This window comes from Bufo bufo, chromosome 1 (assembly GCF_905171765.1).
Source record: "Bufo bufo chromosome 1, aBufBuf1.1, whole genome shotgun sequence".
Lineage (NCBI taxonomy): Eukaryota > Metazoa > Chordata > Amphibia > Anura > Bufonidae > Bufo > Bufo bufo.
Window position 1 is genome coordinate 799,679,871 of NC_053389.1, and position 72,089 is coordinate 799,751,959.

Below are 72,089 nucleotides of genomic sequence, written 5' to 3' on the forward strand. Positions count from 1 at the left end.
GAAACTACACTTTTACAAACTTAGTTAACCCTTTAGGTGTCCCACAAGAATTAAAGGAAAATGTGAATAACATTTCAAAAATGCACTTTTTTTTTGCAGATTTTCCATTTTAATCCATTATTCCTGCAACACATCAAGGGTTAACAGCCAAACAAAACTCAAAATCTATCTACCCTGAATCTGGAGTTTACAGAAACACCCCATATGTGCTCAAAAACTGATTTATGGGCTCATAGCAGGCTTCAGAGTGGAAGGAGCACCATATGGCTTTTGGAGAGGGGATTTAGCTGGAACGGTAACTGTCGCATATGAAGACCCTACACTGGAAACCCCCAAAAAGTGACCCCATTTTGGAAACTACACCCCTCAAGGAATCTTTCAAGGTGTGTAGTAAGCACTTTGACCTCAAAGATGTTTCCTAAATTTTTCACTTTCCCAAAGGGTAACAGGACAAAATACACCCCACATTTTGTTCCCCAATTCCTCCCTAATACAGTAACATCCCATATGTGCTCAAAAACTGATGTATGGGTGCACAGCAGGGCTCTAGAGGCAAAGAGCAAAATATGGATGTTGCTGACCTGAATTGGCAGGCATGGATTTTAGGTGCCATGTCGCATTTAAAAAAATACTTAGGTCCCCAGAAAAACCCCCCCAATAAGTGACCTAATTTTGGAAAGAGCACCCCCGTATGAACATTTTGAGTGGTGGAAAGGATACTTTTCAACAAACAGGTGTCTCACAGAAGGCAGAAACACTTGTTAAAGGATTTCAAAGCACACATTTGTGAAAATGAAAAATTACTAGCAGACCCCAATTTTTCCCTTTCACAAGGGGTAAATGAGAAAATGCACCCCAGTATGTGTTCCCCATTTTCTCCCCATTCAGGAAACACCCCATATGTGCTTGTAACCTGCTGTATGGGCGCACAGCATGACTCTAGAGGCAAAGTGCAAAATATGTTTTTTGCAGGCCTGAATAAACAGACATGGATTTTAGGTGCCATGTCGCATTTTAAAAATTCCTGAGGTCCCCAAATATTAAAAACTGCAAGAAGTGACCCCATTTTGGAAAGTGCACTCCCGTACAGACATTTTAAGGGGTGGAAAGGGCACTTTCACAGAAATGAATATGTAGTGTTTGGTGAAAAGTGGATCTGTAAGCTATGCGGACTAAATCAGAGATGTAAGGTAGTAAAACTACAGGGTACATCAAGGATGAAATTAAATTAATACTCCATGGATGAGTGGTAGATTTTAAAACACTCCTGCATGCACAGGCCAGGTTTTTCAGGGCAGGTTTCGCAGTGGTAAATGGTGTCTTCCCTTATCCCCCTTTTGGAAAACACCCTGGATCTTTTTTGGGTCCTTCCCTTCCTTGCTGTCTGGGGGACTTGACCTGGAAAATGTTGCCCTGGTACAACATGGGCACCATGACTTCCTGAAGTACTGGGAACCGCCCCGGTCTGGCTTTGAAAAATTAGGGCCTTAATAACCACTTCTTGGAACTGAAGGAATGTTCCTGTGTGGCCTGCAGATTGAAATAGCACGTAAGCATTGCACATTGCCATCTGTACATGTGTACGGCCAGCTTTTTGTACCACTCTTTCGTTTTTTGTGTGGTACTGTAGGGCTTCAGTAGTAGTGGTACCTCGTACAGGAGCAGGGGAGCTGGTGTTAGTGTGAATGGGGGTCAGTAAAAGGACATCACTCTTGTCTTTGTACTTTACCGCCAACATGTTCTCATTGTGGAGAGCCCTACTTTCGCCCATTCTCAGTGGTTGCCCTACCAGGGATCTAGGGAGGCCTACTGTGCTGCAAGCCACAATACCTCTGGCAGTTAGGGACGTGAATAGGGGGTATGCTGGTATAATAGTTATCCACATAGAGGTGGTAACCCTTATTCAGGTACTGGCAGAATCTAATCCTCCCTTTGAAAAGTAATAGGGACTCAGCTACACAGACATTTTTATCGGGGTTGTACATCTCTGCAAACCTGGTGTTAAAGTGGTCAATGACAGGTCTAACATTGAACAGATAGACGGTCAAATGTTGGGTCGTTTTGGGGTGGGCACTTTGCATTGTCATTGTAGTGTAGCAATTTCCAAATTGACTCAAATCACTTCCGGGTCATGGTGTTACTGTAAATTGGAGTCTGGTAGAAAATGTCCGAACTGCAATATTGTCTGACGTTTGTTCAGAGAAGAAGATTTTGAAAAAATCTAGTTCAGTGAAGCCCGCACAGTCTATCTGTATTCCAGAGCTGCCCTCAAAATCTGGAATTTGAGGCAGATAATCGTCAGGGGGTGGGTTCCATAAGGGTTCACTTTGGGGGGGCTGCCTCCGCTGCTTCCCTGGGCAGGGCCAGTGCAAGGATTTTTGCCAACACAAGCAAAGCTACATTTTGGCGCCCCCTACCCCCGCAGCTCACCTGGCCATAGTCCCGTCTGCATCAGCTGGCTTCTCCTCTGTGTGGTCCTGGTATCTTCAGACAATCGCTGGTTTGAGGACCGTATTTTTCGCCCTATAAGACGCACCGGCCCATAAGACGCACCTAGGTTTTAGAGGAGGATAATAAGAAACAAATATTTTCCATTACACCTCAGGTCAGACCAGCAATCAGACCCCCAATGTTAATCAATCAGACATCAGATCAGACCCCCAATGCCTCAGATCAGCCCCCATGTCAGCCATCAGCCCCCATCCATCAGCCCCCCATGTCAGCCATCAGCCCCCCCATGTCAGCCATCAGACCCCAATGTCACATTTTTGCGCCCCTCGTCACATTCCCCCCCAATGTCACATTTCTCCCCCTCTATGTCAAATCGCCTATGTCACATCAGCCCTCACATTTCTCCTCCCTCCATCCATGTTGCCACATTTCTCCCCCCTCCATCCGTGTTGTCACATTTCTCCCTCCTCCATCCGTGTTGTCACATTTCTCCTCCCTCCATCCATGTTGCCACATTTCTCCCCCCTCCATCCATGTTGTCACATTTCTCTCCCCCCTCTATCCATGTTGTCACATTTCTCCCCCCTCCATCATGTCCATTTCACCCCCCCCTCCCCCATGCCACATACATTTCTCCCTGCGGGCTGCACAGACAGACTACTCAGAGACATTTGTCCAAATGTCTTCATGTCATATTGTAATGTCACCCGCCTCACCCTGACCCCACCCTCATTAATGTTCTTTTGTTTCTGCGCAGCCTGCGCTCAATGAGATCACCTTGACCTAACTACCTGTCTGTGCCACCTACGGCAATCTGGGCGGTCTGGTCTTGGCCTGGCTGTGTGAGTCTGTCACTGTCTGATGTCTCACAGACTCACTCACACACAGTTACTCACCACCAACAGCTCTGCCTCCAGTCTCCAGACCTCTGCTCCCCAGTCAACACCAGTTTCTGCTGCCTGCCGCCCGCCGCCGCGCCACTTGGCAGTCACACCGCCCTGACCCCGTGACTGTCTGTGTTGCCGATGTTGTGCTGCTGCTGAGCCTGCGTGCCTCTCTGTCAGGAGTTGAGGGCCGGGGCCACATGGCACACCTGCAGGCTGGTGCAAGTCCGCAAGTTATGTATTTAAAAAAAACTAAAATTGATTAAAAAAAGAAATAAAAGAAAAAATATAAATAATTTTTCCGTCTTGGTGCCGCACCCCCCTTCTCTGCGCCCTCAAGCAGTCGCTTGGTCTGCCTTATTATACAGCCGGCCCTGACCCTGGGGCGCCTTCTAGAGGGTCCCTCATCAGCAGATGATGATGATGATGAGGGGATAGAGGAGTAGAGGAAAGTGGCATCCTCTTCTCCCTCACTGGCAGACTCTGTATCGGAGGCAAGCATGTCTTATGCCTCTTCAGCTGAGTAAACTCGTTGGGACGGACGTGCCATTTTTATTTTATTGGGGTGTGACGTGTGAAATGTGTAAACCTTTATTTATTGTGAGGGGTGTGTTATGTTGTGTTTTCACACATGAAGAGGCTTGTAATAAATTTGAAATATAGATAAAAGGAGTAGAAAAAAAATATAAAAAAATTGCAGGATGCACACACGCACAAAGATATTGCGTGCGTGCAAAAATCTACACTAGTATAGTATATGTGGTGGCTCTCTGGAATTTTATGGTGCTATGTTATAAAAACTTCCCCCAATGGTTTCAAATATGTATATTTTAAATTAATTATCATGCACTCATAACATTCAGAGCCGCATTAAAAACTAATATTTTAATTAAATATGAACTTGGAGCCAAATAAAATGGAAGATGTATATTCCATCAATAAATCATCACCTCTAATAATTCATCAAAACAGCATCACTTCCAATACGTATAATAACTCATATGTATAAAAAGAAATTAAAATATATAAATAACAATGCGGTTCCCTGATTAATATATATTTAATATATATTTTTTCTATTGTCCAATGATTTTATCTGAAGCAGAAATTCATAAATCGCAAAATTAATGTTTATCAAAAGCCTAGAAGAAGTCCAAAAATAGTCCAGAAAAAATCCCAAAAAATATATGATGATAAAAAATATATTTGTCAAAAATTGGTAAAAAAACTGAAAATAAATTGTGAAAAGTAAATTGATAGGTGATAATTTCAATTAATCCTTAGTAATCCATGATTTTTATATCTGATTAATTGTATCTATTTCATATAATTTCATTTAGTGATCAATTGTGTATATTTCATATTGTGCCCTTGACTGTCTGATCTCAATTACCGATAATTATAACACGTGCCAGTAAATTATATTGTGTGCTGAGTCTTTGCCTGGTGATTGCACCTCTTATTTAAATCAAATGTTCGTTCAAGCTTGAGAATTAAAACATGATCAATTTGTATTGCTACTACAGTGTGTAGCTACATTACCACCTTGTCGACAGTAGCGGGAGCAGTTTGTATCGGAACCGTTTCTTTTGTATCGAGCGCTATAGCCGCAGAGGTTATTCTCCGAACTTGGCGTCCCACGTGTTATTGGATTCGCATGTCTCTTAAGTTGCTGAGTTGCTGCTGTGTCTTCAGTCACTGATCTTTCGCTGCCAAGCAAGTATAATCGCTGTTTGTTTTGTCTTGATTCTGCAGTCTCCTCGATTATGGCTATATGTCTCAATTATCTAATCAGAAGATCTTCTTCGATTGCATCTCATTTATTCCCAGATGCGTTCCAAAGCTTCTGCTCTCCTTCATCAGTGGTATGAAGAAATGCAATCTATAAAATCCTTTTAAACCTTCGCTCCATGAATAAGGAATACTTGAAAAACCGTGACTGGATTGTTCCTTTCGTATTTACATATATCAATCCAAACAATCATTTTATGTATGTTCTTTTCTCACAACAAGTAATAAAAATGTATAGTTTCTTACTCACATTTTTTGTTTCAGGTATAGAAGTCACTTAGTACTATTCCGTCTCTCTACTGATGAATAGGGATGGGGGCCTACCACAGAGGAGAGATCGAGGTGCTGGTAACACAGCCTGACCTCGATCTCTCGTCCACGAAGGGCACCCTGTAATGACCGGCGTCACGCAAAGGTAGGGAAAATGGGAAGGCCCTGTCCAAGGGAGAGGGAAAGGTGGTGACCCCTGACTCACCTTGCGGCTGGCACCTGACTGCCCTGACGTCCCTAGACGGGTTCCTCACCCGTACGCCGATCACGTGCCTAAACCCTGGCTTTCCCTAAGATGAGCCCTGTGTAGTGAACGGGGCGGTGGGGTCACTAGTCCGCACCACTGACACTAAGAGGAAAACACCAAGGAGAGGACAGACAATACAGACAAACATATAATCCCAGGTGGGCGACAACAGCAGACCACCAAGGCCCAACAGGGATCCGGAGGGTAATGCTCTGGAACAACAACCAGGGAACACAGCTACACAGCTCCAGTGGGTCAGTATAGAAGTCCAGGCAGGAAGCTCTATATCTGGCAACCAGAGAAGTGGGAGATGGGAATATAAGGAGGTTGGGATTGCTGGACAAGAAACAGCTGAGGAGGAGAAGCTACGGATCCCTGAGTGAGCCAAAAAGGATTGCAAGGCAAACCCAGAAAGCTACCATTACGAAACAGCACTGTCTTTGTACATCGAACGCGCAGCCACCCGCTGCGACTTCCTGACCCCCGGTATAACGGAGTCAGACGTGGCTCTTGACATCCTCGTGACAGTACCCCCCTTCCACGAGGGGCCTCCGGACACTCAGGACTAGGTCTCTCAGGATGAGAGGCATGAAAAACCCGAACTAACCTGTCGGCGTTTACCTCAGACGCTGGAACCCACATTCTTTCTTCGGGACCGTAACCCCTCCAATGCACCAGATATTGAAGAGAATGGCGGACCCGACGAGAATCAACAATTTTGGATATTTGAAACTCTGGATTACCATCCACAATAACAGGAGGGGGTGGCAGCAGTTATGGTTCTAGAGGTGGAACATACTTTTTGAGTAACGATTTATGGAAGACATTATGGATTTTAAAAGTCTGAGGTAGCTCCAGGCGAAAAGCCACGGGGTTAATGATGGTGTAACGGACCGTTTCAGCAGACAAGGGGTTAAAATCAGTTTAGGCGATGTGCCCCTTTCTGAGAGACAGGCCCAGCTACTGCAGAACACCAATGTCCCGAACTGGATACAAAGTAGCACTCCAAACTGGAACCTCACGAATAGCTGCTAGCAGACGAACAGGAATCAGCTTACACTCCTGGCAATCAATCTCTAACAGCATACAGCGGATCCCCCCAATAACGAGACAAGGCTCTGTGTTGAGGGTCAAGCAGTGGTCTGACTGTACTTCACGTACAGCCTCTTTTATTCATAAACCACAAACATAGTACTGCCCACAGGGGTTTGAAATACAACCAATCAGTAATTTACAACACATACAATGTAACTACAGCAACCAATCATTCACGCCCCCAGAGGACCAGAATGAAGACTGTGACATAGGACAAATACAACATATCCCCACAATGCATCATGGTCTCCTCCTCTCTGTCCCAAGACAACCTGAGGAGCAATCCAATTATCTCTCAAGACAAAGAGAAGTCACCAATACACATGCGCAGACAACAGGACAGACATCACCATTTAAACACACAATGGGACAATGGCACAATAGAAACACACCCAGCATTTTCCTCCCAAGCTGACAAGTTACACTTATTATAAATTGTTACAACTTTGTGAGTTTACATTGGCCATACATATAACTTACATCAATTTAAACAGTATAACTTGGGGACAAACCTATCCAAAATTCATGAATCGGTTCAGGGGTTTAAAAGTTAGTATATGGCCCATAATCCTGGGGCAAGAGGCCAGCAGCCAGTCCTCTCCAAAACCCAGTGGCGAGGTCGGTTTCGCCACACATCTCCCCCCCCCCAGGGAAGACTAACCAGATACCTGACCTCACGCCGGTCGGTACCTGAGTTAGTCTGGCAGCCCACCCACAACCAAATACTGGACCTGTTGACTTTAGTAGCCTGTCTCTGTCCAGTGAGTCCACTAAGGTTATGTTGGAAGCTGGTACTCTCGGTCTCTGTGTTGCTCCCTGGCTTGGAGTGGAGGTTGCTTTGTGGGCAGGTATCAGCGGTACTCTGCCCTGGTGCCAGCGCTACCACGGAAGAAGCCTGGTTGGAGCCTGGTTGTTGGAGGGGGAGACCGACTGTCTCTACCCCCTGTGCTGTAAGTGCAGAGACCACGGTCCCATCTGCACTGTTGTGGGGCTTACTGTCTCCCCCTGGTGCATTAAGCTGCCGCTGGGGAGAGGGGGTAACAAGCTCCTCTCCCATACATACTTCCAGCCGCTGGGGAGGGCGACCGACCGTCTCCGCTCCCAATACAGTCTCCTGTTGCTGGGGAAAGGAGACTGGGCTCTCTATTCTCTGCTGGACACTCTGCCGCTGGGGGACAGGACCGACTGTCTCTGCCCCCTGTAACTCCGCCTGCCGCTGGGGAAAGGAGACTGGGCTCCCAATCCCCAATAATTCATACGGCCGCTGGGGAATGGAGACTGGGCTCCCAATTCCCAAAAAATCATGCTGCTGCTGGCGGGCAGGAACAACTACCTCTGCCCCCTGTAACTCAGCCTGCCGCTGAGGAGGGAGGACGCTGCTCTCCTCTCCCTGCATTTCACACTGCCTTCCCAGCATATCACTCTGCTGCTGGGGGGCAGGAACAACTACCTCTGCCCCCTGTAACTCAGCCTGCCGCTGGGGAGGGAGGACGCTGCTCTCCTCTCCCTGCACTTCACACTGCCGCTGGGGAATGGAGACTGGGTTTGTCACCTTACTGTCCTGCTGAGCCTTCTCACTGGCGTGGAACAGCTGCTGGTAGCCCTGTTCCAGCTCCATCTCCCGGGTCACCAGGTGGACCAGGTCCTGCTCAATCTCATGAGTGTCGTCCCAGTCATACCTGCTCTGCCTCCATTCCAAGAGATCATGGAACCGGGCTTGTGTAGGGCTCCCAAACTCCAGCTCTGAAAAAGTCTCCCATAACAAGCCAGGACCATCAAACTCCTCTTCCTCCGGCTTGTCATGCTCAGCTGTCCTGGGTAGGTACTGTGCCCCATACCACCAGAGCGCCTGGTAGGCATCTTCCAGCCACAGCTCCCGCCATGCTAGGAGTTCCAATTCCTTTACCCATTCCTCCGGGGGCTGCTCTCCCAGGAAGGGCATCCGCAGGGCTACTCGCTTCTGCAACCGCTGGTCTTCCGTGGGGAGTCTCTCGTCCTGCATATACTCCACAATACCCAGTACCTGGTACCAGATGCCTTTGCGGACTGCATCTCGGTCATCCATGACACCCTCATCGTACTCCACTGCTGTTTCATTCTGGTGTTGTCAGGGTCGCTGTACTGGGACATGCGTTGCCCTCAAATTGTAATTCCAGGGAATGATGTTTCTCTGTAGCTGTCCTTCTGGGCTGTGGGAACGATCCCGCTGCTTGCCACCAATGTAACGGACCATTTCAGCAGACAAGGGGTTAAAATCCGTTTAGGCGATGTGCCCCTTTCTGAGAGACAGGCCCAGCTACTGCAGAACACCAATGTCCCGAACTGGATACAAAGTAGCACTCCAAATTGGAACCTCACGAATAGCTGCTAGCAGACGAACAGGAATCAGCTTACACTCCTGGCAATCAATCTCTAACAGCATACAGCGGATCCCCCCAATATCGAGACAAGGCTCCGTGTTGAGGGTCAAGCAGTGGTCTGACTGTACTTCACGTACAGCCTCTTTTATTCATAAACCACAAACATAGTACTGCCCACAGGGGTTTGAAATACAACCAATCAGTAATTTACAACACATACAATGTAACTACAGCAACCAATCATTCACGCCCCCAGAGGACCAGAATGAAGACTGTGACATAGGACAAATACAACATATCCCCACAATGCATCATGGTCTCCTCCTCTCTGTCCCAAGACAACCTGAGGAGCAATCCAATTATCTCTCAAGACAAAGAGAAGTCACCAATACACATGCGCAGACAACAGGACAGACATCACCATTTAAACACACAATGGGACAATGGCACAATAGAAACACAACCAGCATTTTCCTCCCAAGCTGACAAGTTACACTTATTATAAATTGTTACAACTTTGTGAGTTTACATTGGCCATACATATAACTTACATCAATTTAAACAGTATAACTTGGGGACAAACCTATCCAAAATTCACTTGAATCGGTTCAGGGGTTTAAAAGTTAGTATATGGCCCATAATCCTGGGGCAAGAGGCCAGCAGCCAGTCCTCTCCAAAACCCAGTGGCGAGGTCGGTTTCGCCACAGATGGCTACTATTTTGTAAGGACCAATAAACCTAGGACCCAGTTTCCAAGAGGGAACCTTTAATTTAATATTCCTAGTAGATAACCACACATAGTCATTCACTCCTAGGTCCGGACCTGGCGACCGTTTTTTATCAGCCATGCATTTATATTTACCTCCCATATTTTTCAAATTAGCTTGCACTTTCTGCCATACAGATGAAAGAGACGACGAAAACCGTTCCTCTTCGTGAACCCCAGAAGACCCCCCCCTCTTTGAAAGTACAGAATTGGGGATGAAAACCATATGCACCAAGAAATGGTGACTTGCCAGTAGATTCCTGACGGCGATTATTTATGGCAAACTCGGCTAACGGTAAATATGATGACCACACCTCTTGGTTTTCAGACACAAAACATCTTAGATATGTCTCAAGGTTTTGGTTGGTACGCTCAGTCTGTCCATTCGACTGAGGATGGAAAGCTGAGGAAAAGGACAAGTGTACCCCAAACGGGAACAAAAAGCTTTCCAAAATTTAGAAATAAACTGGGTTCCCCGATCCGAAACAACATTGGAAGGGACCCCGTGAAGCTTCACGATTTCACTGATAAACACCTGAGCAAGAGTCTTAGCATTAGGTAGTGCGGGTAACGCAATGAAGTGTACCATTTTGCTAAACCTGTCCACTACTACCAAGATAACTGCTTTACCTGCAGACAAAGGTAAGTCAGTGAAAAAAAAATTGACAGAAGTGTCCATGGCCTATTGGGAATGACAAGTGGCAATAAAGACCCTGCAGGACGTGTATGAGAGACTTTCGTGCGCGCACAAGTAGAACAAGAAGACACAAAATCCATTACATCCTGACGCAACCTTGGCCACCAAAAACGACGAGACAATAGCTCCAGGGTTGCTTTACTACCCGGGTGCCCAGCAAGTGCTGAATTATGATGTTCCTTTAATAATTCGAGACGCAGGTTCAACGGTACAAACAATTTCTCTGAGGGGCAAGAGACCGGGGCGTTCCCCTGGGCCTCTAACACCTTCCCCTCCAGAACAGAGTGTACCGCAGAGACAACCACTCCTCTTTGTAGAAATGGTACCGGATCACTCACATTACCCCCTTCAGGGAAACAACGCGATAATGGTAATAACAAAGTTAAACCTGGTAAAAAATAGCGACCACCTAGCTTGTCTAGAGGTGAGACGCTTAGCTGATTCGAGGTACAGAAGGTTTTTGTGGTCCGTAATCACAGTGACGGGGTGGATTGCCCCCTCTAAAAAGTGACGCCATTCTTCAAACGCTAGTTTAATAGCTAATAGTTCCCTATTGCCAATATCGTAGTTCTTCTCTGCTGCAGATAGTTTTTTTAGAAAAGAAAGCACAAGGACGCCATTTGCCAGGAGACGGACCCTGAGACAGCACATCGCCCACTCCCACCTCTGACGCATCTACTTCAACAATAAATGGCTGGGAGACATCAGGTTGGATTAGTACAGGTGCCGAGGTAAACCTCTCTTTTAGAGAGGAAAAAGCACTTTTAGCGGCGTCAGACCATTTAGAAAAATCAGTCCCCTTCCTAGTCATGTCAGTAAGGGGTTTTACAATCACCGAATAATTTTTAATGAATTTTCTATAGAAATTTGCGAAGCCCAAGAACCGTTGCAGTGCTTTGAGGTTCTCAGGAAGATCCCAATATAAAATTGCCTGGACCTTCCTAGTATCCATACGGAAACCTGAAGCAGATAATAACTACCCTAGGAATTGTATCTCCTGAACGGCGAAGACACACTTTTCAATTTTAGCATATAATTTATTCGTCAGTAGGACCTGCAGTACCTGTCTGACATGCACCTCAGGTGTTTTCAGATCCGACTAATAAATTAAAATATCATCTAGGTATATCACCACAAACCTGCCGATAAGATGACTAAAAATGTCATTAACGAAATGTTGGAAGACAGCAGGAGCATTGGTCAGACCGAAAGGCATGACTAGATTTTCATAATGCCCCTCAGGGGTGTTAAAAGCTGTCTTCCACTCATCCCCTTCCTTGATACGAATCAGATTGTAGGCCCCCCTAAGATCAAGTTTGGAGAACCACCTAGCACCCGCAATCTGATTAAACAGGTCAGGAATGAGAGGAAGAGGGTATGGGTCTCGGATGGTTATCCGGTTTAATTTGCGAAAATCTAGGCAAGGACGCAGGCCGCCATCTTTCTTTTTAACGAAGAAAAACCCTGCAGCCACGGGTGAAGAAGATGGTCTGATGTGTCCCTTAGCCAAGCTCTCGGAGATATAATCTTTCATGGCTTGTCTCTCTGGACCCGAAAGATTATATAACCTGGTCTTGGGTAATTTTGCACTGGGAATCAGGTTAACCGGACGGTGAGGTGGTAACTTCTGACAACCCTTTTCAGAAAAAATGTCCTCAAAGTCTGAAACAAATGTGGGTAGGGTAGCTATGGAGGCGACTAAGCAATTGCTATTTAAGCAATTTTCTCTGCACTGCTCACTCCACTCCAATATCTCCCTGGCCTGCCAATCCACCACTGGATTGTGCGCTACCAACCAGGGAAGACCCAACACCACCGGAGTGGGAAGCCCCTCCAGAACATAACATGAAAGCAACTCGTTATGGTGGTCCCCTACCCGAAGGTGTAAGTTATGGACAATGTGAGTGAGGTTTCTCTGAGAAGCTACGGATCCTTGAGTGAGCCAAAAAGGATTGCAAGGCAAACCCAGAAAGCTACCATTACGAAACAGCACTGTCTTTGTACATCGAACGCGCAGCCACCCGCTGCGACTTCCTGACCCCGGGTATAACGGAGTCAGACGTGGCTCTTGACACCCTCGTGACACACCCACCCCGTATCTACAGAAATCCGAACAGTTCCATTTCTGCATTGAGTCCATTGGGGAAAAATTTGGTTCGATCCGAATAAATTTGTGGTGAATTACATAAAAAAACGACTATTTCCTTGCTGCAAAGTGCCTTTTTTAGTGGTGTAGAACACTGTGCCTTGCAGTAACACGCATAGGGAGTCTGCTGTGGTAGTGAAATAATACTGTGAGTCCATATAACACGCAGAAGACAGTCGTTGCTCTTAGAATCACTGCACACTTCACTTATTTGGGCAGTCACGGGGCCAAAACTGACCAAATAACTCAAGTATGAACTCATTACAGGTCAATGTTAGCGCCAAGAAGAAGCGCACTCCTTTTACACCGTCATCAGCTGATTGCACATAGATGTCTACAGAACCTGTTCTATTAAACACTTATACAAGTAGAGCCCCCCTCCCCCGACAGAGTGGAGAGGGTGTCAGCAGTAAGTTTGTGTTGACGTCACTGATTATTTTGCCCTTCCTCTGATCCGTCAGAACAATAACCGACAAAAAACGTATCCTGTCTGTTCAGCATCCGCCTTCTCAGTATTTGCTCAATAATCCATCAGTATTGCTAATGCCAAAAAGAGCAGGAGTGGATCCAAAACAGAGATGACACGTGAACGGAATATTTGCATGTCTTCTGTGTTTTGTACCCACTCTTGCTTTTGGCTATCAAATTATAAGCCAATTATGATGGGACAATACAGGCTTTAGAGCTGCTACACAGACAGGATCCGTTGTGCATCTCATTTGATCTTCCTTCTGACAGATCAGAAGAAGGGTCAAATAAATGATGATATCAGCCAAGCCAAAAAGGCTAAATAGTGGCCCAGTCATAAAGTGGAGAGGGTGGGAACAGCATGAGAAGTCCACAGAGTAGCCCTATGAAATAGTGGTGAGGTGGAAGCAGCATGAGGAGATCACAGAGTGGCGCAATGACAGAGTCTGTAGGTGGCGGCAGTATCAGGAGGCTAAGAGTGGTACAATAACAGAGTGTGGTGGTGGCGGCAGCATAAGGAGGCCACAGAGTGGCTAGGTGACAGTGTGAAGGTGGTGGAAGCATGAGGAGACCACAAAGTGGCCCAATGACAGAGTCTGAAGGTGGTGGCAGCATCAGGAGGCCACAGATGGGCACAATGACAGTGTGGAGGTGGCAGCAGCATGAGGAGACCACAGAGTGGCCTAATGACAGAGTTTAAAGGTGGCAGAATCATTAGGAGTCCACAGAGTGTCCCAATGACAGAGTGTGGATGTGGGGGCAGCATGAGGAGACCACAGACTTGCCCAATGACAGAGTGTGGAGGTGGCGGCAGTATCAGGAGGCCACAGAGTGGCACAGTGACAGAGTCTGGAAGTGGCGGCAGCAGCTGGAGACCACAGAGTGGCCCAATGACAGATTATGGAGATGGCAGCAGCATTAAGAGGCAACAGAGTGGCACAATAACAGAGCCTGGAGGTGGCGGCAGCATGAGGAGACCACAGAATGGCACAATGACAGAGTCTGGAGGTGGCAGCAGCATCAGGAGACCACAGAGTGGTACAATGACAGAGTCTGGAGGTGGCGGCAGCATGAGTAGACCACAGAATGGCACAATGACAGAGTCTGGAGGTGGCAGCAGCATCAGGAGACCACAGAGTGGTACAATGACAGAGTCTGGAGGTGGCGGCAGCATTTATTCGTCAGTAGGACCTGCAGTACCTGTCTGACATGCACCTCAGGTGTTTTCAGATCCGACTAATAAATTAAAATATCATCTAGGTATATCACCACAAACCTGCCGATAAGATGACTAAAAATGTCATTAACGAAATGTTGGAAGACACTTGGAGCATTGGTCAGACCGAAAGGCATGACTAGATTTTCATAATGCCCCTCAGGGGTGTTAAAAGCTGTCTTCCACTCATCCCCTTCCTTGATACGAATCAGATTGTAGGCCCCCCTAAGATCAAGTTTGGAGAACCACCTAGCACCCGCAATCTGATTAAACAGGTCAGGAATGAGAGGAAGAGGGTATGGGTCTCGGATGGTTATCCGGTTTAATTTGCGAAAATCTAGGCAAGGACGCAGGCCGCCATCTTTCTTTTTAACGAAGAAAAACCCTGCAGCCACGGGTGAAGAAGATGGTCTGATGTGTCCCTTAGCCAAGCTCTCGGAGATATAATCTTTCATGGCTTGTCTCTCTGGACCCGAAAGATTATATAACCTGGTCTTGGGTAATTTTGCACCGGGAATCAGGTTAACCGGACGGTGAGGTGGTAACTTCTGACAACCCTTTTCAGAAAAAATGTCCTCAAAGTCTGAAACAAATGTGGGTAGGGTAGCTATGGAGGCGACTAAGCAATTGCTATTTAAGCAATTTTCTCTGCACTGCTCACTCCACTCCAATATCTCCCTGGCCTGCCAATCCACCACTGGATTGTGCGCTACCAACCAGGGAAGACCCAACACCACCGGAGTGGGAAGCCCCTCCAGAACATAACATGAAAGCAACTCGTTATGGTGGTCCCCTACCCGAAGGTGTAAGTTATGGACAATGTGAGTGAGGTTTCTCTGAGAAGCTACGGATCCTTGAGTGAGCCAAAAAGGATTGCAAGGCAAACCCAGAAAGCTACCATTACGAAACAGCACTGTCTTTGTACATCGAACGCGCAGCCACCCGCTGCGACTTCCTGACCCCGGGTATAACGGAGTCAGACATGGCTCTTGACACCCTCGTGACACACCCACCCCGTATCTACAGAAATCCGAACAGTTCCATTTCTGCATTGAGTCCATTGGGGAAAAATTTGGTTCGATCCGAATAAATTTGTGGTGAATTACATTAAAAAACGACTATTTCCTTGCTGCAAAGTGCCTTTTTTAGTGGTGTAGAACACTGTGCCTTGCAGTAACACGCATAGGGAGTCTGCTGTGGTAGTGAAATAATACTGTGAGTCCATATAACACGCAGAAGACAGTCGTTGCTCTTAGAATCACTGCACACTTCACTTATTTGGGCAGTCACGGGGCCAAAACTGACCAAATAACTCAAGTATGAACTCATTACAGGTCAATGTTAGCGCTAAGAAGAAGCGCACTCCTTTTACACCGTCATCAGCTGATTGCACATGGATGTCTACAGAACCTGTTCTATTAAACACTTATACAAGTAGAGCCCCCCTCCCCCGACAGAGTGGAGAGGGTGTCAGCAGTAAGTTTGTGTTGACGTCACTGATTATTTTGCCCTTCCTCTGATCCGTCAGAACAATAACCGACAAAAAACGTATCCTGTCTGTTCAGCATCCGCCTTCTCAGTATTTGCTCAATAATCCATCAGTATTGCTAATGCCAAAAAGAGCAGGAGTGGATCCAAAACAGAGATGACACGTGAACAGAATATTTGCATGTCTTCTGTGTTTTGTACCCACTCTTGCTTTTGGCTATCAAATTATAAGCCAATTATGATGGGACAATACAGGCTTTAGAGCTGCTACACAGACAGGATCCGTTGTGCATCTCATTTGATCTTCCTTCTGACAGATCAGAAGAAGGGTCAAATAAATGATGATATCAGCCAAGCCAAAAAGGCTAAATAGTGGCCCAGTCATAAAGTGGAGAGGGTGGGAACAGCATGAGAAGTCCACAGAGTAGCCCTATGAAATAGTGGTGAGGTGGAAGCAGCATGAGGAGATCACAGAGTGGCGCAATGACAGAGTCTGTAGGTGGCGGCAGTATCAGGAGGCTAAGAGTGGTACAATAACAGAGTGTGGTGGTGGTGGCAGCATAAGGAGGCCACAGAGTGGCTAGGTGACAGTGTGAAGGTGGTGGAAGCATGAGGAGACCACAAAGTGGCCCAATGACAGAGTCTGAAGGTGGTGGCAGCATCAGGAGGCCACAGATGGGCACAATGACAGTGTGGAGGTGGCAGCAGCATGAGGAGACCACAGAGTGGCCTAATGACAGAGTTTAAAGGTGGCAGAATCATTAGGAGTCCACAGAGTGTCCCAATGACAGAGTGTGGATGTGGGGGCAGCATGAGGAGACCACAGACTTGCCCAATGACAGAGTGTGGAGGTGGCGGCAGTATCAGGAGGCCACAGAGTGGCACAGTGACAGAGTCTGGAAGTGGCGGCAGCAGCTGGAGACCACAGAGTGGCCCAATGACAGATTATGGAGATGGCAGCAGCATTAAGAGGCAACAGAGTGGCACAATAACAGAGCCTGGAGGTGGCGGCAGCATGAGGAGACCACAGAATGGCACAATGACAGAGTCTGGAGGTGGCAGCAGCATCAGGAGACCACAGAGTGGTACAATGACAGAGTCTGGAGGTGGCGGCAGCATGAGTAGACCACAGAATGGCACAATGACAGAGTCTGGAGGTGGCAGCAGCATCAGGAGACCACAGAGTGGTACAATAACAGAGTCTGGAGGTGGCGGCAGCATGAGGAGACCACAGAGTGGCACAATGACAGAGTCTGGAGGTGGCGGCAGCATCAGGAGACCACAGAGTGGCAAAATTACAGAGTGTGGAGGTGGCGGCAGCATTAGGAGGCCACAGAGTGGCCCAATGACAGATTATGGAGGAGGCAGCAGCATGAGGAGACCACAGAGTGGCACAATGACAGAGTCTGGAGATGGCAGCAGAATCTGGAGACCACAGAGTGGCACAATGACAGAGCTTGGAGGTGGCGGCAGCATGAGGAGGCCACAGAGTGGCACAATGACAGAGTGTGGAGGTGACAGCAACAAGAGGAGGCCACCGAGTGGCAAAATAACAAAGTGTGGAGGTGGCGGCAGCATAAGGAGACCACAGAGTGGCACAATTACAGAGTCTGGAAGTGGCGGCAGCATGAAGAGGCAGCAGAGTCTGGAGTGGGACAATGACAGAGTCTGGAGGTGGCGGCTGCATGAAGAGGCAGCAGAGTGACACAATGACAGAGTATGGAGGTGGCGGCAGCATCAGTAGGCCACAGAGTGGCACAATGACAGATTGTGGAGGTGGCGGCAGCATGAGGAGACCACAGAGTGGCCCTATGACAGAGTGTGGAGGTGGCGGCAGCATCAGGAGGCCACAGAGTGGCACAATGACAGAGTCTGGAGGTGGCAGCAGCATCAGGAGACCACAGAGTGGCCCTATGACAGAGTGTGGAGGTGGCAGCAGCATCAGGAGGCCACAGAGTGGCACAATGACAGAGTCTGGAGGTGGCGGCACCATGAGGAGACCACAGAGTGGCACAATGACAGTGTGTGGAGGTGGCGGCAGCATGAGGAGGACACGAGTGGCACAATGACAGAGTCTGGAGGTATCGGCAGCTTCTGGAGACCACAGAGTGGCACAATGACAAAATATGGAGGTGGCAGCAGCATCAGGAGACCACAGAGTGGCACAATGACAGAGTGTGGAGGTGACAGCAACAAGAGGAGGCCACAGAGTAGCACAATGACAAAGTCTGGAAGTAGCAGCAGCATGAGGAGACCACAGAGTGGTCCAATGACAGAGCCTGGAGTTGGCGGCAGCATGAGAAGACCACCGAGTGGCAAAATGACAGAGTCTGGAGGTGGCAGCAGCATGAAGAGGCAACAGAGTGGCACAATGACAGAGTGTGAAGGTGGCGGCAGCATGAGGAGGCCACAGAGTGGCACAATGACAGAGTCTGGAGGTGGCGGCAGCATGAGGAGACAACAGAGTGGCAAAATGACAGTGTGTGAAGGTGGCGGCAGCATGAGGAGGCCACAGAGTGGCACAATGACAGAGTCTGGAGGTGGCGGCAGCATGAGGAGACAACAGAGTGGCAAAATGACAGTGTGTGAAGGTGGCGGCAGCATAAGGAGGCCACAGAGTGGCCCAATGACAGAGTCTGGAGGTGGCGGCAGCATCAGGAGACCACAGAGTGGCACAATGACAGAGTGTGGAGGTGGCGGCAGCATTAGGAGGCCACAGAGTGGCACAGTGACAGAGTCTGGAAGTGGCGGCAGCAGCTGGAGACCACAAAGTGGCCCAATGACAGATTATGGAGGTGGCAGCAGCATTAAGAGGCAACAGAGTGGCACAATAACAGAGCCTGGAGGTGGCGGCAGCATGAGGAGACCACAGAATGGCACAATGAAAGAGTCTGGAGATGGCGGCAGCATCTAGAGACCACAGAGTGGCACAATGACAGAGTGTGGAGGTGACAGCAACAAGAGGAGGCCACAGAGGGGCACAATAACAAAGTGTGGAGCTGGCGGCAGCATGAGGAGACCACAGAGTGGCCAAATGACAGAGTGTGGAGGTAGCGGCAGCATCTGGAGACCACAGAGTGGCACAATGACAGAGTCTGGAGGTGGCAGCAGCATCAGTAGGCCACAGAGTGGCACAATGACAGAGTCTGGAGGTGGTGGCAGCATGAGGAGAGCACAGAGTGGCCCAATGACAGAGTGTGGAGGTAGCGGCAGCATCTGGAGACCACAGAGTGGCACAATGACATAGTCTGGAGGTGGCAGCAGCATCAGGAGTCCACAGAGTGGCACAATGACAGAGTGTGGAGGTGGCGGCAGCTTCAGGAGGCCACAGAGTGGTGCAATGACAGAGTCTGGAGGTGGCGGCAGCATCAGGAGATCACAGAGTTGCCCAATGACAGATTATTGAGGAGGCAGCAGCATGAGGAGACCACAGAGTGGCACAATTACAGAGTCTGGAGATGGCGGAAGAATCTAGAGACCACAGAGTGGCACAATGACAGAGCCTGGAGGTGGCGGCAGCATGAGGAGGCCACAGAGTGGCACAATGACAGAGTGTGGAGGTGACAGCAACAAGAGGAGGCCACAGAGTGGCAAAATAACAAAGTGTGGAGGTGGCGGCAGCATGAGGAGACCACAGAGTGGCACAATTACAGAGTCTGGAGATGGCGGCAGAATCTAGAGACAACAGAGTGGCACAATGACAGAGCCTGGAGGTGGCGGCAGCATGAGGAGGACACAGAGTAGCACAATGACAAAGTCTGGAGGTAGCAGCAGCATAAGGAGACCACAGTGTGGCACTATGACAGAGTATGGAGGTGGCGGCAGCATGAGGAGACCACAGAGTGGCCCAATGACAGAGCCTGGAGTTGGCGGCAGCATGAGTAAGCCACAGAGTTGCACAGTGACAGACCCTGGAGGTGGCAGCAGCATGAGGAGACCATAGAATGGCACAATGACAGAGTGTGGAGGTTGCGGCAGCATGAGGAGACCACAGAGTGGTCCAATGACAGAGTGTGTAGGTGGCGGCAGCATCAGGAGGCCACAGAGTGGCACAGTGACAGAGTCTGGAAGTGCCGGCAGCAGCTGCAGACCACAGAGTGGCCCAATGATTATGGAGGTTGCAGCAGCATGAGGAAGCCACAGAGTTGCACAATGACAGAGCCTGGACGTGGCGGCAGCATGAGGAGACCACAGAGTGGCACAATGACAGAGTCTGGAGATGGCGACAGCATCTAAAGACCACAGAGTTGCACAATGACAGAGCCTGCAGGTGGCGGCAGCATGAGGAGGCCATAGAGTAGCACAATGACAGAGTCTGGAGGTGGCGGCAGCCTGAAGAGGCAGCAGAGTGGCACAATGACAGAGTGTGGAGGTAGCGGCAGCATTAGGAGGCCACAAAGTGGCACAATGACAGAGTATGGAGTTGGCGGCAGCATGAGGAGACCACAGAGTGGCACAATGACAGAGTCTGGAGGTGGTGGCAGCCTGAAGAGGCAGCAGAGTGGCACAATGACAGAGTGTGGAGGTGGCGGCAGCATCAGGAGACCACAAAGTTGCACAATGACAGAGTGTGGAGGTGGCGGCAGCATCAGGAGGCCACAGAGTGTCATAATGACACTGTCTGGAGGTAGCGGCAGCATCAGGAGACCACAGAGTGGCACAATGACAGAGTATGTAGGTGGCGGCAGCATCAGGATACCACAGAGTGGCACAATGACAGAGTGTGGAGGAGGCGGTAGTATGAGGAGGTCACAGAGTGGCACAATGACAGAGTATGGAGGTGGCGGAAGCATCAGGATACCACAGAGTGCCACAATGGCAGAGTGTGGAGGTGGCGGTAGTATGAGGAGGTCACAGAGTGGCACAATGACAGAGTATGGAGGTGGCGGCAGCATCAAGAGGCCACAGAGTGTCAAGGTGACATAGTGTGGAGGCAAGTATCAACACCAGTGCAGCACGCCAGACCTGCAGGGTATTGCAAAGTGAGGTCACGGTTATGGGCAATCGAGGGTTACTCACTGTTTGGAGGAGAACCCTGGGCAGGCATGCGGCAGTGAAGGAGAGGCTTACACAAAGTTCCTCTGGGGCATACTCTGTATGTAGGGACCAGGCCTGATGGTGGATGAGGTGCCCTGGATGTTGCGGGTTTTTTGAGTGCCTGGGGCAAGGTCCCTTTAAGGATCGTGACGCCAGTGCCTGTAACGGTGGCACACCGGTTTCCAGTAGCAATAAGTGAGGTACACAGTTGGTATAGTGAACCAAACGTTGCTTTACTTTAAACAGTCCAACTTTGTACATACAGATGATGATGCAGTCCCTTATATCAATGTTCCACAAGCAGGCTTATTCTCAACAATATGGCAGGTAATAATCTTGCAAGATACTCGGAGGGTACACAGTTAATGCTTCACAGACCAGGCTGCACTATCTCACAGCTATTCTGGCTGGCTGTATCCCAAGGCCCGGATGCCTAAATGCTGGCTTTAATCCTTGGTAGTTAATCTTCCTCCCGTATTGACCCTTGCTCTCACTTTATAGTCCTCTGCCCATCAGCTTACTTATCTGAGCTGGTTGTACTGGCACTGCTTGGCTTGAGGGTGTCTGCAGGTTTCTCCCAGGAGGCAAGTTCTTCTTCTGGGGTAACTCTTCTGAGCTAAACTTAGACTCAGGAACTTCAGGCTGACTAGGCTATACTTCTAGCCACCTGGACTGAACTAACTCTTCCCTGTCTGGGCCTACCTATTTATACTCAGGGCTCTCTAGCTCCCTCTAACGTCTAGGAGGCTGAACTACACCCTAACAGACCTGACACCCAGATAACACAGGGAAATGAACATTAAACATCACATTAATGCAATAGACATGTTAACCCTTGTGTAGTGCCCACCTTTACCTAGTGGGACACTACATACCCCCATGCTATGACGTTGCCCGTCCTCGGCGCAACATAAGGGGTCTGCCCAGCTGTAAACTGCAACCTGAAAGACAAAATGGAGAACATGCATATACAGTAACCACCACATTAGCAATATAAATATAACAAACAGTTTCACTGGAAAATGCGGTGAAATGGGGCGTCGTTCTCTTCTCTCAGGATAATAACAGGGGGTGCTGACCTGGCGCAGCGTATCAATAATACCAGGATAGTCCATAATAAAACAGTAGTCCCATAGAAAGTGTAGAACAAAATAAGTTCTTGGAGGCTCAAAGAACAAAATGAGTCCGTACCCAAAGCTTGTAGAGGGTTAAACAGGGGCTTCCCGTGAGGGGCTACCTGGGCCCATAATGTAGTCTCCAAATCTCACAGGTGGGTGCCCCTTGGTAGACCGCGTGGACCTTCTTACTGGCGGAGATTCCTCCTGACTTGGTTCAGGAGGGTTGGAGGAGTCCACAGGCTCTGGAACTCTCTCAGGTACACTCTGGAACAGGTGATCCTGAGGTGGAGAAATAGCAGGAGCTGAACTGGGTTCATCCTGGGATGGAGGACCCACTGGGACAGGAGCTGGTACTACCAGGTTTAACCAGGGTGTGAGAAACCAATGAAGTGGATTTTTATCATGTATCAGGTTCTCAACAGCCTGCATAGGATCAGCAGGTTGGGCCAGCAACTCAGGCTCAATGTCCTCTGCTACAGGTTCTCCTTCTATACAGGGTTTTAATCGATTTCTATGTACAACTTGGGAGCCTTTAACTTCTCTGGAGATTTGGTAAATGTGAGCCTCAGCGTTAGGAATGGCAGAAATGACGTAGGGAATCCTCTCCCACTTACTGTCCAATTTGCTGGTCCGATGGTTGTTCTTCAACCACACCAGGTCTCCTAGAGCTAAGGGTTCCGCATGAGCAGCCAGGTCATAGTCTCTTTGCTGTCGTTCCCGGGCATTCTCCATGCATTCCTGAACGATCTCTTTGGCATTGAGGAGACGCCTTTGGTGCTCCACTACCCAGTCAGTCTTTGGTAGTGGGTTAATGACATCAGGCACTTGTACATCTAGGGAGTGATCAGCAGGCAACCTCCCTTGACGGCCGAACATCAGATAGAAAGGTGTGTAACCGGTGGAGCAGTGAATTGTGTTGTTATAGGTATACATGAGTTGTGGCAGTAGAACGGGCCAATTACCCCTTGTCTCTGGGGGTACTACTCTCAGCATTTCAATGAGAGTTTGATTCATCTTTTCACAGAGTCCGTTACCTTGCGGATGATAGGCGGTGGTCCGGACTTTCTGGCAATTATGCAGCAGGCACATCTCTCGGAACAGCTGTAACTCAAACGCAGACCCTTGGTCGGTGAGGATTCTCTCTGGGCAGCCGTAGGGCAGAAGGAAATGCTTCCAGAACGCCTCTGCTGTAGTCTTAGCTCTCAGGTCTTTTACAGGCACTGCTATGACAAACTTAGTAAAATGATCAATAATGGTCATGGCATAAGTATACCCTGAGCGACTCGGCTCCAACTTTACGTGATCAATAGCAACAAGTTCTAAAGGAGTTTTACTTACAATAGGATGGAGAGGCGCCCTTTGGTCATGGCGTTCACTTCGCCCCACAGCACAGGCAGTGCATTCTCGGCACCATCTCTCAATGTCTTCTCTCATCCCAATCCAATAGAATCTTCTGCGAATGGTGGCCTCAGTCTTCTGCATGCCAAAGTGTCCGGACTGGTTGTGATACATTTCTAACACCAGACTGGCATCTCGACATGGTAGGAAGATCTGATATATCCTATCACAAGACACTGGATCCAGGCTCCTTCTAAGCAACAGGTCTTTTTGAAGGAAAAGTTGGTGGCGATGTCTCCACAGTCTCATTAGTTCTGGGTCTGCACTCTTCCTGCGGACTCTCCCAGGAGTTCTCCCACTGGTAAGGAAGTCGAGCAGTTCACCGAGGACTCTCCTTTCAGACTTGAGCTTAATCTACCTTTCTTGGTCGCCCCTGGACTCAGGAATATCTGATGAGGAAAGATCAGCAGCGGAGTGATCTTCAGTGCGGATATTATCCTGCTGGGCAAATTTACTGTAAAACGCCGGCATTTCCACTTCTTCTCAGGCATCCTTTGGTTCATCTGGGGCTTCTGTAGTGGGGAGCCGAGACAGGGCATCAGCATTGTCATTGGAGCGGCCTGCCCGGTATTTCACAGTGAAGTCATATTTAGCAAAGCGGGAGGCCCATCTTTGCTCCAGAGCCCCTAATTTGGCTGTATTTAGATGCGCCAGGGGGTTATTGTCCGTGAATGCCACAAATGGTGTGGCAGCGAGATAGTCTTTGAACTTTTCGGTCACAGCCCACACTAAGGCAAGAAACTCCAGCTTGAAGGAACTGTAGTTCTGGTCGTTCTACTCAGCTCCCTTCAGGGATCTGCTGGCGTAGGCAATTACCCTCTCTTTGTTATCTTGCACTTGAGCCAACACGGCCCCCAGGCCTCTTTTACTAGCATCTGTATAGAGGTGGAACGGCTTCTGACAGTCTGGGTAACTCAGAACAGGGGGTTCGGTCAGCTTTTTTTTTAGGAGCTGAAAGGCAATCTCCCGTTCTTCGTTCCACTCAACAGGAATAGGGGTCTTTGGACTCTTCTTGGGATGCCCCCTCAGGAGTTCCTGGATTGGATCCGCAATTTGTTCGAAATGCGGGATGAAACGCCTATAATACCCTGCAAAGCTGAGAAAGCTTCTCACCTCTTTCATGGTGGTAGGAGTAGGCCAATTGCGGACAGCAGCAAATGTATCAGGATCCGGCAGTACCCCTTCGGCACTGACAACGTGCCCTAGGTATTTTACTGCGGGTTTCAGCAGGTGGCACTTGGATGGCTTGATTTTGAGGCCATATTTAGTGAGGACTTGGAACACTTCCGCCAGGTGTTTTAGGTGGTCCTCATACGTCTTGGAGTATATAATAACGTCATCTAAATATAACAATACAGTTTCAACGTTCCTATGGCCTAAACAACGTTTAATCAACCGTTGGAACGTCCCTGGAGCGTTACACAATCCAAACGGCATGTAGTTAAATTCAAACAGGCCTATAGGTGTAGTGAAAGCAGTCTTTTCTCGATCTTCTGGGGCCATAGGTACTTGCCAGTACCCACTAGTTAAATCCAGGGTGGAGAAATAGGCCGATGACCCCAGGGCAGTCAAGGACTCCTCAATGCGTGGTAATGAATAAGCATCTTTGTAGGTGATTTGATTGATCTTTCTGTAATCCACGCAGAACCTTATACTGCCATCTTTCTTTCGAACAAGGACTAGGGGCGCAGCCCAGGGACTGTGACTGTCCCGGATTATATTAGAGTCTTTCATCTCTTGTATCATCTCTTTCACAGATTGATAAGTAGTAGGTGGTATGGGTCTGTGTCTCTCCTTGATAGGAGGATGAGAGCCAGTGGGTATGGTATGTTGGATTACACTGACCTCTCCATAGTCCGTGGAGTGCTTGCTGAAAGCCTTGTGATGTTCTCTCGCTAGCTTCAGAACTCCCTTTATTTGCTCCTTCGGGGTGGATTTGTTCCCCACATGAAGCTCTTCCCACCAGGATGTTGTCGGGGCGCCGGCGGTGGCGCTGCTGCTCTGTGTGGTCTGGAACGCCTCCTTGACATCCTGGAAAGACACTTGGAAAAGCTGAGCAACGGGGCAGTGCTTAAAAAGAGTAACGGGGTGATCACCAAAATTAATTAAACGGACAGGCACTTTACCTTGGGACACGGTCACCAGACTCTTGGCTGTCCGTACGAAGGGATGATTCTCAATCTGGATAGGTTCCACTAGGGCTTGATAGTCCTGGCCCTGGATCCCTAACACCGCACGGCACCACAGGATGATCTGGGAATTCGGAGGCAGGATTACCGGCCATTTGTCTCGGATCCGGACAGTACAAATTTTCCCTTTTTTGTTGGCGAACCTTTGTTGAGCGCACAGTACGCTGATAGTCTTTTGAATGACCCTTCTAGAAGCAGGTGAGGCTGAGGGTATAGTTTGGTTCAATGCTTCAAGCACTTCGGAGTAACAGTTTTTAAGGACATTAGTCCCTAGGATCACAGGGTGGCCTCCTTTATCTCCTGCTTGTAGCACAATTACACCTTGCTGTGGTAAGGTGGCCTCTCTCACCTGAAGAGTAGGTTCCCAGTACCCATGGACTTTCACTGGCTTACCGTTGCTGGCAATGATATCTAGCCAGGACTCTGGTGGCTGGGTGAGGAGACTTGGATCCCAGAACTTATCAAAGGCAGGTCGTTGGATGGTGGTGACCTGTGACCCCGTATCCAGCAGGGCTTCAAAGGGTATCTCGTTGATACATATTTAAATTTTTGGACGGGATCCCACGTATTTAGGCATCCAGCTTGGATCCTTTGGACCTACTGTTCTACCTCCCGAGGGGCGGTCCTCTGCCTCAGTGGTTGCCCGTTTAACTGCCAGCACATTGATTCAGTATGTCCACATTTTTTGCAATAGTGGCAAACAGGCTGCTTTCGATTTCTAGACCGATAATTCGGTCGTCCATCAGGTTCCTTTGGGTATACATCCCTATATGCAGGTGGGAGCCTTGGAGAAAAAGGGCCTTCATCTTCTAACAGTAATGGTCTTTCCCACTCCTATTTTCTTGCATACTTTCTCTAAGCTCAGAGTGAGATGGTTCACTTGCTCCATTAGTGCTGCCACTACATCTGTTACTGGAGCCTGAGTGGCTTGACGGACTCCTGCCGGCCCCACATTGACAGTTTTTGGTTGACAAACCTGAGGTTCAGGCGAGGCTGCTGGCCCTGCGGCAAGGTTTTGGCCTAGAATGCTGATGGCCAGCTCTTTAAAGTCCAAAAATGCACAATTGGGGTGTTGGGCTGACAGCATCCTCAGCTGGCCCTTTAAATGCTCAGTACTTATACCCGCAATGAACTGTTCTCTAAGAGTCCTGTCCTGATCCTCAGCTTCCTTGGGGTCCACCTGGACCACAGCCCTCAGGGTCTCTTGTAATGACAGAGCAAAATCGCGGAGCGACTCCCCAGGCTGCTGCTTCCTGCTGAAGAAACGCATTTTAACTTCGGACACCATTCTGGTGCCAAGGCGACCAAAAATCTGCTCCAGGCTACTCTTTTCAGAACGGGGCCATGACATGACTTCCCTGCGGGCGACCCCTTCTAACTGAGCTAGGAGGATCTCCATTTCTTGTTCAGCAGATATAGGGTAGAGCCGGAATAAGGCCAGTATCTGGTCTCTAAAGTCCTTTCATTTGTGAGCTTCCCCTGAATATTGTGGAAACCAGGGGGCCCCAAAATAATACGGCATGGTCAATGGCATCAGGCTTGATGCTGCCGCGGTGGCAGGTGCCCTATTGTCAGTTGCGGGCACCTCAGAAGGCATATCTGGGGCCGCCTGCCCTGCTCCTTCAGGTGCGGACATAGTGTTACTAGATGGGTATGGCCCTTTAAATGACAGCGGAGCGGACCGGAGCTAAAATGTCAGAGTTCTTCTTTTTTTTATTTAAGTAAAGTCTCTTGTCGCTAGGGGAGGACCCTCTCTGGTACCCTAGCAGGGGTCGGGGCTGCTCCGGTATAGTAGTGAGGAGTGGGCCGGTGAAGGGTAAAGTTAGTACTTACTCCGGCGGTGCCCGCTCCAAGTCTCGCGAGATGCGTGGCTACGTCAGACGGGAGTCCCACGCTCAGCGTCAGAGAGTAGGCGCGGCCTCTTGCAACTCCGGGATTCAGGTAGGCGGTACTTTTTCCAGACAGGGCGGCGTTTCTTCCTCCTTGCAGGCTGGGGGGTAACTTCACCTTGTCCTTTTTCGCGCCAAACGGGTACAACTAGGCGCACTTTTAATCCGGTCAGGTTAAGCGGCCATCTTTGAGCAAAACACTGTCTATTCACTGACAGCAAGCGGTGGCTTAATAAACAGCAAAACAGTTAATGCAATAATATAATCTTCACACCGCAATTATGAGAGTTCTTTGGCCCAGAAATTTTCAATAAACAGTAGGGCTTGTTCACTTCATAGGCTTATAATGGCACACAGTTTTGTAATCCACAATGGCGCAGATATGATCGTATCCTGTTCGTGACGCCAATTTAGGCAGCACGCCAGACCTGCAGGGTATTGCGAAGTGAGGTCACGGTTATGGGCAATAGAGGGTTACTCACTGTTTGGAGGAGAACCCTGGGCAGGCATGCGGCAGTGAAGGAGAGGCTGACACAAAGTTCCTCTGGGGCATACTCTGTATGTAGGGACCAGGCCTGATGGTGGATGAGGTGCCCTGGATGTTGCGGGTGTTTTGAGTGCCTGGGGCAAGGTCCCTTTAAGGATCGTGACGCCAGTGCCTGTAACGGTGGCACACCGGTTTCCAGTAGCAATAAGTGAGGTACACAGGTGATATAGTGAACCAAACGTTGCTTTACTTTAAACAGTCCAACTTTGTACATACAGATGATGATGCAGTCCCTTATATCAATTTTCCACAAGCAGGCTTATTCTCAACAATATGGCAGGTAATAATCTTGCAAGATACTCGGAGGGTACACAATTAATGCTTCAAAGACCAGGCTGCACTATCCCACAGCTATTCTGGCTGGCTGTATCCCAAGGCCTGGATGCCTAAATGCTGGCTTTAATCCTTGGTAGTTAATCTTCCTCCCGTATTGACCCTTGCTATCACTTTATAGTACCTCTGCCCATCAGCTTACTTATCTGAGCTGGTTGTACTGGCACTTCTTGGCTTGAGGGTGTCTGCAGGTTTCTCCCAGGAGGCAAGTTCTTCTTCTGGGGTAACTCTTCTGAGCTAAACTTAGACTCAGGAACTTCCGGCTGACTAGGCTACACTTCTAGCCACCTGGACTGAACTAACTCTTCCCTGTCTGGGCCTACCTATTTATACTCAGGGCTCTCTAGATCCCTCTAACGTCTAGGAGGCTGAACACCCTAACAGGCCTGACACCCAGATAACACAGGGAAATGAACATTAAACATCACATTAATGCAATAGACATGTTAACCTTTGTGTAGTGCCTACCTTTACCTAGTGGGACACTACACCAGTACCCGTTGAAGATGGTGGGTGAAAGAAGAAGCACTTTGTATCAGATGTGTGGCATCAGGCGGGTGACAGCATCAGAACAGTAGCAGAAGTAGGTAGCCAGAAGAAACCGTTCTCTTTTGTCAAAGTGTTGGTGTAGCACCATGGATGATCTAGTCAGTCTAGATCCACGCCTTATTCATCTTGACAATGGTCAGTCTCTCCACATTTTGGGCGGACAGGCGAGTTCCTCTTGGGGTAACTATGGCCCCCGCCTCACTAAACACCCGCTCTGATGCCACACTGATGCCACACTGTCCGGGCAGAACAGCTTTTCCTGGGCAAACTCTGCTAGTTGGGGCCACAAATCCAGTTTGGCTGCCCAGTAGTCCAGAGGATCTTGAATGTGAGTTGGCAGGGTGCTGTCCAAGTATGCCACCACCTGCTGGATTCTGCAGGTTCTGCTCTATGTCTAGCTGCTGGTGAGTAGTTTCTTCACTATGCGGGTGAAGGAAGCTGCTCATCAGCGACTGTAGACTCAGACTACTGTGAATTGAGCTGGTACTGCTCCTGCAACTCCACCCCTGCCCAGCAGCCATGGCAGTGGAATGTAAGCGCAGAGGGACCTCCGGTCAGACCTACGAGAGGATGGACGATGGTGTGCAGATAGGCAGCGGCCAACTGACTACAAAGGATGTCTCTATAGTAGTTCAGTTTGTCCTCCCTCTCAGAGGGTGTAAAAAAGGCCCACATTTTGGACCGGTAGCAAGGGTCCAACAAGGTGGAGAGCCAGAGGTCATCCCTTTGCCGAATGGTGACAATTCGGCTGTCACTACCTAAGCAACTGAGCATGTAGCGGCCTATTTGCACAAGTGACTCGGAGGGACTCCCTTCCTCCATCTCCACTGCATACTGCCACGGTGTGCCTGGGTTATCTGTCTCGTCTTCCTCATCTCCCTCTCGCTCCTCCAGCTGCTCCTCCTCTCCTGTCACCTGTGTAGTAAAAACAGCCATTTCGCTACAAATTGCTTGTGCTCCAATGTCCTTCTCCTACTCCTCCTCCTCCAGTTCAATCTCCACAGAGCTCATGTGGCCGTGAGATCTAGGCGCCACGTCTCCAGTGCCCTGACCAGCCAAATTTAGCAGCATCTGTTCCAAGACATGAAGCAGTGGAATGACGTCGTTCATCCTGTAGTCCTGGCGACTTACAAATAACGTGGCCTCCTCAAAGGGCCTGAGCAAACGGAAGGTGTCACACATGAGCTGCCATTGGCTGACATTGAAGTTACACATGGGAGTACTCCGGTCTGCTTGGATCATCAGGAAATCGTTGATGGCCTTTCTCTGTTCGTACAGTCGGTCCAAAATATGGAGGGTGAAATTCCAACGGGTGGAAACGTCACATATCAGCCTATGTTGAGGGATGCCGTTCTGCATCTGCAGCTCAAGGCGGGTGTGCTTTGCAGTGTACGAGTGGCTGAAGTGCATACGAATTTTTCTGGCCATTTTTATGATATGTTGCAGAAGACTTCAGGAAACGCTTGACAACCAGATTGAACACGTGTGCCATGCAGGGCGCATGGCTGAGCCCTCCTTGACGCAGCGCTGACACAATGTTCTTCCCGTTGTCGGTAACCATGGTTCTGATTTTGAGTTGTCGGAGAGAAAGCCAGGATTCGATTTCTTGCTGAAGGACATGGAGCAGTTCCTTCCCTGTGTGACTCCGTTCGCCAAGGCAAACGAGGTGCAGAACAGCGTGACACCGCCGTGCCCTGCACATGTGGTATGCTGGAGGGGCACTGTGAAATTGTCCCTGCAGTGGAGGCTGAGGACACGGTGGAAAATGAGGAGGCAGAGGCGGACATTGTCGCTGGACCAACGACATGGCAACGTGGAGGCGAAAGCGGCGTCACCTGGCCAAGTTGCTGGTGTGGCTGTGCAGAAACCACATTCACCGAGTGGGCTATAAAGGACATGTATTGTCCCTGGCCGTGCACTTTGGCAGACATCGACAGGCTCAAGGACTAGCCCACCTTCTGTTCTACATATTTGTGCAGGGCTGGTACTGCCTTTGTGGCAAAGAAATGACGGCTTGGGACTCTGCACCTCGGCTTGGCACAAGCCATCAGTTCTCTGAAAGGTGCAGAGTCCACCACTTGGAAAGGGAGAGACTGCAGCACCAGCAAATTGGATAGGGGCACATTCAGCTTCTGTGCCGTTGGATGCGTACACGCATACTGTTGTCTCCTGGCAATCGCTTTGGTGATCGATTGCTGATGGAATAAGTGACGAGGAGTAGGAGGAGACGCAGAAGCATCAGGACCAGCAGATGATGGGAATGACAGACAGCTCCTTTCGGCTGAGGTGGTGGAGCCTTGACTGCCTGAAACTGGGTACGTGCCACTGGGTGATGCAGAGGTTGCTGTAGCAGGCTGGACCACCACATCGAAGCCACGTTTCTCCCAGTCCACTGCATGGCGACGCTTCATATGTTGATGCAGGGGCATAGTGCCAACATTGGCACTCTGGCCACGCTTCACCTTCTGCCCACAGATTCTACATATGGCCATGTTCACCTCCTCCGGCGGCTTAAGTAAAAACTGCCACACCGCCGAGTAGGTGATTTTACCTCCAACACTACTCACTGACTGACTGCTGCTGCCTCCTTGAACCGGTGCACCGCTACTTCCCGGGCAGGTAGGCTCCTGCGAAGTGGGTGGTCTACCCGGGCACGTTTGGCTCCCGAACTCCCTCTGCTGCCACCCTGCTGACTACCGGCCACGCTAGTGCAATGGCCAAGATACGGGGTACGCTGACGCCACTTTAATGCTTTGGCCGGGTCAGGTGGATAATATTCTGTATTTGTTCGTGACACCAATTGCAGCGTGCGCAGGGTTCTACCCCAGGGCCCTTCCAAGGTGTTTTAACGCACGTCCCAGATTAGGAATGCCAGAATCGTGTAATGGCCTATAATGTCTCTATAGGGTGGTGATAATTGCGTCAACGGTGTCTCCTACCTGGGTACGGCTGGACTTCTGGCTCCTGGCTCACTTGCAATAAATTTGAGTGTAGTGATAGTAGGAGTAATAGAGGAATTTTGCAGCAGAAATGATGTCCAGACCTTTAGATAAAGTTCAAACGTTTCTTTACTGAAGATAACTTGTATCCAAGCAGTGTACAGCTTTGGTCTCTGGTCCCAGCAGATTTTAGCAATGATTGGCAGGAAATGAATGCTTCTGCTTTAATGTTGGAGCTTGCAGGATAAGTTGTCTGCTTGGTAGTTCTGTAATTGTGACAGGAATTAATCTTCTGCACTTTTCTGTAACTTCTGCTGTATGGGGACAGACTAGCTGAGGAGGAATGGTTTCTCCTAGGTCTCTGGACTTAACTCACAGATGATTTCTCAGGGGTTGCTTTCTTCCTGGAACTCTGGAGATATTCTGTAGTTCTCTGCTTATTCATCCAGCTGAGGCTGCAGGTACTCAGACTGGGAATATGATCAAGTCTCAGCCAAGACAAGATCCTTGCTGTCTTCCTTATGCAGGGGATCTCCTGAACGCTATCACACAGCCTTCCCTGGCAGAGGGGAGGCTACATGTTGACTCTAACTTCCTTCTCCACCCATGCTGCAGGATGTGGGAACAGGAATATAAGGTACAATTTCTGTTCAGATATTTAACCCTCTAGCGCTGCAAAATCCCGGACACAAGTGAGCAGAAAGTCCACACAATGAAATAGAAGAAAATGGATTGCGCTGCAGGAGAGTATGCTAAAATGGTTAAAGTCCAAAAATTAAATATATTTTCTTTCTGTGGGAACAGCCCACTCTGCTCACAGAGGGGGAACTAAGCTGGAATAATCCATTCCAGCCTAGATTTGCTAAACTGGGACTAGTACCTTGCCAATGGAGTTGCTGTCACCTGCTGGTGAACCTGGAAAATTACAAGAACTATAGTATTTAACATGGTTTTAGATGCACATTTGTGAAGGACATAATGTAAATTACATCAGATGACAATATACAGGCTCTTAGAAGATAATAGCGGGGTAGAGGCGTGTAGTAACACAACTCTGGGGTGTTACACTAGCAACTTCCTGGCTCTGCTGCTGCCTCATGGGCAAGCTGCCACCCTCTTCTCCCAATGATGATGAAGCCCCTTCATCACCCGGCTCCCAAGTGCGATCAGCTACATCATCATCATCGAGTAGTGTCTACACATCACTGATGTCCTCCTCAACCGTCTCTGGGTCAGAAGCCTGACCGCTCATAACACCAGCTCCCACGCCACTCTCCTCATCACTACTTGCCCGCCTAGTGGTCTAGCTGCTGACTGTCTTCTAGTAGCTCATCCCTACTGTATATTGCAGCTGAGCCCACAGCATACAATACTTCTATTGCTGAGGGAACAGAAAAGGACAGAGGCAGGTTGAGGACAGGTGAGGGCACAGGGCCTGCTCCCGGGCCATGCCAACTAAAGGTTGTGTCTGACGAGCCCACTGACTCTTGGCTGGGGGTGTCTAATGTCACTTGCGACGAAGTCGAAGATCGAGTCGACCATTCAAGAACCGCTGGGTTGCTGGTCAAGACACAACCGCTAGCTGACACTGGGAGCTCAGGCCTCTCGAAGTGACCCTTGCTGCCACGGCCCCTTACTCTGCTGCGACCTCTGCCTGTGCAAGAAACATTTAGGCCTCTGCCACTCCCCTGTGCAGGGCCTGACACTTCTTTGTCTGACATACAGTTAGATTAACTAAATAAATAAAAAGGAAATTAAAACACCCCAAAAAAGTCAGTAATTTTCTCACTTCACCACACAACGGCTAATAAGCCCCTTTTTTACCACTAATACACACAAAAAAGGTCTTTAGAACATAAAACTGCACCGCTGAACGGCAAATAGGCCCATATTTTTTTCAACTTTTACACGCCACAGAAGGCTTTAGAACTAGTCATGATCAAGCATACTCGGCCGAACACTAGTTCGGCTCGAGCATCTCGATGCTTGGCACATGGCAGTATTTGGCCGAATACCGCATGTGATCGAGCGCAATGCTTGAGTCTCCGCCCCGCACGTTTCTTGGCTGCTACGCAGCCAATAATTGTGCGGATAAGTACTGCCCTTCACTGTAATGCCGTAGCCATGTTGGCTGCTGGCATTATAGTGATTGGCTGGCCGGAACGCGTCATCGGGTGCTATATTGCACCCAATGACGCATGTTCGGCTTATTCTTAGTCAGGGAGAGCTGTGCTGAGGAAGGGACAGACAGTGTAGGGAGTGATTTAAGAATATTTTTGCCACCAAAACTTTTCAGAGACCCAAAAGTCCTTTTAATGACTATTGTGTGTGGCAGCAGCAATTTATTTTTTTAGCGCAAACTGCGCTAAATAGCGTACAATAGTTAGGCCGCTGCAGACAGGTGTGGGAGCACTCTTTGGTGACCAGAACTACAGCCCAGTGAAGCTGAGTGTGTCCGAGGCCCTGATACTGTCCAGAGGAATGAGGATTGTTTTGAGGAACGCTGATGAGAGCTGAGGAGCAAATCATTATACACTGTGGTACCGCATGCTTGTTGGAGAAGCTTTTGTTCGGTTCACAGCCACCAGAGGAGGCAGTGCGGACCCAGGTCGGTAAGACTGATTGTGCACGCACCTCATTACAGTATTGGTGTTGAGAACCCTAGAGACTAAGACCAGGCCTGTAGTTAGTTAGATAGGATTTCTGTTTGTGTCAGGCCACAAGTGTTGCTGGCTGTTCATTGCCAGGACTCCACAATTTAAGGTGACAGTTCACATTGGAGAGTTGATAAACTCTGAGAGTTGATAAACGTGCTACAAGACTAGTTATGGGAGGGGAAAAACTGTAGAGCATTGTAAGCTGTTGTGCTGCACCGCAGGCTAGCCCATACCACACACCCATACAGTTGTTCTTGATCTTTTAGGGTAATAACAGTTAAGGCATGGCTGTTTAATTGTGCCCGCCAGTAGGTAAATTACTGCACTTTCCTCCGGCATCCATCGGAGGGCCTCAGCTTCTGGGCTGGGTGTATGTAAATTTGTGCTCATAGCTACGTTAAAGTAAAATACTGTTTTAGCAAAAGCTGTTGTTGGAGTTGCTTTCCTCATTTGTGACTTCGCTGTATCCTGTGAGCCCATCCCAGTACACAGCTTAGGCTACTTTCACACTCGCGTTTTGGCGGTCTAAAACAGATCAGTTTTGCCCTAATGAAAAAGGATCAGCTCAGAATGCCTAAGTTTGCCTGCGTTCCATCTCCATTCTGCTTTGGAGGTGGACACCAAAACGCTGCTGCTTGCAGCATTTTGGTGTCTGTCTGACGAAACTGAGCCAAACGGATTTCTATGACATAATCTGGCACAATAGAAAACTGATCCATCCTCCATTGACTTTCAATGGTGTTCAAGGCGGATCCGTCTTGGCTATGTTAAAGATAATACAAACGGATCCGTTCTGAACGGATGCAGGCGGTTGTATTATCTGAACGGATCCATCTGTGCAGATCCATGACGGATCCGCTCCAAACGCGAGTGTGAAAGTAGTCTTACAAGTTCATCAAAAATGACTCACAAGTCGTTCCTTCCCTAACACCTCTTTCCAGAAAAAAGGGACAGATTCTTGCAATTGGCTGAACTCCACAAAGTAAGCCTTTAAAGAGGACCTTTCATCGGTCCAAACATTGTGAACTAAGTATCATGACATATACACTCACCTAAAGAATTATTAGGAACACCATACTAATATGGTGTTGGACCCCCTTTTGCCTTCAGAACTGCCTTAATTCTACGTAGCATTGATTCAACAAGGTGCTGATAGCATTCTTTAGAAATGTTGGCCCATATTGATAGGATAGCATCTTGCAGTTGATGGAGATTTGAGGGATGCACATCCAGGGCACGAAGCTCCCGTTCCACCACATCCCAAAGATGCTCTATTGGGTTGAGATCTGGTGACTGTGGGGTCCATTTTAGTACAGTGAACTCATTGTCATGTTCAAGAAACCAATTTGAAATGATTCGAGCTTTGTGACATGGTGCATTATCCTGCTGGAAGTAGCCATCAGAGGATGGATACATGCTCTCATTCTGTTTACGCCAAATTTGGACTCTACCATTTGAATGTCTCAACAGAAATCGAGACTCATCAGACCAGGCAACATTTTTCCAGTCTTCAACAGTCCAATTTTGGTGAGCTCGTGCAAATTGTAGCCTCTTTTTCCTATTTGTAGTGGAGATGAGTGGTACCCGGTGGGGTCTTCTGCTGTTGTAGCCCATCCGCCTCAAGGTTGTGCGTGTTGTGGCTTCACAAATGCTTTGCTGCATACCTCGGTTGTAACGAGTGGTTATTTCAGTCAACGTTGCTCTTCTATCAGCTTGAATCAGTCGGCCCATTCTCCTCTGACCTCTAGCATCCACAAGGCATTTTCGCCCACAGGACTGCCGCATACTGGATGTTTTTCCCTTTTCACACCATTCTTTGTAAACCCTAGAAAAGGTTGTGCGTGAAAATCCCAGTAACTGAGCAGATTGTGAAATACTCAGACCGGCCCGTCTGGCACCAACAACCATGCCACGCTCTAAATTGCTTAAATCACCTTTCTTTCCCATTCTGACATTCAGTTTGGAGTTCAGGAGATTGTCTTGACCAGGACCACACCCCTAAATGCATTGAAGCAACTGCCATGTGGTTGGTTGACTAGATAATTGCATTAATGAGAAATAGAACAGGTGTTCCTAATAATTCTTTAGGTGAGTGTACATGACATAGAAGAATGGTGCCAACTGCTGGAGGGAGCTAAGTTCCCTATAGCCATCTATACTGGCCACACAAATCTTGAGTGCCCACAGACTAAATCCTCATCAAATACGGGGGACGATCTTGCTTTCTTGCTCTGGTTTCATTTTCACCTGTTGGCTAGCTGGAAAAAAAAATGCAGAGCGGATGCTCTTTCCAGATTCTTTGATTCCTCACATGCCTCCAAAGAGATGTCTACTCAGACAGCCCATTTAACTCAGAGAATTCCACCATATCTGTACTTTACTCCGGGAGTGCTCCACACTGTGCTTAATTGGCCAGCAAACTCTTCTGACCTAAATCCCATAGATAATCTATAGGGTATTGTCAAGAGAAAGATCAGAGACCCCAGACACAACAATGCAGACGAGCTGAAGGCGCTATCAAAGCAACCTGGGCTTCCATAACATCTCAGCAGTGTCACAGGCTGGTCACCTCCATGCCATGCCACATTGATGCAGTAATTATTGTAAAAGGAGCCCCGACCAAGTACTGAGTGCATAGACTGAACAGACGTTTCAGTAGGCCAACATTTCTGAATTGCCGCCGACTGCCTGCGCCTGCGCGATCATAAAGCTCCTGAGGGCAACAGCGCTCAGATTATGTCACTGGGCTCAGCGCATGCCCAGTGACACTTTTGAGGCTGTTGCCCTCAGGAGCTTTATGATCGTGCAGGCAGTTGGCGGCACTGCTCCTGCGCCACATTTCCGGCAGCAAACTCGAAGAATAATGGGGTGTATCTGGAAGGTTAAAGATGGCGTAGCAGAGGGGGCGGGCCGTTTGCCTCGGCTGTGGGAGGATATTTCTGGATCAGGAGGCGTGCTTGGGCTTCAAATTAAGGCGGGCTGGGCACTGCAGGGGGCGTTACTGGGCTCCAGAGATAAAAAAAAAACGGCCCTCTGGGCACCTTGAAGGTTCATTTGCATATCATAAAAAGAGCTTTTTTCAAAAATCAAAATGACAACACGAAATTAAGAAAGAAGACCACTGCAGGAAATAAGGTAGTTTGTTGAACATGGCAATGGTGACAGCTTAAAATGATAAAACCAGGTGACAGATTCCCTTTAAAGTTTGCTGACTCTGATATATTGGACAAATTGATGAACGACTTAATCTGGGGGAGGGGAAGGGTTAGGATTAAGCAAAAATATCTCTGTATATCGGAGAGAAGGGGTGGCCTTTCCCTTCCATTCCTCCAGGGATATTATATTGCAGCACAGATAAAGTGGTGTTTGGGAGGGGGGAGGGCAGAAAGCCAGGCCGCTTTGTTGTTGGGTATCCTCTCAAGGGATTTCCAGGGACCATATGGGGACATTTTTTCTGTCTTGGAGACTGGTCATTTGGACATGAGGAAAAAACAATGTTTGATTAGTGATACACTAAACAAGGTTTGGAATAAGATAAAAAAATTACTGGGTGAGACATTCCCTACTCATTTTACTCCACTTTGGCACAATTATAATTTAAAAGAATTTAAGTCAATTTTAGATTATAAATAGTGGAATTCACGCGGAATTAACCGCTTAACTCATATAATATCACATGGTAATATTATTCCCTTAGATGAATTAATAAAAGGTAGACCGTCCTTTGTAGATAGATATAGGTATGCACAAATTAGTCACGCATATATGAGCACTCAGGATAAAAGTTTATTGGCCATTAGGACAAGCCCCTTTTTGGATTATTGTTTTAGATTTAAGGATACTCAACTTACACTCTCTCAAATATATCATAAACTTCGGGACTGTTTGGGGGAAATAACCACATTTAAAAGTGAGGGAGGCTGGGAAGCTGAATTGGGCGAGGGGAACAGCTTGGAATGAGATATCGTATATCAAAACATAAAAAAAGTATTGATCTCTCAGAAATACAGATTGATACAGTTCAAGATTGTTCACTGCCTATACTACTCCCCCTCCTTCCTCGCCAAGATATACAAGGAAAGGAAGGACCTGTGCTGGAAATGTTCATCAGAAAATGCAGAGTTAAGTCACCTACTATGGGATTGTCTGGAAGTGTGGGGGTATTGGACTAGTATTTATGAGGAACTATATAAAAGATATAAGATCAAATTGAAGCGAAGTTTTACGCAGGCAATATTGGGTCTTTTCCCCCGCTCTGAGCTGACCCCCTACCAATTACGAGTTAGCATGGAAGGTTTTATGGTCGCAAAGGCCTTGATAATTAAACATTGGGGTACGAAGAATAGACAAAGAATAGTCCTAGTTTTTATGAATGGAGGGCTCGGCTAGACCCTATTGAGGCCTATAGAAGAATGGCAAGGAAATTGGAGTGATGGCTCCCCGAGTGGGCAGGCTCCCTTACTCGCTTCAGGCTCCCAAGATCCCTTATACTGGGAATTTTTGGAAACAGAAATCAAGGTAGATATTAAAATGTGGACGGACCCCGCAGCAGGGAAACAAAAGGGATGGGGTGAGTTAAAAGGAACAAGTGTATTAAGTTGTATAAAGTATATTTGTAAATTTTAACTGGTTGATATGAGAACTTGTATATTTGTTCCAGAAAATAATAAAGGATTATAAAAAAAAAAAAGATATAGAGGGACTCTGATTGTCTTGTCTCCACTCAGAAACTTACTTGTTTGGATCCTTCAGTGTAGACTCGGGGACATGCCTGGCTTTGGACTTTGCAGAGTCAAAGATACGGTAAGTAGCTGTTTAACTACACAATTATTTATTAAAAAATAAAAAAAGGTTATATTATGTATGCGCAACTATATTAAAGTCGGGACCCCAGCATATATACCCATCTTTGATATACTTGCTCATTTCACACGTTATGGACTCTGGATTTGGTCCTCCCTCCTCCCCCATCTAATAGGGGTATCGCACAGATGATGCTCCTGAGACACATTGCGCTCTATGTGGATTCTCTCGCAAGGTGTTAAAAGACCCTGCTTTATAAGGGCTTCATTTTGTTTATATCCCCACCTCCTTTCCCCCACTGTCCTCAATGCTTCCCTTTCCTCTGTGGGAAATAGGCTAGGATGGGCAGAGGACCTGAAAGGTGATAAAAGGTTTGATCATGGCTGACATAAAAATATGCACTTTTAACGTTAGGGGGTTGAATGTGCCGCCTAAGAGAACACAGATCTGTCAATTTCTTACAAAACAAAAGGTGAATATTGTCCTCCTGCAAAAAAAAACATTTTAAACAAGGGCATATTCCACGGTTATCTCATATGGTATTTAATCAATGGATTCACAGCACCTCTTCATCAGTGTCAATAGCGATACATAAAAATACTTCTTTGGTGGTGCATTCAGCTCTCTCAGATGATGAGGGCTGCTATTTGTTTATAAAGGGGAAACTGGGAACGCAAATCATAACAGTGGGAAATATGTATGCCCCAAACGTCACTCAAGTTTATTGGATTAAGAACACATTATCCATATTCCAGGAATTCGCCGAAGGGGTGATAGTTGTGGGACGGGATGTAATTGTGGCTTTAGACCCCACGATAGATACATCGGGAGGTTCGTCATCGGTTTCTCAAACCGCTTTACGAAAAATCGAAATACAATTGGCTAGTGCAGAGCTTGTAGATGTCTGGAGAGCACCACACCCCACAACTAAAGATTATGCCTTCTACTCGGTGGCTCATACTTCCTACCAAAGGTTGGACTACTTATTTTCACCCCCACAATTGCTTTCCAAGTGCTCCCAGTCATCTATAGGCAATATACTGCTATCAGATCATGCCCCGGTATTTATGGAGTTTAGAGTGGTGTCCCTCCCCAAAACCCAATTTATATGGAGACTAGATGAAACATTGCTAAGTAATCAGGAACATGTGAAAGAAATACAAAAACATATAGAGGAATACTTCTCCTTCAACGAGGGGGGAGCAGTGCGACCTGGCCTAGTCTGGGAAGCGCATAAAGCAGTTGTCAGTGGGCACCTTATCTCCCTGGGCTCTTACCTTAAAAAACAAAGGGAAGCTAACATTATCACTCTACAGAGACAAATACAGGACATGGAAACGCTCCATAAAAACATATTAATCCAGGGGTGCTAGAATGCCTCAACCAGCTACGATCAGAACTAAAAAATATTCTGAATTACAAGACAGCTAAACTATACCTGTCTGCTAAATATAAATACTATGCCCATGGAGATAAGGCCTCAAAATTAATGATGGCCATGTTGAAAAAACATAAGACGCGTTCATATATCCATTCCATTAAAAATGTTTCTTCCCAGACATCAATGTCCACTGACAAAATTGCTGCAAGATTCAGTGAGTATTACCACTCACTATACAACTTTAGAAAGCAACTGGGCCCCCAGGAAACTACTGAGATGGAAAAAAATATAACAATGGCTCTTGAATCTTTGCCTTCCCTCCCTTACATCTAAGCAGACTACAACCCTTACTCAACCCTTTTCTTTGCAAGAGGTTTAAACAAACCCTTGCCCATAAATGCCCGGGACCAGATGGATTTACTATAGCACATTCTCAACGCTGCTTTTACCCAGATTTCTGTCAGTCTGCAATAAGACGTTAACTAACAATACATTGCCAACTCGAATGCTACAGTCAGGTCCATAAATATTGGGACATCAACACAATTCTAACATTTTTGGCTCTATACACCACCACAAAGGATTTGAAATGAAACAAACAAGATGTGCTTTAACTGCAGACTGTCAGCTTTATTTGAGGGTATTTACATCCAAATAAGATGAACGGTGCAGGAATTACAACAGTTTGCATATGTGCCTCCCACTTGTTAAGGGACCAAAAGTAATGGGACAGAATAATAATCATAAATCAAATTTTCACTTTTTAATACTTGGTTGCAAATCCTTTGCAGTCAATTACAGCCTGAAGTCTGTAATGCATAGGCATCACCAGACGCTGGGTTTCATCCCTGGTGATGCTGTGCCAGGCCTCTACTGCAACTGTCTTCAGTTCCTGCTTGTTCTTGGGGCATTTTCCCTTCAGTTTTGTCTTCAGCAAGTGAAATGCATGCTCAATCGGATTCAGGTCCGGTGATTGACTTTGCCATTGCATAACATTCCACTTCTTTCCCTTAAAAAACTCTTTGGTTGCTTTTGCAGTATGCTTTGGGTCATTGTCCATCTGCACTGTGAAGCGCCGTCCAATGAGTTCTGAAGCATTTGGCTGAATATGAGCAGATACTATTGCCCGAAACACTTCAGAATTCATCCTGCTGCTTTTGTCAGCAGTCACATCATCAATAAATACAAGAGAACCAGTTTCATTAGCAGCCATACATTCCCACGCCATGACACTACCACCACCATGCTTCACTGATGAGGTGGTATGCTTAGGATCATGAGCAGTTCCTTTCCTTCTCCATACTCTTCTCTTCCCATTACTCTGGTACAAGTTGATCTTGGTCTCATCTGTCCATAGGATGTTGTTCCAGAACTGTGAAGGCTTTTTTAGATGTCGTTTGGCAAACACTAATCTGGAATTCCTGTTTTTGAGGCTCACCAATGGTTTACATCTTGTGGTGAATCCTCTGTATTCACTCTGGTGAAGTCTTCTCTTGATTATTGACTTTGACACACATACACCTACCTCCTGGAGAGCATACTTGATCTGGCCAATTGTTGTGAAGGGTGTTTTCTTCACCAGGGAAAGAATTCTTTGGTCATCCACCACAGTTGTTTTCCGTGGTCTTCCGGGTCTTTTGGTGTTGCTGAGCTCACCGCTGCGTTCCTTCTTTTTAAGAATGTTCCAAACAGTTGTTTTGGCCACGCCTAATGTTTTTGCTATCTCTCTGATGGGTTTGTTTTGTTTTTTCAGCCTAATAATGGCTTGCTTCACTGATAGTGACAGCTCTTTGGATCTCATCTTGAGAGTTGACAGCAACAGATTCCAAATGCAAATAGCACACTTGAAATGAACTCTGGGCCTTTTATCTGCTCATTGTAATTGGGATAATGAGGAAATAACACAGACCTGGCCATGGAAAAGCAGAGAAGCCAATTGTCCCATTACTTTTGGCCCTTTAACAAGTGGGAGGCACATATGCAAACTATTATAATTCCTACATCGTTCACCTGATTTGGATGTAAATACCCTCAAATTAACCACCTCAGGACCGCCGTACGCAGGATTGCGTCTTTGCGGCGGTCCTGTTACTCTGGGTGGACACGCATGCGCCGTCGGACTCAAGCACGATCCTGTAACTGAATGAGGAAGAGAAGACAGGCAGGCATCGGGGACGGTGCATGCGCGATTCAGTTACAGGATCGCGCTTGAGTCAGACGGCGCATGCGCCGCCTGTACAAGCGCGGTCCCGGCGACTGAGCCGGGTGTCAATTAGACTGCATAGAGGCGGGGTTAGGTCAGGGGAGTTACAGCCTGGAGTGAGGGAAGGGCTACCCCCTTGACTTCTACCGTGACTTGTGGAGCTGGAGAAGAGTACTTTATAAAGTGATTTTTCCATGCATATACATGCCAGAAAAGCGGGACAAGACCGTGTGCTAACACAATGAGGATGATCTATAAGGTACTTTTGATAGTTTATTAAGTGAAATCCAGGTGAAAGGTTCGCTTTAAGCTAGGGGGGCTGAGGTGGTTAAAGCTGGCAGTCTGCAGTTAAAGCACATCTTGTTCGTTTCATTTCAAATGCATTGTGGTGGTGTATAGAGCCAAAAATATTAGAATTGTGTCGATGTCCCAATATTTATGGACCTAACTGTATGTGCTTTAATCACTATCCTGCCGAAAGAGGGAAAAGATGCTACGTCCTGTGCCAGCTACACACCTATCTCTTTATTGAACGCCGACTTAAAGCTTTATGCAAAAATGCTAGCACTTAGACTCCAAAAATACCTACCGCAACTTATACATGCGGAACAGGTGGGTTTTGTGGCTGGCCGGGAGGGAAGGATGAACACAACTCGATTAGTGAGCCTTATCTAATTTGCCAGGAGACACTGAACACCATTTGTTCTCCTTGGAACGGATGCCGAAAAGGCTTTCGACCGGATAGATTGGTTATTTATGCAGAAAACCCTACTCAAATTTGGAATACCCACACAATTTATTAAGGCCATTATGGCTATGTACGACAACCCCTCCACTCCAGTGATGGTAAATGGGACGTTATCCTCACCATTTTCGATAAGAAACGGCAATAGGCAAGGCTGCCCCCTTTCCCCTTTGCTGTTTATCATGACAGTTGAGTGCCTCTTCCAGGCAATACGCCAGGATGAAAAAATTGAGGGTCTGATGCTAAAAGGGCCATATCACCAACTAGCAGTATTTGCTGATGACTTATTAGTTATAATTACTAACCCGGAAGAGGCTTCCCAGCTATCCACTCGCTTTTTCAACAGTTTGGGGAACTATCAAATTTTTTGATCAGCCCCAACAAGTCACAAGTTCTAAATGTCACTTTAAGCCAGCAAACACAATTATTCCTAGTACAACATACCCCATATAACTGGTCTTTGAAGGTAATCAAATTCTTAGGAGTTAACGTAACTGCACACCCCAGAGATTTATACAAATAAGATTTCCAGACTTTACCGCAAATTATCAAAAATACGATGGGAGATCTCGTTCACGTCTTGGCTCGGGAGACGCACGCTAATAAAATCTGTTCTAGTACCTAAAATATTATATTACATGCAAACTTTACCAATTTCTCTCCCAAGGTCTTTCTTCACACAAATAAGACAACACCTCTCTTCATTTCTTTGGAAAAAGGCTCGCCCACGCCTTTCTCACCACACACTAATCCAGACAAATGGAACAGGGGGTATAGGCCTCCCAGATTTGATATTACATTATAGAGTGATCCATGGAATGAGAAGCTTAGAATGGCTTAGGGCCACGAATGACAGGTTAGACATACAAGCTGAAGCAGGGGGGGTTGGGACCCCCTCTGCGAAGATACTTATTTACATCACTAAAAGAATCGATCAAACACGCTAATACATTGAGCAATATGACGACAACTACTAACAAGATATGACATAATTACAGTGCCTTGCAAAAGTATTCACCGCCCTTGACTTTTTTGTATTTTGGTGCCTCACATGGATTGTTTGAGGATTTGCATCATTTAATTTACAGAACATGCCCACAACTTTGAAGGTGTTATATATTTTTTTTTATTGTGAAGCAAACAACAAATAGGACAAAATAACAGAAAAAGTCAATGTGCAGAACTATTCACCCCCCTAAAGTCAATACTTTGTAGAGCCGCCTTTTGCAGCAATCACAGCTCCAAGTCGCTTTGGATAAGTCTCTATGAGCTTGCCACATCTTACCACTGGGATTTTTGCCCATTCCTCCTTGCAAGATTGCTCCAGCCCCTTCAAGTTGGATGGTTTGCTCTTGTGAACAGCAATCTTTAAGTCTGACCACAGATTTTCTATTGGATTGAGATCTGGGCTTTGACTAGGCCATTCCAACACATTTACATGTTTCCCCTTAAACCACTCAAGTGTTGCTTTAGCTGTGTGTTTGGGGTCATTGTCCTGCTGGAAGGTGAACCTCCATCCTAGCCTCATATCACACACTGAGTGGTACAGGTTTTGCTTAAGAATATCCCTGTATTTAGCACCATCCATCTTTCTCTCCACTCTGACCAGTTTCCCAGTGCCGGCTGCTGAAAAACATCCTCCAGCATGATGCTGCCACCACCATGTTTCACTGTGGGGATGGTGTTCTTTGGGTGATGTGATATGTTGGGTTTTCGCCAGACATAGCGTTTTCTTTGATGGCCGAAAAGTTCAATTTTAGTCTCATCAGACCAGAGCACCTTCCTCCATACATTTTGGGAGTCTCCCACGTGCCTTTTTGTTTTTAGCTGAAAGTAATGGCTTTCTTCTGTCCACTCTGCCATAAAGCCCAACTCTATGGAGCGTACGGCTTATTGTCGTCTTATGTACAGATACTCCAGTCTCTGCTGTGGAACTCTGAAGCTCCTCCAGGTTTACCTTAGGTCTCTGTGCTGCCTCTCTGATTTATGCCCTCCTACCTCGTTCTTGAGTTTTGGTGGGCGGCTCTCTCTTGGCAGGTTTTCTGTTGTGCCATGTTTTTTCCATTTTGTTATGATAGATTTGATGGTGCTCCTGGGGATCATCAAAGATTTGGATATTTTTTTATAACCTAACCCTGACTTGTACTTCTCAACAACATTGTCCCTTACTTGTTTGGAGAGTTCCTTGGTCTTCAAGGCAGTGTTTGGTTGGTGAAGCCTCTTGCTTAGGTGTTGCAGCCTCTGGGGCCTTTCAAAAAAGGTGTGTATATGTAATGACAGATCATGTAACACTTAGATTGCACACATGTGACATAATTTCACTAATTATGTGACTTCTGAAGGTAATTGGTTGCACCAGAGCTTTTTATGGGCATCCTAACATAGGGGGTGAATACATACACACATGCCAATTTTCTGTTTTCTATTTCTAAACAATAGTTTTATTTATATATTTTTCTCATTTCACTTCACCAACTTAGACTATTGTGTTCTGATCCATCACATAAAATTCAGATTAACAAAACATTGAACTTAAGGCTGTAATGTAAAAAAATACGAAAAAAGTCAAGGGGGTGAATACTTTTGTAAGGCACTGTAACTGTCCAAAAACTTACTTTCCTCAACTCAGTTGCCACCAATAAAACAAGTAAGAGATGTCTTTGTAACGGGGTGCCGAAGGCGCGCTCGGTCTCCCATCAGCCGCAGACCTGCTGCTTAGCTCCGGGAGCGAGGATCTGTGTTTGACCTCGTTCCCAGGGCGGCTTTGCTAGCTGGGAGGCTCCCTGCTCCTAGGTCTGCCTTGAGCGCCGAGCTGATCACTCGGTGCTCGACTGGTCGGTCTGTCGGTCATCTGACGCTGGCCACATCACATGACCCTCACTCCCCACTATAAATACAGGCAGCCTGCTGGCCACAGGTTGCCTGTTAATTTAGGTTCCTGGCGTTTGTTTGATACCTGTATACTTATCTGATCCTGTTCCCTGACGATCCTTTGCCTGCTCCTCCTGTACTGCGCATCCCTCCTGGTATTTTGATCTCGGCTTCCACCTGACGATTCTTTGCGGACTCCTTTGGTACTTCTCGACTCTCCTGGTATTTATGACCCCGGCTTCTCCTGACCATTCTTTGCTTATCCCTTTGGACTGCGTTGTCCTCTTGGTTTTGACCCGGTCCGTTCACTAGCCGTTATTTGTCTTGTCTGTCCTTTCTGCACGTATCCTAAGTTAGGGACTGCCGTCCAGTTGTCACCTGTCATCAGGACTCATGAGGCAAGTAGGCAGGGCCAGGGGTGAGGGTGGAGCGCAGTGGTCACTTTCCCCCCCCTGTGTGTGTGTGTGTACGTGACCGTTACAGTCTTATGGAATTCATCTCCGGCTTTTCAAGCCACATTATCCAAAGATTGTGGGAACTTAACAGTTCCGTTGGTGGACTTATTAGATTCAACAGGCTCTCTCCAAGAGCAGTGGGAAGAACACCCAAAATTGCACACACTTACTTTCCTACAAAAATATCACCTTAAGAGTCAGATAGAGATGGGGATAACTACAACACACGCTGCTAATACGAGATTTGAAATCATGGTACTATCAAGCAACATGCCCAAAAAAATAATCACTTTGACTTTGTCAGCCAATGGGAGAGGGATTTGGGTGCTGCTTTCTCAACTAAAGAAAAAAAATGGCTTTTAGCATCTGCCTCGAAAGTGCCACGTTGTGTAAAATTACAAGAGAACTTGTATAAATTAATTACAAGATGGTATTATACGCCACAAAAACTTCATTCACTTTTTCTAGAATGACACCCTAAGGCCTCTTTCAGACGGGCGTTGCGGGAAAAGGTGCGGGTACGTTGGGGGAACATACACGATTTTTCCGCGCGAGTGCAAAACATCGTAATGCGTTTTGCACGCGCGTGAGAAAAATCGCGCATGTTTGGTACCCAAACCCGAACTTCTTCACAGAAGTTCGGGCTTGGGATCGGTGTTCTGTAGATTGTATTATTTTCCCTTATAACATGGTTATAAGGGAAAATAATAGCATTCTGAATACAGAATGCATAGTAAAATATCGCTGGAGGGGTTAAAAAAATAAATAAATAATTAAACTCACCTTAGTCCACTTGCTCACGCAGCCCGGCTTCTCTTCTGTCTCCTTCTTTGATGATTGCCGAAACAGGACCTGTGGTGATGTCACTCCGGTCATCACATGGTCCATCACATGATCCATCACCATGGTAAAAGATCATGTGATGGATCATGTGATGACCGGAGTGACGTCACCACAGGTCCTGTTTCGGCAATCATCAAAGAAGGAGACAGAAGAGAAGCCGGGCTGCGCGAGCAAGTGGACTAAGGTGAGTTTAATTTTTAATTTTTTTTAACCCCTCCAGCGCTATTTTACTATGCATTCTGTATTCAGAATGCTATTATTTTCCCTTATAACCATGTTATAAGGGAAAATAATAATGATCGGGTCTCCATCCCGATCGTCTCCTAGCAACCGTGCGTGAAAATCGCACCGCATCCGCACTTGCTTACGGATGCTTGCGATTTTCACGCAACCCCATTCATTTCTATGGGGCCTGCGTTACGTGAAAAACGCACAAAATAGAGCATGCTGCGATTTTCACGCAACACACAAGTGATGAGTGAAAATCAGCGCTCATGTCAACAGCCCCATAGAAATGAATGGGTCGGGATTCAGTGCGGGTGCAATGCGTTCAACTCACGCATCGCATCCGCGCGGAATACTCGCCCGTGTGAAAGAGGCCTAACTGTTGGAGATGTCGTAATGAAATAGGAACACTTTTTCATATATGGTGGCAATGCCCGGCCATAACAAACTTCTGGCGACAAATCTGCACTACCCTCACAAACGTGAGCAAAACTACGATAACACCGGCAGCAAAAAGTTGCCTGCTAGGTCTACTGGGAGATATAAATTGTAATAAACAAATGAAGTCTTTACTTTCTCTATTGCTGGCAGCAGCAAGGGTGTTAATTGCTTCCAAATGGAAATCTAGAGAAGCCCCAGCATACTCCCATTGGCTGCTAACATGTGATAACATATATAGAATGGAACAGATCGCAAGTTGGGAAATGAGAACAACTCAAAGTTTTCAGTCCACATGGTTGCCCTGGAAGACCTTCAGAAAATTCAATCACCTCATCCCCATCCCTCTTCCATAAAACTTTCCTTTCACCCCTGCCCTCCCAGTTATGGTTTTTGGTACTGTTTTGTGATTGTACAAGGATGTTATAAGGAAATGTCTGTACCATACTTCTTTTCTGTACATTGTTAAACTGCAATAGTAACAGACAGATGTAACATGTAATTTGGATTTTTTTCATCAATAAAAAGTTTGAAAAAAATCAAAAAAATAATACCAGCTCCTGCAGTGGGAGACTGCCTGACCATTCAGGAAGTCCATCATTTCTGCTTATTCATGCATCGCTGGTTGGGTTCTTCCATCCTGTGTTCAACTCAGCAACAACTTCAATGCTGCTACATCATCAGCTCTGCAACAACTTCATTTCTGCTCCACCAGCAACTCATCAGCTCCTGCAGCTCTTTTACATCACTAACTCTGCATTTCCATTGGCTCCACTACATCACCAACTTATCCATAGCTTCCACATCAACTAAGCAACATTGTCTGCTCTATATATGCTATATCACCGACTCTGCATAATCTCCGACCTGCTACATTAAATTATCTATAACTTCAGCCGTGCTACTCCCTCAACTATGCAAATCTTCATCTGATGTACATATGCTATACCACCGGATGCATAATCTCTGGCTTGATACATCAACAACTCTGCTACATCAATAGTTTCACTATGTCACTAGCTCATTTACTTTTCCAGTTATGCTGTGCCTCTGTCTCTGCACCATGTGTTCTTCTGCCCCGATGCCCCAGTGCCACCTGTGCCAAGATATCTGCAGAAAAGCAAAGATAACATATGATATCTGAGCATACTCAGACGGTTGAAAAAAGACACAGGTCCAACAAATCCAACCTAAAATCCTACAGTGTTGATCCAGAAGAAGCCCAAATTCTTTTTTTAGGCCAATTGCCACATTTTATGGGAGAAATCTCCTTCCCAACGCCAAATCTGCCATTCAGAATAAATTACTGGATTAATGCCCTATCTCTAGAAATTTATTACCCATAACCTGCAATATTCTGCCTTCAAGAAAGGCATCCAGGTCCTTCATGAAGTCGTGGAATAGATCAACCATCACAACTTAACTTCCTCAGTGAACAGTGAGGTCTATAGTCTCACAGCTCTTCTAGTGAAGAATCCCCATCTATGCTGCTGATGCAACCATCTTTCCTCTAGATGTAGATGATTCCCATGTCCCTTTGAATTATCACAATGTTTAGAAGATAACACTGAAATCTCAATACGTCAGCAAGAACCTCTAGTTTTGGAGACACCTTGAGCGATAACAAACTTATTTATAGCACAGGTTCACGAGGATAAAACAGGATAACTGAGCCATCTCATAAACATGGCACAACACTAAGGCACGGCGCCATGATCTTAGTTATTGCTCAAAAATGTAAACATTAAACCTAAGACGTGCAGAACAAGATGTCATAAGTCAATAAAGTACTATATGTGGATGTCATCTGTGTTAGTCAGCACACCATATCAAACAAAATAAATAGGCTGGTGCATGCACTCTGTGGATAACGTACAAAAGCAAACAGGGGATGCAACATCTCGTAGCAACCTAGCCTCGAGGGGCTTCACCTCCTGCTTTTCTCCATCACCACTCCCCCTTCTGCACTGATTGACATGGTCAGAAATTCTCACTGTTCAGATGCCTGGCCCTGAAATCTTGAACATGCAAAGGAGTGAGTACAATTAGCGCATGAGCAGTTTCGGATCCAAGAGCACTGTTCTTGTTCTGAGATCCAAACTACACATGCGCCGATTGTTCTCTCGCTAGATTGCAGCTCACGAAAAGCTGTCCCCTCTCTGAGATCTCAACTGTGCATGCGCCGACTGTACTCTCTCCGGATTTCAGGACATCTGTCCCCGCTCTGAGATCCAAACAATCCAGTGATAGGAAGGAACCTTTTAAGTTGGGCACAGTAATTGAAAAGACTGTGCAATAAAAGACCATTCATTCGGTCAATTATTGTAAAACTGTCCATATAAATGGGATAAAAGTTGGCTGAATCCATCAATATTGAAGTCCAACAACTATCTCTTCATGTAGGGAGAAGAGGAATCTGGCATTTTGGATTTAAACCTGGTCATTTGTTACTGCAGGAGATATGCCTGCTAGCCACTTATTCACCTCTCCCCTTTGATCTGAATGAGCACACTAGGCCAAGCCAAGCATGCAGAATAGCTGTGGGCCAAACGAGCATGGTCAATGTATGGTATCAAAGGGCCTGCCCATCTTATAATCACATAATCACCGCAAAAACACATCCAAGGTGTATAGAACCACTTTTTAGAGAACCCTGCAAAAAAATGTGTGGCTCCTGGCTCCTCTGTACCCTTGGAACTAGCTGCATACATGAAAACATAGTCAAAGTAGATCTAGAATGATGATGATAATAAAAGTCATAGACTACATCAATATCAGAATTTACAGAATTCCCTAGTTACCATTACAAAATGGTGAAATTGTTAATACTGTTAACAATCTACCAGTTGAAAAGATCAAGTCACAGATTACACCGACATCTTATCATATAAATATAGGTTCTGCTACTACAGTACATCAAAGTCAGTCTATATCAGTCCTGCCTACCATTTTCAGGTTCTTAACTTGAAGGCTCCAATGTAAAAATCACGGCCCAACACCTACAATTGCCCATTTTATGCTGGTTTGCTGTGGGCCCCCTTGAGTACCAGAGCCCAGGTGTGACGGCTAAGTCTGCTCCCCCTTTAGCTGCAGAGGCAGGTACATTCACTAAATTTAGTGGCTCAGAACTTTGGTCAATGAAAAAGTCAACCATTACATCAATCTATGAGGATCATCTACAATATCTACATTGACAACACCTTCAAACCTTAAAACAATGAAGAAGACACCTACAGTCTCAAAGATGTCCACATACTGTAGATCTACAATCACAGAATATGATGGAAAAACTATGAATGCAATAAGGTCAATAAATGGTCTATCCATAGTATAAGCTACAAGAATTCTCAAAAGCCTGCACCCACCTAGATCACCAAATCAACTTAATTCACAATTTAACACTGTTGAGGCTACTTTCATACCTGTGACGTGAATTTTGGCAGGCTGATCGGCAGAGAACAGACTGCCGGAATTCTCCAGATCCAGCACTGCCAAACGCAGCCGGGATGCTCGCCGACCCCATTAAGTATAATGGAGTCCAGTGGGGATTCAGATGCGTTCCGGTAAAAATACTGAGAATCGGCTGGACACAAACCTCTGCATGCTTGCATTGTCTGCCAGATCAGGCAGCTGGAACGTAGTGCTGCAGGAATGAAAGTAGCCTAACAGTGTCAAGAAGTACAGAATCACCCTTACCTTTTCTGATTGTAGTCATACAACACATGGCCTTCACGGCTGAGACAATATCAATATGCAGGGGAGTCCTCTCCTGCATAACGGAAATGGTACGGAACTGTTTTGCAGCCCATAGACTTCTATTATGACGGAATGAATAACTGAATGCCTCTAAATGCATTCTGTTATGCATTCCATCATAAAGTTGCGTTATGGTCCGTGGTAACAGAATTCATAACGCAATTCTGCTTTTACCACCAAAAGAAGCACAAACGAATTTCATAACATGAAATTCGCTCATTCCTAATTAAAATATTAGGCGTTGGAGGCCATAGTGAGCAAATGGCGTCACGCCAACATAGATCTTATGATGGCTTCTAAAAGGTTGATTCCGTTTGCTCTTTTTTTTGCCTCATGACCTCATAAATTAGACATTTCCTTGGTCGATCCAGTGGGATTTTGTCCTCTTTTATGTTTTTTCCACCATTTACATTAATACCAAATGTGCCGATGAAGATTAGGAGGGAAGAGGCATCAGCAATAAAAGTGTGGAAAGTGGGAAAGTATGGGAAAGTAGCCAGTGGGGCTGCCACTTGAAGTTTCAATTTGAGTATAAGGGTCCATTCACACGTCCGCAATTCTGTTCCGCATTTTGCGGAACGGAATTGCGGACCCATTCATTTCTATGGGGCTGCACGATGTGCTGCCCGGATCCGGAAATGCGGAACCGCACTTCCGGGTCCGCATTTTCGTTCCCGAAAAAAATAGAACATGTTCTATTCTTGTCCGCAATTGCGAACAAGATTAGGCATTTTCTATTAAGTGGGTGATTGACTCAGCACAACCCTATATGCAGGTGCACATCGCTATGGCGAAATACATATACAAACGCAAAATACAAATGCAATGGCACTCTGCAACCAGCTTTCTGCCCTGCCTCTATGCTGGATGAGGCATTGGTGTACATTTTAGCCAAAGCGTAATAAGCCACTCACCACGTCAAGGTCGCCTCTATGGAGTGGTCCCTAACACTAGTTCCTACCTGTTTATGGGCCATGACAGCCCCACAAAGTCCAGGGAGCGCAGGTGCAGCATGCACGTCAAGCACACTCTGCTTTTAACCCCGTCCGGTGCCATTACAGCTTTCATCGGATCCAGGGATGCAAGTACCAACATGCATGCTGAGCCCACTATATACTTCTCCTGGAGCCAAATGGCTACTGGTAGGTGCTATATAAGCAGACTCAGTTTTATACTGACTTTAAAACCAGCCTCTATAGAGGCGACCTTGACGTGGTGAGTGGCTTATTACGCTTTGGACAAAATGTACACCAATGCCTCATCCAGCATAGAGGCAGGGCAGAGTGCTGGTTGCAGAGTGCTATTGCATTTGTATTTTGCGTTTGTATATGTATTTCGCCATAGCGATGTGCACCTGCATACAGGGTTGTGCTGACTGAATCCCCCACATTTTTTCTTTGTAGTATATATTGGAGGCGTGGCGATCTCCATGCAGTCATGCACACCTGACCAGTCAATCTGTCCTGGAGGCTGGTTTTAAAGTCAGTATAAAACTGAGTCTGCTTATATAGCACCTACCAGTGGCCATTTGGCTCCAGGAGAAGTATATGGTGGGCTCAGCATGCATGTTGGTACTTGCATCCCTGGATCTGATGAAAGCTGTAATGGCACCGGACAGGGTTAAAAGCAGAGTGTGCTTGGCGTGCATGCTGTACCTGCATTCCCTGGACTTTGTGTGGCTGTCATGGCCCATAAACAGGTAGGAACTAGTGTTAGGGACCACTCTATAGAGGCGACCTTGACGTGGTGAGTGGCTTATTACGCTTTGGCCAAAATGTACACCAATGCCTTATCCAGCATAGAGGCAGGGCAGAGTGCTGGTTGCAGAGTGCTATTGCATTAGTATTTTGCATTTTCTATTAAGTGCCGGCGATGTGCGGTCTGCAAAATGCGGAACGCACATTGCCGGTGTCCGTGTTTTGCGGATCCGCAAAACACACACGGATGTGTGAATGGACCCTAAATCATAGTTTTGAAAAAAATTGAAAATTTTAACACAAAAAACAGCTTTACTGGATATACTGACTTCTTAGAGGCGGTATTTGAACCCAGTTCCTTTAGGGCCATATAGCAGCCTTTATAGCTCTAATGGGCAGGTATGTACTTTAATTTTGTCACTTTGGCTGTATACAATGTTCTTTCCAGACATAGTGGTTTAAGAACGTTGCCCTTCCTTGTCCCTAAAGTCCCTGTCCTCCTTCAGTGAGAACAAGTAGCGTATTCTCCCAGTCTTCGAAGGACAGACATAGGAAGGGTTTCCAGGCCATGTAAAATCAATGGACCAAGGTCATAATTTGAGGTTCTTACTGAAGAGAATCCAAGATTTCAGGAAAGTTGTTGTTCCTCTTTTCAGTACCCATTAAGGAGTATAAGGACTCAAAACCAATCTTAGCCAGGAGGGAAACTTGTTCTTTTGCATGAGGGCACATTCGACCAGTGGTGTGATGGCCTTCTGAGATGAAAGAGACAAATTCCAAAACAGATTTTTAAGGCAACTTTGTTGGAGTCTCTGGAGATGCGTTGTCTGTGAAGACTCCAGAGGGAGACTGTGAGGGTGCTGGAGATTGGCACTATGGTTGTACAGCTGGGATGCTGTATGACATAGCAGCTCTATATGAAGACGGTAGAAGGAGGAGGCTGCAATGGTGACCCAAGACTACATAGGAGTCAGGTCTGAGTAGAGACTCTGCTACAGACACAATTACCCTTTTATCAGGTGAGGATCATCATTGCTGCACCACAAGGGAGATCCACCATTGCCATTGAGTTTGACTATTTTAGCAACATATAAGCACCTCTCCATATGAGAAGATTGTGTGCCCCTATTGTTGGCTGCACTGTTGATCTGCATTTGGCCACCTTGATAACCTGTGTAGTAAAGTTTACACTTACTAGCTGCACCTGATTCTATCTCGCCATTTGTAACTGGATTACATATCTATCATCAAGCTCTTGAATATACTGTACCATATGAACTTGCTGTACCTCTAAGCATGTCACCAGTAAACCACATTCCAGTTTTTACATCTCTATATATATGCACTTAAAATCAGCAGTAAAGGGGATAAAAATAGAAAAAAATGCATTATACCGGTACATATGTCAAATGTGACTGCCATAGCTAAAAATAGAAGCATAAAGATCTAGAGGTGTCAGAATGGAAGTGGAAGCCAAGGTCCACGTCCATAGACATGTCATTATTTGGACCTTCGTGTACCAAGGCTAAATAGTTTGTTCTCCACAGGGGGCTTTCGGACAGATTCTACAGTGTGGGTGGACTTGCGTAGAAAATCATACTTGATTAGAGTGGGACAAAAAAAAAAAGTTTAAAAAAAGTTTTAAAAAAGTTAAATAAAAAAGGGTTTTTCATAAAAAATAAATAAAGTTTCAAGTAAAAAAAAAAAGGCCCTTTCCCAAAATAAAACACATAAAATTGGAAAAAAAAAAGAAATTAAAACAGACATATTGGGTATCCCGCTTCTGTAATGACCGGCTCTATTAAAATATCACAAGATCTACCCCTTCATCTGAACACGGTAGAAAAAATAAAATAAAAACTGCTAAAACAACCATTTTTATGTCACCTTTCATCACAAAAAGTGCAACACCAAGCCATCAGAAAGGTGCATGCCCCCCAAAATAGTACCAATTAAACTGTCACCTTTTCCTGCAAAAAAATTAGCTCCAACATAAAACAATAGGGCAAAAAATAAAGAAACTATGGCTCTTAGAATATGGAGACACTAAAATATGATTTTTTTTTGTTTCAAAAATGCTTTTATTGTGTAAAAATTAAATAAATAAAAAAATTATACATATTAGGTATCGCCACGTTCGTAACGACCTGCTGTATAAAAATATCACATGACCTAACCCCGCAGGTGAACACCATAAAAAAGATAAAATAAAAACTGTGTCAAAAAAGCCATTTTTTGGCACCTTACATCACAAAAAGTGTAATACCAAGCAATCAAAAAGGCATACGCACCCCAAACAATCATCTCATCCCACAAAAAATTTGACCTTACTCAAGACAATCGCCCAAAAAATAAAAAAAATATGGCTTTCAGAATATGGAGACACTAAAAATCATTAGTCATATTTGGTATTGTTGCGTCCATAACAACCTGCTCTATAAAAATAGCATATGATCTAACCTGTCAGTTGAACATTGTAAAAAACAAAAATAAAAACAATGCCAAAACAGCTATTTTTTGTTACCTTGCCTCACAAAAAGTGTAATGTAGAGCAACCAAAAATCATATGTACCGTAAAATAGTACCAACAAAACTGCTACCTTATCCCGTAGTTTCCAAAATGGGGTCACTTTTTGGGAGTTTATACTCTAGGGGTGCATCAGGGATCTTAAAATGTGACATGGCAACTTAAAATTATCCCAATGAAATTTGCCCTCCAAAAACCACATGGATCTCCTTTCCTTCTGTGCCCTGCCATGTGCCCGTACAGAAGTTTACGATCACAAATGGGGCATTTCTGTCAATTACAGAATCAGGGTAATAAATATTAAGTTTTGTTTGTCTGTTACCCCTTGCTTTGTTACTGGAATTTTTTTTTATTAACATGAAAAATTTGCCCAAAAAGTGAAATTCCATCTCCATTTTCCTTTAATTCTTGTGGAACACCTAAAGGGTTAACAAAATTTGTAAAATCAGTTTTGTATACCTTGAGGGGTGTAGTTTCACCCATTTATGGGTGGTTTCTATTATGTAAGCCCCATAGTGACTTGGGACTGAACTGGTCCTTAAAAAAGTGGGTTTTGGAAATTTTCAGAAAAAAAGATTTGCTTATAAACTTCTAAACCTTCTAACGTACCCAAAAAATAAAATGGCATTCACAAAATGATCCAAACATAAAAGTAGACATATGGGGAATGTAAAGTAATAACTATTATAGGAGGTATCACTATCTGTTTTAAAAGCAGAGAAATTTGGAAAGTTACGAATTTTTCACATTTTTAAATTTTTTTCTTTTTAAAAAATAAAAATTTACCACTATCATGAATAGAGATGAGCAAATTGAAGTTGAGAAAGTGGAATTCAATCCAAATTTCAGGAAAAATTCAATTTGCACTGGATCCGAATTTCCTCACGCTTCGTGGTAACGAATCACATTTTCCTTAAAATGGCTGCTGCACATGTTAGGACATGGAGCAAAGAACTCTGGGAATGAGGGATCACCCACAATGCCATGCATGCAACCAATCAGCAGCCAGCCACCCCTGTGATGTCACAGCCCTATAAATACCCTCAGCCATTTTGGATTCTGCCATTTTCCAGTGTACTTAGTGCAGGGAGAGACGTCAGCAGGCGCTAGGGACAGTGCTAGGAAAGACTTGAAAACAATTATTTTGCTGAATAGAAGTTCAGGGAAAGATCATTAGAAGTGTAGGGAAAGGACAGGGAGGAAATATTACACTGTATTAAAGCAGAATAGGGTTCAGTAGAAGAGTTTAAAGTCTGGGTAATAGGAACAATCCTATTACACCTTGCTGCACGGACTGGGGATCCAAATTGCCATTATACAGCTCTCTAATTCCAGCAAACAGTTCTTGTTTTTGGGGTGCAAGTGCTGTTTGATGCAGCCATTAACAAGGTGTATTACTAGGAAATATGTCTACATCTTATTAGCCCTTGTGTGTTGCAGTTATATGTTCTAAAGCATTTTTTTGCGTGTATTAGTGGCCGTTCAGCGGTGAAGTTCCATTGTACTACAGCCATTTATGGGTTGTATTAATAGGATAGATACGTATGTCCTATTAGCCCTTCTGCGGTGAATTGAGATTGTTAGATTTAGAGATGAGTGAATTAAAAAAAAATTAGATTCGCCGGTTCTCCAAATTTTTTAGAAATTTGGTTAATTCTGAATTTATTTGCGCTGAATCGCGTTAAAAAACAGCTATTTCCTGGCTGCAGAGAGCCTGTATAGTGGTGTAGAACACTGTGCCTTGCAGTAACATGCATAGGGAGTCTGCTGTGGTAGTGAAACAATACTGTGAGTCAGTATGACATGCAGATGACAGGCGTCACTCTTAGAATCACTGCACACTTCACTTATTTGGGCAGTCACGGGGCCAAAACTGTCCAAATAACTCAAGTATGAACTCAGCCTTACAGGTCACTGTCAGCACCAAGAAGAAGCGCACTCCTTTTACACCGTCATCAGCTGATTCCACATAGATGTCTACAGAACCTGTTCTATTAATTGCTTATACAAGTAGAGCCCCCCGACAGAGTGGAGAGGGTGTCAGCAGTAAGTTTGTGTTGACGTCACAGATTATTTTGCCCTTCCTTTGATCCGTCAGAACAATAACCCACAAAAAACTGATCCTGTCTGTGGAGCATCCGTCTTTACTCGGTCAGCATTTGGTCAGTAATCCATCAGTATTGCTAATGCCAAAAAAAACAGGAGTGGATCCAAAACAGAGATGTCACGTGAACGGAATATTTGCTCAAGGATAGTGTGCTTTGCGGTGTACGAGTGGCTGAAGTGCATGCAAAGTTTCCTGGCCATTTTTAGGATGTTTTGCAGATGGGTGGAAGACTACAGGAACCGATTTACAACTAGATTGAACACGTGTCCCATGCTGGGCGCATGGCTCAGTCCTTTTTGACGCAGCGCCGACACCATGTTCTTCCCGTTGTCGGTCACCATGGTTCCGATTTTAAGTTGTCGCAGAGAAAGCCAGGATTCGATTTCTTGCTGAAGGACACAGAGCAGTTCCTCCCTTGTGTGACTCCGTTCGCCCATGAAAACCAGGTGCAGAACAGTGTGAAAGTGATGAGAGGGATCGCACATGGCTTGCATACACTACATGCCTCCAACATAAATCTTGGATCTCTACATGAAAATAATGTGTTTGCTGTAAATTGCGAGAGGGGCATAGATGGAGACATTACCTTCACAAGAGATACAGAGCAGCAGAGTTCAGCCACCTCTGTTTGCTTCATGCTGTTTACTGCTCCTGAATTAAAATTGGGACAACCAGCTTCAGCTTCCTCTGATTTGTATGCCTATGGAGTGCTTTTGTTATGGCTTTGCACAGGTAGCAAGAATGTTACGCACAATTCTGATGGAACTCCTGATCTTAAGAAACTGGATTTGGTCTCCAAAGCAGAGGCTCTCCTGTCATGTCTTGTGTGCTGTGGAGATCGAATGCAGACGGAGCAGATAAAAACACATGAATATTTTCAACTTACTGAAGCTGCTTGATTGAAAAGACGGTAAGGCAAAGTCTGCTGGTGTGTTGTCATCAGCGTCTTCATTATGTTTACTGCAGGACCCAGGACGATGTAATTCGGTCCATACAGCAAAATGAGATGTACAATCACCCATAAATTTTCCCAAAAAAAGGCTGTTTCACATAAAAAATTTCACCGCAAAAAGGCCTTTACCACATATAACTGCACTGTTGAACAGCAAATAGGCCTTTCTTTTTTTCCACTTTTCAACTACACAAGGCTTTTCAACATATACAGGGAGTGCAGAATTATTAGGCAAGTTGTATTTTTGAGGATTAATTTTATTATTGAACAACAACCATGTTCTCAATGAACCCAAAAAACTCATTAATATCAAAGCTGAATATTTTTGGAAGTAGTTTTTAGTTTGTTTTTAGTTTTAGCTATTTTAGGGGGATATCTGTGTGTGCAGGTGACTATTACTGTGCATAATTATTAGGCAACTTAACAAAAAACAAATATATACCCATTTCAATTATTTACTTTTACCAGTGAAACCAATATAACATCTCAACATTCACAAATATACATTTCTGACATTCAAAAACAAAACAAAAACAAATCAGTGACCAATATAGCCACCTTTCTTTGCAAGGACACTCAAAAGCCTGCCATCCATGGATTCTGTCAGTGTTTTGATCTGTTCACCATCAACATTGCGTGCAGCAGCAACCACAGCCTCCCAGACACTGTTCAGAGAGGTGTACTGTTTTCCCTCCTTGTAAATCTCACATTTGATGATGGACCACAGGTTCTCAATGGGGTTCAGATCAGGTGAACAAGGAGGCCATGTCATTAGATTTTCTTCTTTTATACCCTTTCTTGCCAGCCACGCTGTGGAGTACTTGGACGCGTGTGATGGAGCATTGTCCTGCATGAAAATCATGTTTTTCTTGAAGGATGCAGACTTCTTCCTGTACCACTGCTTGAAGAAGGTGTCTTCCAGAAACTGGCAGTAGGACTGGGAGTTGAGCTTGACTCCATCCTCAACCCGAAAAGGCCCCACAAGCTCATCTTTGATGATACCAGCCCAAACCAGTACTTCACCTCCACCTTGCTGGCGTCTGAGTCGGACTGGAGCTCTCTGCCCTTTACCAATCCAGCCACGGGCCCATCAAGACTCACTCTCATTTCATCAGTCCATAAAACCTTAGAAAAATCAGTCTTGAGATATTTCTTGGCCCAGTCTTGACGTTTCAGCTTGTGTGTCTTGTTCAGTGGTGGTCGTCTTTCAGCCTTTCTTACCTTGGCCATGTCTCTGAGTATTGCACACCTTGTGCTTTTGGGCACTCCAGTGATGTTGCAGCTCTGAAATATGGCCAAACTGGTGGCAAGTGGCATCTTGGCAGCTGCACGCTTGACTTTTCTCAGTTCATGGGCAGTTATTTTGCGCCTTGGTTTTTCCACACGCTTCTTGCGACCCTGTTGACTATTTTGAATGAAACGCTTGATTGTTCGATGATCACGCTTCAGAAGCTTTGCAATTTTAAGAGTGCTGCATCCCTCTGCAAGATATCTCACTATTTTTGACTTTTCTGAGCCTGTCAAGTCCTTCTTTTGACCCATTTTGCCAAAGGAAAGGAAGTTGCCTAATAATTATGCACACCTAATATAGGGTGTTGATGTCTTTAGACCACACCCCTTCTAATTACAGAGATGCACATCACCTAATATGCTTAATTGGTAGTAGGCTTTCGAGCCTATACAGCTTGGAGTAAGACAACATGCATAAGGAGGATGATGTGGTCAAAATACTCATTTGCCTAATAATTCTGCACGCAGTGTACAGTTAGTGCAACGCTGAACAGCGAATATATTTTTCTTTTGCCTATGGAGTCCTTTTGTTATGGCTTTGCACAGGGAGCAAGAATGTTAAGCACTATTCTGATGGAACTCCTGATCTTAAGAAACTGGACTTGGACTCCAAAGCAGAGACTCTCCTGTCATGTCTTGTGTGCTGTGGAGATCGAATGCAGACGGAGCAGATAAAAACACATGAATATTTTCAACTTACTGAAGCTGCTTGATTTAATTGTGAATAGATGGCAAAGGCAAAGTCTGCTGGTGTGTTGTCACCAGCATCTTCATTATGTTTACTGCAGGACCCACTATGACGTAATTCGGTCCATACAGTAAAAGGAAGTCGACAATCATCCATCAATTTCCCCCGAAAAAAACATATTTGAAATAAAAAATTTCACAAATGAAAGGATAATGGAATTCGGTTTGTACAGAACAAAGTCTACAATCATCCATCAATTTTCCCAAAAAAGCCTGTTTCACATAAGAAAATTTCACCACTATGTAATTCGGTCCATACAGCAAAAGGAGGTCTACAATCACCCATCAATTTTCCAGAAAAAAGCCTGTTTCACATAAAAAATTTCACCACTACGTAATTTGGTCCATACTGCAAAAAGGCCTTTACCACATATAACTGCCCCGCTGAATGACAAATAGACCCTTATTTTTTTCCACTTTTACGCTACACAAGGCTTTTCAACATATGAGTGCAACGCTGAACGGCAAATATATTTTTCTTTGGCCACTAATACACGGCATACAGGGCTTTAGAATATATAACTGTACCGCTGAATGGCAATTAGGACCAAATTTTTTATACTTTTACACTACACAAGGCTTTTCAACATATAAGCGCAACGCTGAACAGCGAATATATTTTTATTTTGCCACTAATACAGGGCAAAAAGGGCTTTAAAATATATCACTGCACCGCTGAACGGCAATTGGGCCCTAATCTATTGCCACTTTTACACTACACAAGGTTTTTCAACATAAAGTGCAACGCTGAACGGCGAATATATTTTTCTTTTGCCACTAATACAGGGCAAAAATGGCCTTAGAATATATAACTGCATCACTGAACGGCAATTAGGCCCTAATTTTTTTCCACTTTTACACTACACAAAAGGCTTTTCAACATATCAGTAAAACGCTGAATGGCGAATATATTTTTCTTTTGCCACTAATACACAGCAAACAGAGCTTTAGAATATATAACTGCACCACTGAACAGCAAATATATTTTTTATTTTTCCACTCATACACGCCACAAAAGGCTTTAAAAAAGATAGATGCACTGCTGACTGGCAAATATATTTTTATTTTGCCACTAATACACGCCACAAAAGGCTTTAGAACATACAGTATAACTGCACCACTGAACGGCAAATATCTTTTTTCTTTTTCCACTAATACACTCCACAAAAGGCTTTAAAACAGATAACTGCACCACTGACCGGAAAATATATTTTTATTTTGCCACTAATACACACCACAAAAGGCTTTAGAACATATAACTGCACAGCTGAACGGCAAATATATTTTTCTTTTTCCACTAATACACGCCACAAAAGGCTTTACAACAGATAACTGCACCGCTGAGCGGCAAATATCTTTTTTCACTAATACATGCCACAAAAGGCTTTAGAACAGATAACTGCACTGCTGAGCAGCAAAATAGTTTTTCTTTTTCCGCTAATACACACCACAAAAGGCTTTAGAACAGATAACTGCACCGCTGAACAGCAAATATATTTTTTCTTTTTTTAACTAATACACGCCACAAAAGGCTTTAGAACATATAACTGCACTGCTGAACAGCAAATATATTTTTTCTTTTTCTGCTAATATAAGCCACAAAATGCTTTACAACAGATAAATACAACGCTGAGCGGCAAATATATTTTACATTTGCCAAAAAGGGCTGTAATTTTCACTCTTCAAAACACAACGGCTAATAAGCCCTTTTTTTCCAACTAATACAATCTAAAAATGCTTTAGAACATATAACTGCACCGCACAAGGGCAAATAAGATGTACTGTAGGAATATTTCCTTGCGATAAACCCTGTTAATGGCTGTATCAAACAGCACTTGCACCCCAATAACAAGAACAGTTTGCTGGAATTAAAGAGCTGTATAATGGCAATTTGGATCTCCAGTCAGTGCAGCAAGGTGTAATAGGATTGTTCCTATTTCCCAGGCTGTAACTTCCCCTACTGAACCCTGTTCAACATAAATGTTGCGGAATGATTCCTCCCTATCCTTTCCCTACACCTTGAATAATTTTTCCCTGCACTTGTAAATATTTTTTTTTTATCACAATGATGTTTTTTCTAGCACTGTCCCTAGCGTCTCCCTGCTGTAAGTACACTGGTAAACGGCAGAATCTAAGATGGCTGCCACTATTTATAGAGCTGTGACATCACAGGACTGGCTGGCTGCTGATTGGCTGCATGCATGGCATTTTGGGTGATCCCGCCTTCCCAGAGTTTCTTTCTCCATGTCCTCACACATACAGCAGCCATTTTAGGGGGATTCGTTACCATAAAGCACAAGGAATTTCGGCTTTGGTGCGAATCAAATTTTTCCTGAAATTGGGATTGAATTCCACTTCGTCAGCTTCGATTCGCTTATCTCAAATTATTATTTTTTGGGTGTATTAATAGGAAAAAGAATATGTCTTATTAGCCGGTCTGCAGTGAACCGACATTGTTATACAGACATTGTTGCGCTGTATTAGTAGCAAAAATAAGTACGTGTTATTAGCCGTTCTGCAGTGAATTTACATTGTCATTCAGTGGTGAATCTTTTTTGCGATACAGCCTTTTTTGGGAAAATTGGTCAGTGAATGTAGACTTTCTTCTGTAGGGACTGAGTAATTGCATTGATTAGTCATTCAGTGGTGAATTTTTTTTCTGAAACAGATTTTTGGGGAAAATTTATGGGTGATTATAGAGTATCTTCCATAGGGACGAACTATTCGTCGATTAGCCATTCAGTGGTGAAATTTTTTGTGATACAGGCTTTTTGGGGAAAATTGATCAGTGAATGTAGACTTTGTTCTGTAGAGAATGAGTAATTGCGTTGATTAGCCATTCAGTGGTGCCATTTTTTTGTGATACAGCCTTTTTTGGGAAAATTGATGGGTGATTGTTGAGTATCTTACATAGGGACTAAGTATTCGTCGATTAGCCATTCAGTAGTGAAATTTGTTTGGGATACAGCCTTTTTGGGGAAAATTGATGGGTGATTGTTGATTATCTTCTGAAGGGACTAACTATTCGTCGATTAGCCATTCGGTGGTGAAATTTGTTTATGATACAGCCTTTTTTGGGAAAATTGGTCTGTAGCTGTAACTACAATCAAGGACAATTTATGTCCTTTACGGCCCACTGGGTAAATGTGGTTCCTGCCCAGCCACACCAGCAACTTGGCCAGGTTCCGCCGGTTCCGCCTCCACGTTCTCACGCCGTTGGTCCTGCGACAATGTCCGCCTCTGCCTCCTCATCCTCCACTGTGTCCTCAGCCTCCACTGCAGGGACAATTCACAGTGCTCCTCCAGCATACCACATGTGCAGGGCACGGCGGTGTCATGCTGTTCTGCACCTAGTTTGCCTGGGCGAACCGAGTCACATAGGGGAGGAACTGCTTCGTGTCCTTCATAAAGAAATCAAATCCTGGCTTTCTCCACGACAACTCAAAATCGGAACCATGGTGACCGACAACAGGAAGAACATGGTGTCGGCGCTGCATCAAGGAGGGCTGAGCCATGCGCCCTGCATGGCACATGTGTTCAATCTGCAAGAAAAAGGAAATCCAGCTCCCAGACGACCATATGAATGCTTTAATGAAAAAACTTGCTAAAATCCGGACATGTACACCAGGTCTACGCGTTTGAGATCAACAAATTCAGATCCTTACTCATGACAACATGATAGTGTGAGACACTGGCCTTAAATAAGGGGCAGGTCAAGCATATCAGGTGGACACAATCAACACATAGCTCCACCTCTAACACATAAAAACATCTGCTAAAATAGAAAGAAAAAAGAGGAAAAACAAGGGATACAAAGAAAGTATACCACAGTCAATAATGCAATATAAGATCATGCCTGCGATTGAGGCCTGTTGATACGCAGGTACCCATAGTAAAGATCCAATAAGATTCTCTGTTTAAAAGAACTCTCCTATGGTCACCTCCACGTTTAGGAAATGTAACCCTTTCCACTCCCTGCACCACAAGGCTACTGGTATCACCTGCATGACAAGCCGCATAGTGTGAACTGACCGCTGGACTACTAGGCAACCAAACTGGATTTGTGGCCGCAACTGGCCGAGTATGCCCTGGAAAAGCTGTCCTGCTCAGCCAGTAGTGTGGGATCAGAGTGGGTGTTTAGTGCGGCTGTAGCCCTAGTTACCCCAAGGAGAACTCGCCTGTCCACCCAAAATGTGAGACTGACCTTTGTGAAAATGAATCAGGCGTGGATCAGCAAGGATTTCCACCCACCAATGCCTGATGCATCAGATTAGATCATCCATGCTGCCTCACCCAAACCTTGACAAAAGAGACTGGTTTCTTCTGGCTACCTGCCTCAGCTAATATTCTGATGCTGCCACCTACCTGATGCCACACATCTGATGCCAAGTGCTCCTTCTTTCACCCACCATCGTCAGCAGGTACTGTTATTGCCACCCACCTCCCCACTCTGTCACCGGGTTACTCTGTGGTCTCCCGATGCTGCTGACACCTCACCACTCAGGTCTCCTCATGCAGCTGCTACCACCTCCACACTATGTCACCATGCTTATCTATGGTCTCCTCATGCTGCTGCTGCCACCTCCACACTATGTCACCTTGCCACTCTGTGGCCTCCTTATGCTGCTGCTGCCACCGCCATACTCTGTTATTGTGCCACTATGTGGCCTCCTCATGCTCATGCTGCTGCTACCTCAACACTATGTCACTGGGCCACTCTTTGGCCTTCTCATGCTGTTGCTGCCACCTCCACACTCTGTCATTGTGCCACTCTGTGGCCTCCTCATGCTGCTGCTAGTTCAACACTATGTCACTGGGCCACTCTGTGAACTCCTCATGCTGCTGCTGCCACCTCCACACTCTGTTATTGTGCCACTCTGTGGCCTCCTCATGCTGCTGCTGCTACCTCAACACAATGTCATTGTGCCACTCTTTGGTCTCCTGCTGCTGCTGCCCCTGCCACCTCAACACTATATCACCTTGCCACTCTGGTCTCCTCATGCTGCTGGTACCTCAACACTATGTCACCTTGACACTCTGTGGCCTCCTCATGCTGCTGCTGCCACCTCCACGATCTGTCATTGTGCCACTCTGTGGCCTCCTCCTGCTGCTGCTACCTCAACACTATGTCACCTTGCGACTCTGTGGCCTCCTCATGCTGCTGCTGCCACCTCCACACTTTGTCATTATGCCAGTCTGTGGCCTCCTTATGCTGCTGTTGCTACCTCCATACTCTGTCAGTGTACCACTCTGTGGCCTCCTCATGCTGCTGCTACCTCAACACTTTGTCACTGTCCTCCTCATGCTGCTGCTGCTGCTACCTCAACATTATGGTATGTCACCTTGCCACTCTGGCCACTCTGTGGCCTCCTCAAGTTGCTGCTGCCATCTCTACACTCTGTCATTGTGCCACTCTGGCATCCTCATGCTTCTGCTACCCTAACACTATGTCACTGGTCCACTCTGTGACCGCCTCATGCTGCTGCTAACTCAACACTATGTCACTATGCCACTGTTTAGTCTCCTGCTGCTGCTGCTCCTGCCACCTCAACGCTATGTCACCTTGCCACTTTGGTCTCCTCATGCTGCTGCTACCTCAACACTTATGTCACCTTGCCACTCTGTGGCCTCCTCATGCTGCTGCTGTCACCTCCACACTTTGTCATTGTGCCACTCTGTAATCTCCTCATACTGATGCCACCCTCCACACTATATCACCTTGCCACTCTGGTCTCCTTATGCTGCTGCTACCTCAACACTATGTCTGCCACTCTGTGGCCTCCTCATGCTGCTGCTGCCATCTCTACAATCTGTCATTGTGCCACTCTGTGGCATCCTCATGCTGCTGCTACTATAACACTACGTCACTGATCCACTCTGTGGCCTCCTTATGCTGCTGCTAACTCAACACTATGTCACTGGGCCACCGTTTAGTCTCCTGCTGCTTCTGCTCCTGCCACCTCAACACTATGTCACCTTGCCACTTTGGTCTCCTCATGCTGCTGCTACCTCAACACTATGTCACCTTGCCACTCTGTGGCCTCCTCATGCTGCTGCTGCCACCTCCACACTTTGTCATTGTGCCACTCTGTATTCTCGTCATGCTGCTGCCACCTCCACACTATGTCACCTTGCCACTCTGTATTCTCGTCATGCTGCTGCCACTTCCACACTATGTCACCTTGCGACTCTGTAGTCTCCTCATACTGATGCCACCTCCACACTATATCACCTTGCCACTCTGGTCTCCTCATGCTGCTGCTACCTCAACACTATGTCACCTTGCCACTCTGTGGCCTCCTCATGCTGCTGCTGCCACCTCCACACTTTATCATTGTGCCACTCTGTATTCTCGTCATGCTGCTGCCACCTCCACACTATGTCACCTTGCCACTCTGTGGTCTCCTCATGCTGCTGCCACCTGCACACTATGTCACCTTGTCACTCTGTGGCCTCCTCATGCTGCTGCTGCCACCTCCATACTCTGTTATTGTGCCACTCTGTGGCCTCCTCATGCTGCTGCTGCTACTCCAACACTCTGTCATTGTGCCACTCTGTGGCCTCCTCATGCTGCTGCTGCTACCTCAACACTATGTCACCTTGCCACTCTGCGGTCTCCTCATGATGCTGCCACCTCCACACTATGTCACCTTGCCACTCTGTGGCCTCCTCATGCTGCTGCTGCCACCGCCATACTCTGTCATTGTGCCACTCTGTGGCCTCCTCATGCTGCTGATACTTCAACACTATGTCACCTTGCCACTCTGTGGCCCCCTCATGCTGCCGCTGCCAGCTCCACACTCTGTCATTGTGCCACTCTTTGGTCTTGTCATGCTGATGCTGCTGTTACCTCAACACTATGTCACTGGGCCACTCTGTGGCCTTCTCATACTGCTGCTGCCACCTCCACACTCTGTCATTGTGCCACTCTGTGGCCTCCTCATGCTGCTGCTTTTACCTCATCACTATGTCACCTTGCCACTCTATGGCCTCCTCATGCTCCTGCTTCCACCTCAAAACTCTGTCACTGTGCCACTCTGTGGCCTCCTCATGCTGATGATACTTTAACACTATGTCACCTTGCCACTCTGTGGCCTCCTCATGCTTCTGCTGCCACCTCCACACTGTCATTGTGCCACTCTTTGGTCTCGTCATGCTACTGCTGCTGTCACCTCTCTACTATGTCACTGGGCCACTCTGTGGTCTCCTTATGCTGCTTCCACCTCACCACTATGTCATTGGGCCACTTTGTGGACTTCTCAAGCTGTTCTCCCACCCTCCCCACTCCATGACTGGGACACTATTTTGACTTTTTGTCCTGGATGACATCACCATTTATTTAACCCTTCTTCTGATCGGTCAGAAGGAAGGAAAAATGAGACGCACAACGGATCCTGTCTATGTAGCAGCTGTAAGGCCTGTACGGTCCCATCAGAATTGGCTTAGGATTTGGTAACCTAAGGCAGGAGTGGGTACAAAACACAGAAGAGAAGCAAATATTCCATTCACATGTCATCTCTATTTTGGATCCACTCCTGTTTTTTTGGGCATTAGTAATATTGATGGATTACTGACCAAATGCTGACCGAGTGAAGGTGGATGCTCTACAGGCAGGATCTGTTATTTGGGGGTTATTGTTCTGACGGATCAGAGGAAGGGCAAAATAATCAGTGATGTCAACACAAACTTACTGCTGACACCCCCTCCACTCTGTCGGATCCTCTACTTGTATAAGTGTTTAATATAACAGGTTTAGAATTGAGCGAACCCGAACTGTAAAGTTCGAGTTCGTACCGAACTTTAGGTTTTTTGGCACCCGGACCCGAACATTTACGTAAAAGTTTGGGGTCGGTGTTCGGCGCTTTCTTGGCGCTTTTTTTTTAAAGGCTGCACAGCAGCCAATCAACAAGCGTCATACTACTTTCCCCAAAAGGCCATCACAGCCATACCTACTATTGGCATGGCTGTGATTGGCCAACTGCAGCATGTGACCCAGCCTCTATTTAAGCTGGAGTCACGTAGCGCCGCCCGTCACTCTGCTGGGATTAGTGTAGGGAGAGGCTGCAGCTGCTGTGAGGGAGAGATCAGGGAGAAATCTTATGAAGAACTGCTTCTTTACTCAGCGATCTATAGCAAATGTGTTTTGTGGGTGCAGTGCACAATTGTTTTAAGCCTGCCCTGAGCCAACTACTGCTGAAAACGATCAATACATGATCGGCAGCCATTTTATGCAATGATAGTGCACCAGCACAGGCTATCTGCAAGTCCAGAAATACAGCTTTGGCATACTGGGGTGAAAAAAGCCTCTGATATACTGCACATCTGGGATTAGACAAGCATAAGTGACTGTCACATTTAGGACAGAAATGCAGCTTTTTGGTTAGGGTGAAAAAACCCTCTAATATACTGCACATCTGGGATTAGACAAGCATAAGTGACTGTCACATTTAGGACAGAAATACAACTTTTTGGTTAGGGTGAAAAAACCCTCTGATATACTGCACATCTGGTATTAGACAAGCATAAGTGACTGTCACATTTAGGCCAGAAATATGGCTTTTTGGTTACTGGGGTGAAAAAACCCTCTGAAATACTGCACATCTGGGATAAGACGTGCATAAGTGAGTGTCACATTTAGGCCACAAATACCGCTGTCATATAGAGTTAAAAAAATTTTTTTTTAGTGCAATACCCTACATCAGGGTTTATATTGGTGGTTAATTATTTTTAACATACTTAACCACTTTTTACTTTGATTTGTAAACGCTAACTATGAGGAAAACATCTAATAAGGGACGCGTCATGGTCGTGGTGGTGGTGTTGGTGGAGCCTCTGGTGCAGGGACAGGACGTGGCCATTCTGCCACAGCAACACGTCCTACTGAACTTACTACCTCAGGTCCCAGTAGCCGCCAGAATCTACAGCGATATTTGGTCGGGCCTAATGCCGTTCTAAGGATGGTAAGACCTGAGCAAGTACAGGCGCTAGTCAATTGGGTGGCCGACAGTGGATCCAGCACGTTCACATTATTCCCACCCAGTCTTCTGCAGAAAGCGCACAGGTGGCGCCTGAAACCCATGCCCATCAGTCTGTCACATCACCCCTGTGCATATCGGGGAACCTGTCTGAGCCTCAAGTCATGCAGCAGTCTCTTATGCTGTTTGAAGACTCTGCTGGCAGGGTTTCCCAAGGGCATCCACCTAGCCCTTCCCCAGGGGTGGAAGACATAGAATGCACTGACGCACAACCACTTATGTTTCCTGATGAGGACATGGGAATACCATCTCAGCACGTCTCTGATGATGACGAAACACAGGTGCCAACTGCTGCGTCTTTCTGCAGTGTGTAGACCGAAAAGGAGGTCAGGGAGGAAGACTGGTGGAAGACGATGCAGGGGACGATGAGGTCCTAGACCCCACATGGAATGGAGGTCGTGCCACTGACTTTCAGAGTTCGGAGGAAGAGGCAGTGGTGAGACTGAGCCAACAGCGTAGCAAAAGTGGGAGCAGGGTGCAAAAGCAGAGCAGCCGTCGCCAAAACTGTTCGCCTGCTACTGGCCACCGTCAACAGGGACCGAGCACACCAAAGGCAGCTTCAAGGAGTTCCCTAGCATGGCACTTCTTCACACAATGTGCTGACGACAAGACCCGAGTGGTTTGCACGCTGTGCCTTCAGAGCCTGAAGCGAGGCATTAACGTTCTGAACCTTAGCACAACCTGCATGACCAGACATCTATATGCGAGACACGGGCTGCAGTGGAGTAAGCACCTTCAAAACCTCCTGCTCCCTCTTCTGCTGCCTCGGCCTCTTCCTCCGCCTCTGGAGGAACGTTTGCACCTGCCGCCCAGCAAACAGAGGATGTGCCACCAACAACACCACCTCCGTCACCAAGCATCTCCACCATGTCACACGGAAGCGTTCAGCTCTCCATCTCACAAACATTTGAGAGAAAGCGTAAATTCCCACCTAGCCACCCTCGATCCCTGGCCCTGAATGCCAGCATTTCTAAACTGCTGGCCTTTGAAATGCTGTCATTCAGGCTGGTGGAGACGGACAACTTCAAACAGCTCATGTCGCTTGCTGTCCCACAGTACGTCGTTCCCAGCCGCCACTACTTCTCCAGGAGAGCCGTGCCCTCCCTGCACAACCAAGTATCGGATAAAATCAAGTGTGCACTGCACAATGCCATCTGTGGCAAGGTTCACCTAACCACAGATACGTGGACCAGTAAGCACGGCCAGGGACGCTATATCTCCCTAACTGCACACTGGGTAAATGTAGTGGCGGCTGGGCCCCAGGCGGAGAGCTGTTTGGCGCACGTCCTTCCGCCGCCAAGGATCGCAGGGCATCATTCTTTGCCTCCAGTTGCCTCCTCTTCCTACTTGGCTTCCTCCTCCTCTTCTACCACCTCCTCATCCGGTCAGCGACAGACCTTCACCACCAACTTCAGCACAGCCAGTGGTAAACGTCAGCAGGCCATTCTAAAACTGATGTGTTTGAGGGACAGGCCCCACA

General features: G+C 46.2%; 1 long non-coding RNA gene across 1 annotated transcript; it reads right to left on the reverse strand.

The window, feature by feature from the left end:
• Positions 1-32,512: 32,512 nt before the first annotated feature.
• On the reverse strand, positions 32,513-49,426 carry LOC120986512. Its single transcript, XR_005775691.1, has 3 exons — positions 49,413-49,426; positions 39,637-39,640; positions 32,513-32,669 (listed from the first exon to the last, which is right to left on the reverse strand). It is a non-coding gene; the product is annotated as an uncharacterized LOC120986512 (long non-coding RNA).
• Between the last annotated feature and the right edge of the window lie 22,663 nt (positions 49,427-72,089).